Below are 72,089 nucleotides of genomic sequence, written 5' to 3' on the forward strand. Positions count from 1 at the left end.
TTTGTTAGCATTTAATATCCTTTTATGTTTATTTTTATATGTCTTCATTATTATTTTAGAAAACATGTTAATCCAACTCAATTCATTGATTTTTATATTTTATCAGGTGTTTTTATGTGGTTCTAGAATCAAAGACGAGTTTGGAAGAGATTTGGAGGTCAAAATGTGAAGAATACAGTGCAAAAAATATTACACGGGTCGTGTAACTTCCTGTACCCCGTGCAACCTTCTGGATAAAGAAAACTTAAAAAATAAGAGTGGCAGAAAGTTACACAGGGCAGGAGTGTGTAACACTATACGTAAAGTACCACGTCAATTCTGATGCGACTTTTCTTCGTTTCAACTAGACCTGAATAGACTTCTAATGCTTCTAGGATCCTAAAATTATGGTTTTTACACCAGATATAAATATAACAAGTCAATAATTGAGGGGAGGAGAGAATTTATATCTAAGAATAAAATGTGAAGAATACAGTGCAAAAAATATTACACGGGTCGTGTAACTTCCTGTACCCCGTGCAACCTTCTGGATAAAGAAAACTTAAAAAACAAGAGTGGCAGAAAGTTACACAGGGCAGGAGTGTGTAACACTATACGGGCCGTGTAAAGTACCCTGTCAGCAATTCTGATGCGACTTTTCTTCGTTTCAACCAGACCTGAATAGACTTCTAATGCTTCTAGGATCCTAAAATTATGGTTTTTACACCAGATATAAATATAACAAGTCAATAATTGAGGGGAGGAGAGAATTTATATCTAAGAATAGAATTTACATTCAAGGGGAGCCGATTTACATTCAAGGATGCACATCAACTTCAAAAGAGGCAAGGGAGAAAATAAGATCAGCAAGATTTCTCTAAGGAATTTTCGGCTGAAATTCCAAAAGTCCAAGCCTGCAACTCTGGGTTCTTTCACTTTATTGTCTTCTCATTATCTTTTTATAAACAGTTTATTGCAGAATTTTAAGTTTGTGAGAAATTTGAATTCCATTCTCTATCAATGAATTGTTGGTTTGACACTGAAACTCAATAAGTTTGTGAGTGATGTTGGAGATCTGGTGCTGCCTAGAGGAAAGGAGACTCAAAAGGTGCAGCCTCGCACTGGTGTGATACTGCAGGTGGGCTTGGGCACTGGAAATTAATGGGTCTCTATGCAGGTGTGTGGAGTCAAGGAGTTACTTCGGGTATTGCGAGAAATGCAGGGATATGAAAGTGGAGCAGAGGAGAAAGAAATGGTTATTTTGTGGGTTTTTCTATGAAGGGTTGTTGTCGGTGTAATGAAGGATTTGTGGAGAAGAATGATAATGTTGGTGAGAATAATACTGGAAACCATAGCTTTGCTCTCTTTCATTTTCCCCTCCACACAGCACCAAAAAGACCCAACCAATCCCTCATCCAGCCTTCACTGAATCTACTCCACACCAGAGGATTTAAACCAGAGCCAGCTCCAACAATTGTTGCCCCAATCATAGCGATTGCTGCCCCTTGCAAAACACGATCACATCACCATCTTCTCCCTCAAGACCCAAAACCCAGTAGCTGCATCTCCCTCAAGCCATAAACCTAGAACCCGATAGCTCCATAGATGAGAATTGCCCTAATACCATTTGCATTTTCCTCATTTAATTTGAGTTTTTATTTTATTTTATTTTATTTGGACATTCTTCATTTGATTTAGGTTTTTTTTTTGTGTGATTTTGCTGTTTATTGAGTGATGTTGCTCTTTGTTGAGCTTTTCAGAATGCATCGTTAATTAAGCAGTTTGATTATTCTAAATTTCCAATGAAAATTAAGAGAGCTGACATGTCAGTTCCGTTAATGAGTTAACGGAATGTCTAACAGTAGGGTATAATTAAATTGTTATCAATAATTTAGAGTAAAATTGTTAAAAAAAATTAATTCATGGTAGAATTATAAAAATAAATAAAGTTCAGATTTTTTTTTTTTGAGATTTCCCCTTTGATATTTACATAAATGTTACATTGATGGGATAGTTTAGTTTAATTTAATTATTTAAGTTTCACCTCTGCTTTCCCGTCTCAAAGGGTGAACAAATTATTTTCTATAGATATATAAAATTAAAAAAATATAGATATAATCATTAATATTCTTATTTATGATAATGCTTTAAAAATATAACTATATAAATCATCTGTAAAATTTTTGTTGAGAGGAATAGGTTAAAAAATGTTACAATAATAACAACTAATTTCTATTTTTAAAAATTTTATTTTTATTTTTACTTTTTTAATTATATATTTTAAATAAAGAATTATGTTACTGTGGATATTATGAATTCATTTATTATGTAATTTTAAGAATATATACATATATTTATCAAGGTTATATGATAATTTGTACTTTTTGTAATTTAACTAAACAGAGAAATTATATATTTAAAAATTATTAAAATGATAAATAAATATAATAATATTAAATATTTAATATTATTTTTAAACAAATTATTTATGAAAAATTTCGCATAATTACACATTATTTTTATTTATTTTAAAATAAAAAATTTTTAAATTAAAAAATTAAAATTTTTATTTTAAATATAAGAATTAAAAAAGTTAATCGAATTAAATTTCTTATAAAATTTTATATTATAAACAAAAGAATAAAGTTGCTCCTTGGAGAAATAATTTCTAATAGTAACGTTCGTAATGGAAATACATCTTCCCTAAAGTATCCAGCGGCTGTGGTTGCCATTCCTATGGTTCATACTCACGACCGGACAATCGTTGACCCGTATTTACTGGAAAAAATCCCAACCATATGTGTTTTGTATTTTGAAAAAAATTATTATTTAATTTTATATTTTAATAAAATTAATTATTTAATTTTTATATTTTAATAAATATATTTTTTAATATTTTTATTTTTTTAATTTATAAACCATTTAATTTCTCTCGTTATTTTAAAGTAAATTTTTAATAATTATTTAATTTTTATAATTTAAATAATATAATTATTTAATTTTTATAAATTTAAATTTATTAACCATTGGACCTCTTTTTACAATTGTTCTCCTACTTTTAACTAATTTAATTAATAAAAAAATTAACGAGAGAAATTAAATAGTTTATAAATTAAAAATATACTAAATGATATATATTTTAAAATAGAAAATTAAATATTTAATTTTATAAAAATGCAATAGCTATATAATAAAAGTATTACTTATTTCTTTTATTTTAATGAAACTATTACTTAACACATCCATTCTTAAAAATATATTAATTAATTCATACATTTTTTTTCCTCATTAGTTCTTTTAATCATTTTATATATTAGTTTAATTTTTATTTAATCATGTAACTTAAGAAATACAGTTATATAATTTATTTATTTTGTAAATTTTAAAATATTTAATCCCATTACAGTTTAATTTCTCTCTCTTTTAAATATGTTAACTTAAAACTTTATTTAAATTAGATGGACAAAATAAAAGATAGACATAATAAAAATACATAGAGTAATCACAGTAATTTTTGAAATAAAAGGATTAATAGTTATTTTTATTAAAAATAGAGGAATTAAGTAAGTTAATTACTACCAATCATCTTTCAACTTTAGAGTTTGTTATACTTTAGTCTTATTTTTATTTTATTATCCTAAAGTCCCTCAATTTAAAAAACATTATAGAAAAGTTTTTATAGCAGAATCTTATCTTATTTATGATTAATATGATATGTAGCAGTGCCATACTATAAAATAAAAGGAAATTAAAAAAAAATTAAAGTGTTGTATATGAAATTCATAGCAATCTCTGTTTTGCAATCTCTATTTTATATTTTTATTAATCCTTTAAATATTATATTTTTTACTCAATTAAGGATTCGATCATTATACTATTCGAAATACCCATAATAATTAAAACTCTATAATTTCATATCTAAACATATAAATGACGTATATTTAATACAATAAATCATTCAATCCAAAAAATCTAACTTTAAAATCAAAAAACCATCTAACATACTTACCTCATTTTTTTACACAAAAAAAATGTCTTATCTTTATTTTATAATATGACACAGTCACATATTAAATTAATAAAAAATACGATGAGACTTTTATATAATATTTTTTAAATTGAGAACAAAATAAAGATATAGAAGGTAAATATAATAGAGTCTAAAATTAAGGAATTTTATGATAATAAAATAAGAGAGATACAGAAGTATAACAAAATTTAAAGTTGAGGGATCGGGTAAAAATTAGCCGATTAAATAGCAATTTTCCCTTAATAAAGATATAGAAGGTAAATATAATGGAGTCTAAAATTAAGGAATTTTATGATAATAAAATAAGAGAGATACATAAGTATAACAAAATTTAAAGTTGAGGGATCGGGTAAAAATTAGCCGATTAAATAGCAATTTTCCCTTAATAAAGATATAGAAGGTAAATATAATGGAGTCTAAAATTAAGGAATTTTATGATAATAAAATGAGAGAGATACAGAAGTGTAATAAAATTTAAAGTTGAGGGACCGGGTAAAAATTAGCCGATTAAATAGGAATTTTCCCTTAATTTTTGTTTATGTACTTTTCTTTGAGCTCAAGCCAGAAAATAACAGGGAGGAGGTTTCACATGTATAAATAGAAATTCTATCAACCAAACACCCTGAAATCTGCGCCACCATGGCTGCTCTACAGTATCTGGAGTCTCTGAGCAACGCGCATCCCGAACACGCCGAGTGGTACAATTCGCTTGCAGATCTTTACCAGAGGAAGCTATGGCACCAACTCACTCTCAAGCTCGAGCAGTTCGTTGCTTTTGCTGTTGTTCAGGTCCAGTTCCACTCTTTACTTTGATCTTCTCATCCCTATACAGATAATATTTGTACATGTGCTGTGCATGTTTGGTTGTGTGTTTCTTGGTTTTGAATTTTGATCGGTTAGGGTTTTCTAGATCTCTTTGTCGTGAGGGTATGCTTTTTAGAGGGATATTTGGTTCAGTTTGTTTGTTTCGAATGAAATGGGGAACTTAGGGTTCTATGGGATAATAAGGGTTTTTAGATGTGCGGAAGGTTGGGTAAAGACTAGTGGTATGCTAATGAGATTATTAGGGTTTAAATTTGGAAATAAAGGTTTCAAGGTGTATGCTAGATTTTGAAGTTTTTAGGTTTTCTATCAAAATGTAAATTGTAATAGGTTCAGCTGGACCTCATGTTCGGATGATGCAGGCTTGGTGTTTTGCTTTGCCTTTAATCTTCTTCTTATTTTATTTTTCTTGCAGTTCCCTTGCAGCTAACGGCAATTTGCAAGCATAATGATTAAATATCTTTATATCTTTCCATCACATGTTTATAGCTATCAAGAAGGTTTGGGGTTATTGTTATTTGCGTACTGTTTGTTTTACTTGGCAAGTTGTAGTCTTGAATTAATCTAGTAAAAGTATACGAGATATTGGGTCTGATTTACACAGTTTTTTTTGTTTAATCGAATGAGCATTAAATGATTTTAGTTTTCTTTCTTCCTTGGCATAAATCTCAATTCATTCTATTTGCTGATTTTTGTTGGGCTGATCATAGTTTGAAAAGTTTATGCTTGCGCCTGGATGTGGACTGTTATATTTGGATTTATCTATGTTAATTTCTCTCTTCCTCCCTTAAATACGAGGGAAATTCTGCTTTTTTCTGTATGCATGTCTAATACATTTATATGGTTAATGTCCATTTCAGGCTGGTGACACATTGATACAGCTGTATCATAATTTTATCTCTGATTTTGAGACCAAAATTAATCTTCTCAAGCTTGCGCATTTTGCTGTTATAGTTTCTAAGCAGTATAAAGAGAAAGATGCTGCCATTAGCTATCTAGAAGGGGTGATTGAAAAACTTCGAGCAACTAGAGAACAACGCAATGAAGAGCCAATTCTTTATATTAAGATGCAATTAGCTATCTTCAAGCTTGAGCAAGGGGATCAAAAAGAGTGCAAGAAGCTTCTAGAAGATGGAAAGAGCACACTGGACAGTATGACTGATATTGATCCATCTGTGTATGCCAATTATTATTGGGTTTCATCTCAGTACCATAAATTTCGTCAAGAATTTGCAGAGTTCTACAAAAGTGCCCTTCTTTATCTGGCATACACATCAGTGGAAGCCCTCTCGGAGCCATTTAAATTGGTATGATATGAGTATATTTTTTGAGTCTACATTACAATGACTGGGTGTTCTTTTGTTATTTTCTTTGTGTGCTATCTTTCTCTAAGGTTGTTTTTCTTGTTACCGTTACCAATATCATGCAATTTGCAAGTCTTTATTAATAAACTATGGTCCTCCTCCTCCTTCCTTCTTCTTCGGCAGAGGGAAAGAGAGATCTTTAATAGCCGCTCTAGTGGAACTGTTAGTGGAAATGGATTGCCAAATTGTCATCAATGTCTCAAACATTGGGACAGCAGTTCTTGACACTCAACCACAACTAGGTAAATTGTAATGGTGTCCATGATCATGTTAGGATATTAGAATTAATTCATATCTTGGTGCAATGACTTTGAAGCTCTAGTATTTAATATCTCTTTTTAAAAGGCAATGCTGGTAGGAATTAGATAGGAGTTTTATTAATGATGTGCTCCCTACAAAAGGAAATTATTAGTGTTGCATTGGTGAATATGAGGATGCTGAGATTCTCTATTATAGTTGCTGGATGCTGAGATTCTCTATTATAGTTGCAGGATGCTGGGATTGTCTTTTGCAGTTGTTAGCACTGTTGGTGACTTTATGATACAATAATTTCCATGATTTAGTGGCTTGCCTTTTTTTCTTTTAATTTTTTGTATACTTGTTGAGATTTGCTTTATCAGTTGTAACATGTTCACAATTTGACTCTTCAATTGTGTCTTTAGGATTTGGCCTTTGATCTCTCACTTTCTGCACTTTTGGGAGATAACATCTACAACTTTGGAGAACTGCTTGCTCATCCTATTGTAAGAATGTCTTCTGTAATATTTGTTCCTTCTTTCTGGATTTTTATTGTCTAGGAGGTTTTGATATTGAATTTATTCAATCCTAGTTATGTAAATCTTCTTTGCCTGTTAGCAACATCATGATTTTAGGAAAGTTGATTCCCATGCCACTGGTTTAGCAATGCTTAGGTTTTAACCTAATTGGGGATCCTGAATTCATATGCGTGTGTACCTAGGTTGGAATTAGTCAAGCGAAGTTTTTGTTAGATCAAAGGCCATGATTCATTTGATTCGGCAATTGATTTGCATAATTACATGTCAATTAATGCTCAGGAATCCTCTAGAGCATGTTTTGTAGGGTACTGTAAATGCGGGACTTGAAATTATCCCCTGAAAATAATGCAAGAGGTGCTGCTGTGAATAAATGGGACATCTTAGAATCCAAATACAAGATTTTGGCTGAAAATTATTGATAGAATGTACCAAAAGATATTAATTTAAGGAGTAGATGTCATTATGGTACACATTGACAGACTGAAGAAACTATTTTGTGTTATAAGCATAGTTTAGAGGTTTCATCTATGCCGCTGTAGAATGCCTAAATACCCTGCCTGGGTGAAAAGTAATTTTTGCTAAATATTGCCCAATGATAGTCTGCTAAATATTAATAATTGCTTAGCACAAATTTGCTTATTCATCCACTTTTTGGTGTTGAAGATGCTGCTGTTGGGCAAAGGGTTCCCCTGTTCAGTTACTGTTTAATTTCTGTAGTATGATACTGGTTTACCATCCAGCTGTGGGGCTAACAATAAAAAGGTGTAGTTCCAATTACAGCTTTGCAGGTGCAAGTCTAGATATCCTTAGTTCCCACTTTGAATGGAACATAGAAGTACAGTTTAGAGTTATTTGTACCGTTGAAAATGAGTACCAAATTGTAAAAATAATATAATTTTAATCACCAGGGAAATGATTTTTTAAAATCATGTCGTAAATTTGGTCTTAATTTGCTAAATATTGGAGTTACTTTTCGAGCATAGAGCAATATTCACCAATGGGTGCATTTGCTTAGAGATGGAATGCCTTTGAAATTTTGGGTAGTTGAGTTGTAATAACTCTTGGCAAGAAAGCTTGTAATATATAAGTATACCAAAAAAAAGAAAGGAAAGGGCATCTTACTGAAAAGTACTGAAGTAGGAGGTGGAGGGAGTACCTGTGAAGTCTCTAGTATAGCAAATGTTGGGTGATAGAACCATAGAACAATTGTGCATAAATATAATGATACATTGCACAGCCTAAATGTTGGTACCCTGCTAGTTTCCTGGTGAAAGATATGCTTTTATCTTTGCTAGTTGTGGCTTGAAATCTGGTTTCATTGTATGGCTGTTATGCATGTTTTCTTTTTCTTGCATTTTATCTTTTGTTATGTGTTTGGGATGATGACCATCTGATATTCTGCAGATAAATAGTCTTCTGGGAACACAAGTGGAGTGGCTTTACTATATTCTTCAGGCATTTAACTCTGGTGATCTAGTTCGCTACCAAGAATTGTGTCGCGTGCATAATGCTTCCCTGAGAGCCCAGCCAGCATTAGTTGAGAATGAACAGAAGCTATTAGAAAAAATTAACATTCTTTGCCTGATGGAAATCATCTTTAGGTATCCTTTTACTTCTAATGGCTGGTATCTTTTCGCTTGTAATTTGCATCTTTTTGAAGTTCTCAAAATTCAGCAATACCTGTAAAGATCACGTTAGACTGAACTAAGACATGCTTCCTTGCAGCCGTCCTTCTGAAGATCGAACTATTCCACTAAGTGTCATTGCTGACCGCACAAAACTTTTCATCGAGGATGTGGAGCATCTTCTCATGAAGAGTCTTTCTGTAAGTTTTTTATGTGATATTGGGAGTTACTGTTCACACTTACTGTTATATTTTTTAATTTTATCTTCACTTAATAGAAGAAAGATAATGCTAGAGTAATAAATAAGAATAGGAGTTCTCTTCTCCCTTTTGGAAGAAATCATCTTGTAATTATCTATGACTATTTATGTTTGTAGTGTGACTATGACCGCTTGATTAATTGTTGAGGGAACCATTGCAATAAACGGAATATACATAAGTATGAAAAATCAAATATGGAAAAGCTCTGGTATATATTTCTTGTTAGAATTGGACTATAGTGGAATTCAATTGATACTGGCACTGTAATATCATTTTTTTTTTTAATTTTTTAGAAACTTGATGGAAAAATATAGGGATGTGAAGAAATATCTACATGTGGTTTTCATCGATTTGGAGAAGGTATATGATAGTGTTCCAAGAGATATATTATGGAGAGTGTTAGAACAAAAGATGGTATCTATTAGGTACATACAAGTGTTGAAAGATATGTACGAATGAGCAACTACTATTGTGCGCACAGTGGGAGGGGACACAAGAAATTTTCCTATCTCAATTTGATTACACTAAGGTTCAGCTGTAAGTCCTTACTTTTTTACATTAGTTTTTAGATGAATTGACGAAACATATAAAAGAGAGTATCCCTTGGTGCGTGATGTTTGCGGATGATATAGTTCTGATAGATGAGCTGCGAGAAGGAGTCAATAAAAAGTTAAGAGTTTTGGAAAAGTACTCTAGAGTCAAATGACTTTAAGTTAAATAGAACGAAGACAGAATACATGCATTGCAAGTTCAGTGAAGACTGAACTAATGATAGGGAAGGAGTTAGTTTTGATGGAGTGATATTATCCCAAAGTAATCACTTTAAATATCTCAGCTCAATCTTTCAAGTAGATGGAGGATGTGAGGAGGATGTTAGTCATAGAATTAAAGTCGGATAGTTGAAGTGGAGATATGTTACAGGAGTTTTATGTGATCATAAAATTCTCAATAAGTTGAAAAGAAAATTTTACTGTACAGCCATACGACCGGCCATGTTATATGGTAGTAAGCGTTGGGCAATGAAAGAGCGATATGTGCCTAAGATGAGAGTTGTGGAGATAAGAATGTTAATGTGAATGAGTGGTCATACTAGACTAGATAAAGTTCGTAATGAGAGTATTAGAGAGAAGGTAGGAGTGGTGCTAATTGAGGATAAATTGTGGGAAGGGAGATTGTGGTGGTTTGGTTATATGAAGTATAGACATACGGAGGCTCCAGTTAGACAAGTAGAGCACATTGGGTTAGAGGTTAGAAAGAAAAGAAAGAGTAGACCTAAACTGACTTGGAGGAGAGTAGTACAACATAATCTAGAAGCATTATACATTTTCGAGGATTTAACTCAAAATTGCTTAGAGTGGAGAAAGAGAATCCATGTAGCTGACTTCAATAAATTTTTGAGATAAAGACTTAATTGAGTTGAATTGAGTATTTTTTAAAAAAAAAAAAAAGAAAGAGGAAGAAAGGGTTTGGGGGAGTATAATTAGAGACCGGTGGAAAAGCAAGGATAAGGGAGGGTGAATGAGATATTATTACTAGTTAATTATCATAGAAGCATTTTTTCCTTCTAATAATGATAATCTATAAACATTCTCTTTCTATGGAAAATAGCATGAACGCTATGTGCAATTTGTATTATGGACACAAATTGCCTTCCAATTGCTTGAGTTTTCTTCTTTCCTATTTCTGGTTGGATGGTTGATGCTGAACCTCATCCTTTCAATCCCCATGAATTTTGTATTGGATGAATGGTGAAGAATTAGTTGTAGAAAGGGGTAGTGGGAGTCTGAAATTTTCTTGTCCTCTATATGCCTTTATAGAAACCCTGCACTTTCTGGCGTCAACTGGATGCTTCACTGCTCCAGTGAATGCACTTTGATGGTAAATCCCTTTGCTTCTGTGTGCTGCCTGGTTTTGATGACACACCGGAAGATAATACCTGCCAGGTTCTTTTAGTTTTAGGAATTAATATTTAATTATTCTCTCCCTTGAACCTGCTTACTAAAAGAATCAATGTCAGTATTTCCTTGAACCTGCTTGCTAATTTCATTCCCCAATTTGAAAGTGATCAATGGACTGGAGTATAGGACAACCAGCGGAGAACAAGAAATATAGGTGACGTTAGTTTTAAGACTGAAGGCCACAGGAAAACGCATTATCCTCCTTGTTGCCTTCTGCTGAGACTAGTGTGGAAATCTTCATGCCATTAGTTATGAAGGTGCGTGTACCAGCCAAATTCTTTTGTTCAGTGAAAAATACACACCTAAAAAGGACATCATTCTTAAATACTTCTACTTAGGCAGGGCCTTAGTGAGTTATCTGGATGTTGTTGTGAATTGCATAAATATGTATTTATTAAGTTGCTCATGGTTCATCGCATTGCATAAACTTGGTCATTGCATTCTGTAATATGTGCTATTTATTTGCATCTAGAATTGCATTATCTATTGTGTAAACAAAGTTTTATTACAGGTCCATCTTATTGAGGGTATAATTGACCAAGTTGAGGGAACAGTACATGTGTCTTGGGTGCAGCCAAGAGTTCTGGGGATTCAACAGATCAAATCCTTGCGAGAGCGACTGGATAATTGGCTGGATAAAGTACACACCGCCTTATTATCCATTGAAGCTGAAACACCTGATCTAGTAGCATTATGATTTTTTTTTTTTTTGGGCTCTTTCCTCTTCTGCTATTGGTTTCCTCTCTGCCCATTGTAACAATTTCTTTATCCAAAAGCGTAAAATTCATAGGCAGCTAAGTGGGGAGACTAGAGTAAGTCACACTAGGGCAGTTGGGCCAACTTTGTTTGCTTCCTTGTCGTATTGCAGAATCCATTTCCTGAATCAATTTTCTAAAAGGAGCAGCGTTGTACCTTTTCACTTGGAATTTGTCAGTTCTAAGTGGTAAGCCTAGAGAGATACGGTGAATTGATTTGAAAAAAAAGGAAAGTCTACTTCAGTGTGGTTAATTAAACTAATTTGTATTGGACAATTTCCTTTGATCCATCTGTGATCTGTCTATGGACGGAACTCCTTTTTAAATTTATGGTTGCTATTTAAATAGTTGTTTTACATGCATCTTATATGCGGATGTGACAGCACTTTCGTTTCTGATGGCTATTCTCAGTTCCATAAAATGGTCAGATTAATCGTTTCGAATGATTGTGTAACCCACTTCACTACGATTTTGATAACGTGTACTCGCTAAAAGCTGTCAGCTATTTTGTTATTTTTATTTAGTAGTCGCTGCATCTTTTCAATTATTGCATGAAAATTGTATTGTTTGTTTGTTATAAGACTGTTTATTCGGTATAAATGAATTTCATTTACAGTTGATATGATGGGTAAGTAAAGGAGTTGACCGGTAAAACCTAGTACTATTTTAATGGATGCATCATTAAGCTCATTATATAAACTTTGTTGACTAATCCACTCTCTAGGTTAGAATTTAACACTCATTTTCTTCATGTTTGTTTCAACCAAAGAAAAAGCCTGCGTACAGCTACGCCCTCTTTCACCAAACAATAAAGCCAATGTCTTGTTATCAGAGGCTTTTATTTTTAAACTCAAGACCCAGAAGTTAGCATTGCACCAAAAGGAAGGGGTTCGTCAGAATCTTATTTTGCGGCAAACATGAAAGCCTGCGAAAAAATTTGTTTAATTTTCAGAAATTGATCCAGAAACAAGTAATAGTTTCCTGTTGAATTTTAATCTAGACATGGCTATTTGTAATTTTCCTTGGATTGTGGTTACAAAATTTTGATTCATTATGTCCTATTCAAAAAATTTTCAGTTAAATTATATTGCATTAATATAAAATAATTAAAAATTGACATGTCATCCTTGCAAAAAATGAAGATTTATCCATTTCATCAATTTGTGTTGCCAATAATTTATTTTTAGTGTGTTAAAGTGTTGAATTATTTTCAATTTTATAATTTTTTATATTGTAAAAGAATATAATATTTTTTCTGTTCTATAAATTTAATATATCAAATTTATTTTTTATTGATATAAATAAATTTATTATTATGAAAATATTAATCTAAATAGTTCTTTTATTATCATTTAAATTTATAAAAAAAGATTAAACTTTTAATTATAATAATCCATCATTATTAATTTAAAGAGGTTTTTAATTTATAATATAATTAATATTTATTCAATAATATATTGATTTAATTATGATTGAATCTTAAATTTTTAATCCTTTATACTTATTGGTTCAATAATCAAATTGAGTTTGAAAGCCTTGTTGTTAGCTTAATGGGAGAGTCTAGTGAGAGTAAAAAAAAATTACGTTGAGAGAAGGTGGTCCCCACTGGCTCTATGTTAGCGTTTTGGCTCAAGTAAATGAGAAAGTGTAGAGCATACGAATGAATCTGTTAATTATAAAAATAGAAAATAAGGTTTCTAATAAGTTAAATAAGAAAGTCACTGAATTTCTATATGACTTTTATTGATTGTTCCTTATGGAGAATATGTCAAACCTTTTATACTCTATATCTAATTAGTTCCATTTTTAATAGCAAAACAAGCTGCAATGTCAAAATATGAGTAAATTTCAATAACTATCCATGAACTTATATGATTGTAACACTATAGTTTTTAAACTTTAAAACGTAACATAAAACCCCCTAAACTTTCAAATTTTGCATAATAAAATCCTTCTAACTTTCAATTAATGATTTTTTAGTTGAAAACTGATGTGAATAGCTCTCACATTGTGCTTAGTCAACATTTTTCTCTCATCTCTTATTCAAATTATAAAATTATTCTCTCTGCACCTGAAAAATCGTTCTGTTTACAGTGAGAAAAATGATTTAATTTACACATAACTTGAGAGAGAAAAGAAAAATATTGATTAAGCTCCACGCTAGAACTATTCAGGTCAGCATCTAACTGAAAAATCGACAATTAAATGTTAGAGGGATTTTACTGTGCAAAATTTAAAAGTTGAAGGGGTTTTATGTTACATTTTTAAGTTGAAGGACTATAATGTTATACTAGACAAGTTCAGAGACGATTGTAAAAATTTATCCGTCAAAATATAGTATTCTATTCAATTTCTAAAAGAGACCCAGAATAAAAAAATTTGATACAAATCCTAGTGACAAAGATCAGATCAAGTAAAACCATAGTGCTTGGGGTGCTAAAGTTGCATTATAGAGTCGTTGAAACCTTCCAAAGGGATTTTGAAGTTTATAACATGTGGAAGAATCAATTCATGTTGAGCTTCTCACATGAAAGAGAAGAAATTTTTCTGAGAAGAAAGGTCATGGTCATCTCATAACCACCACATAATGTTTAAGGAGTAGTCTTAGAGTTTAGACCAATCCTTGAAACTCCATTTTGGGTATAGGTACATGGCTAACTATATTGAATACAAGGAAAATGAAGAAATTACATAAGTTGATTTAATACAAGATGAAGCTATAGGATGGTACAAGTCACTCATAACAGGTTTCTAGGGGAACTTTCAGTTCAAAGAAGGACATCCTTCAAATATGAGAAGCTACCAAGTTTGTATTACTATTATAGATCATTTGGGTATATCATTATAACATGTTCCACTGGAATGGAAGATGAAAGATTAACCAGACCAAGGACCTCCCACCTTAACTTTGGCCCTTGGTTGAGTGCAAACCCAATCCCAAGACATTTCTCCTCTTACCTCAGTACTCTTGATATTCCTAAGATATAACGTAATATACTTCCTAACCTTGATATACCTTCAATAACAAAAGTTATGAGCTAAGACAAAATAGGCTAAATACATTATTACACACCTGTGCTATTCACTTTTTGCCTAAAACACACTTGTACTAAACTTTTTACCTATCACACACCTCAACTTAAAAAAAACCTTAACACGTAAATCCAAATCTGTGCAGTTAGCACTGTACGTGATTGCATGCGATGAGAAGCGATTAAAGAGGTGCTATGTTATTTGTGACACCCCTCACCTGACTACAGTGTAGTCAACCAAGGCATGTCACACTCGGTGCCGGAGCACTCTATTTTATCTTACTTTAATCCTTTAAAAACTTTGTTCTCGCTATATTTTAATATCAATTATTTTTCTATGGAGAAATCAGCGAAGTTTCTCCTATTTCTATTACTATTTAGCGTATTTCGCTATTCACCTGTTTGAAATTTCAGTAATATTTTTACAATAAAATCTCATCAGTTATTTTCATAATCATCTCATCACACATTCAATTCTTGCAACTTATTTGCATACATATCCATTCATACTCAATTTATGTATCAAAATTCTAAAACTTCATAATTTACATGATTTACAAGCTAATTTCATAAATTCACAATTTACATGATGTACAAATTAATTACAATACCATAGTTTACATTACAATTAATATATAATTATAAATACATAAAATAGCTTTTGTGAGCCCTCTCTACATGCATTGTTGAGGAGGTGACAACTTGAACACTTCTGACACTTATGCAGATCAGAACTCCAAAATCCCTGTTTAATATTTGCTGGGCTTTACCTTCAGTACCTGCGCAAAGGAAACATATCCATCGCGCTAAGCATTTCTGCTTAGTGATGCAATAATATAATAAGAAAATAATATATACAAAAAAGAAAGACTGAAGTATAATTCTAAAGTATAATTTAGATCCTCGGGTATCAATTAAATTTGGTATGGTATTTCTAATATCAACTATCTTATATTCTATTTTGTCCCTCTTTGGAAGAGATGAGTTTATACAGTAATAATATTCGATATACAAATTAATTCTAGGAGTGTTGTATTTTCGGTTCCCACAATTCTAAAAATTTCATTTATATTACTTGATTCAGTTATGTTTCCATTGTAATCTTTTTTCTCATTTCATTCAACACTTTCTAATGTTTTTAATTACTAATATTCTTAAAAAATTTTCAATAATTTACATTGCCCAGGTAATCTATGACAGGCTGATTAAACTGGATAACGGGTCGTTGGCACTGGACACCGCAGTGCCTCGGGCCGTCATACCATGAGACGCAAAACGTCAACCACATATACAGTCAGTATGGCTAAAAAGCCATGATAATATATAATCGGGCATAAAAGCCATGAGTGTGGGCATAAAGCCATGAATACGGACATAAAGCCATGAATACAGGCATAAAGCCTTACACAGTACTGCTAAAATAATACCATATTGGCATGCCAATCTATCCAATCTAACACTTGTGTCTAAGCAATACATAGGCATATTAGTACCATTAAATGTTAATATATTGTGTTTTATGATTTCATTATTTCATGACAAATTTTAATTATAATTTATAACATTTCAATTCTATTCCTAGCGGAAGTACAAATTTTTAAAATACATTTCTACATAAATTTTACCTTCATCATAATTCATATATTTATTTATTATATCCTTTGTGTCGATCACAATTCACAACAATGGTTCTCATATACCATTGTAGTCAAAGTACTTTTCCTTTCTACAATAATGAGAACTAATGTCTTATACATACATTAACATGATTCATTTATTCATTCATTATGTCATTCATATGATCACAATTTATAACAATTATTTCATTATATATTCCATTATATATATATATATATTTGTTGTAACATTCTAAACTTTATTTCCATCTAGACTCATTTTCATCTAATGCATATATTCATGAATATCATTTATATAATTCATAATTTATCAATTATATAATCTATTTTTCCTTTCTAATTTCTTATCTAATTTATTACATCATTTTACATGTCCCTAGGTTCAACATTTTCATTTATATTGATTTCCAAACTACATTTTAAAATATATTAACAATGTCTCCTAAGTTCTATTTGTGATGAGAATAAAAACCTCATCTGCATATTTACATAATTTAAACATTCATTAAATCATTTAAGTGACGTACCTTTCACTCTATTAATTTTGATTGTTACTATTTACTTGGCTATTTCTACACAAAAGTTGACTTTTTAATTCATAATAGATTTCTTAAGCCTAAGTTCATAACCACCACATAATGTTTAAGGAGTAGTCTTAGAGTTTAGACCAATCCTTGAAACTCCATTTTGGGTATAGGTACATGGCTAACTCTATTCAATACAAGGAAAATGAAGAAATTACATAAGTTGATTTAACATAAGATGAAGCTATAGGATGGTACAAGTCACTCATAACAGGTTTTTAGGGGAACTTTCAGTTCAAAGAAGGACATCTTTCAAATATGAGAAGCTACCAATTTTGTGTTACTATTATAGATCATTTGGGTATATCATTATAACATGTTCCATTGGAATGGAAGATGAAAGATTAACCAGACCAAGGACCTCTCACCTTAACTTTGGCCCTTGGTTGAGTGCAAACCCAATCCCAAGACATTTCTCCTCTTACCTCAGTACTATTGATATTCCTAAGATATAACGTAATATACTTCCTAACCTTGATATACCTTCAATAACAAAAGTTATGAGCTAAGACAAAATAGGCTAAATACATTATTACACACCTGTACTATTCACTTTTTGCCTAAAACACACTTGTACTAAACTTTTTACCTATCACACACCTCAACTTAAAAAAAACTTTAACACGTAAACCCAAATCTGTGCAGTCAGCACTGTGCGTGATTGCATGTGATGAGAAGCGATTAAAGAGGTGTTATGTTATCTGTGACACCCTTTACCCGACTACAGTGTAGCCAAGCAAGGCATGTCACACTCGGTGTCGGAGCATCCTATTTTATCTTACTTTTATTCCTTTAAAAACTTTATTCTCGCTATATTTTAATATCAATTATTTTTCTATAGAGAAATCAGCGAAGTTTCCCCTGTTTCTATTGCTATTTAGCGTATTTCGCTATTCACCTGCTTGAAATTTTAACAATATTTTCACAATAAAATCTCATCAGTTATTTTCATAATCATCTCATCACACATTCAATTCTTGCAACTCATTTGCATACATATCCATTCATACTCAATTTATATATCAAAATTCTCAAACTTCATAATTTACATGATTTACAAGCTAATTTCATAAATTCACAATTTACATAATGTACAAATTAATTACAATACCATAGTTTACATTACAATTAATAACTAATTATAAATACATAAAATAGCTTTTGTGATCCCTATCTACATGCATTGTTGAGGAGGTGACAACTTGAACACTTCTGACACTTCTGTAGATCAGAACTCCAAAATCTCTATTTAATATTTGCTGGGCTTTACCTTCAGTACCTGCGCAAAGGAAACAAATCCATTGCGCTAAGCATTTCTGCTTAGTGGTGCAATAATATAATAAGAAAATAATATATACAAAAAAGAAAGACTGAAGTATAATTCTAAAGTATAATTTAGATCCTCGGGTATCAATTAAATTTGGTATGATATTTTGAATATCAACTATCTTATATTCTATTTTGTCCTTCTTTGGAAGAGCTGAGTTTATACAGTAATAATATTCGATATACAAATTAATTCTAGGAGTATTGTATTTTCAATTTCTCGAATTCTGAAAATTTTATTTATACTACTTGATTCAGTTATATTTCCATTGTAATCTTTTTTCTCATTTCATTCAACACTTTCTAATGTTTTTAATTACTAATATTCTTAAAAAATTTTCAATAATTTACATTGCCCAGATAACCTATGACAGGCTGACTAAACTGGATAATGAGTCGTTGGCACCGGACACCGCGATGCCTCGGGCCGTCATACCATGGGACGTAAAACGTCAACCACATATGCAGTCAGTATGGCTAAAAAGCCATGATAATATATAATCGGGCATAAAAGCCATGAGTGCGGGCATAAAGCCATGAGTGCGGGCATAAAGCCATGAATACAGGCATAAAGCCTTACACAGTACTGCTAAAACAATATCCTTTTTGCATGCCAATTTAGCCAATCTAACACACGTGTCTAAGCAATACATGGGCATATTAGTACCATTAAATGTTAATATATTGTGTTTTATAGTTTCATTTTTTCATGACAAATTTCAATTATAATTTATAACATTTCAATTCTATTCCTAACAGAAGTACAAATTTTTAAAATACATTTCTACATAAATTTTGCCTTCATCATAATTCATATATTTATTCGTTATATCCTTTGTGTCGATCACAATTCACAACAATGGTTCTTATATACCATTGTACTTGAAGTACTTTTTCTTTCTACAATAATGAGATCTAATGTCTTATTCATACATTAACATGATTCATTTATTCATTCATTATGTCATTCATATGATCACAATTTATAACAATTATTTCATTACATATTCTATTATATATATATATATATATATATATATATATATATATATATATTTGTCGTAACATTCTAAACTTTATTTCCATCTAGACTCATTTTCATCTAATGCATATATTCATGAATATCATTTATATAATTCATAATTTATCAATTATATAATCTATTTTTCCTTTCTAATTTCTTATCTAATTTATTACATCATTTTACATGTCCCTAGGTTCAACATTTTCATTTATATTGATTTCCAAACTACATTTCAAAATATATTAACAATGTTTCCTAAGTTCTATTTGTGATGAGAATAAAAACCTCATCTACACATTTACATAATTTAAAGATTCATTAAATCATTTAAGTGACGTACCTTTCACTCTATTAATTTTGATTGTTACTATTTACTTGGCCATTTCTACACAAAAGTTGACTTTTTAATTTATAATAGATTTCTTAAGCCTAAGTTCATAACCACCACATAATGTTTAAGGAGTAGTCTTAGAGTTTAGACCAATCCTTGAAACTCCATTTTGGGTATAGGTACATGGCTAACTCTATTCAATACAAGGAAAATGAAGAAATTACATAAGTTGATTTAACATAAGATGAAGCTATAGGATGGTACAAGTCACTCATAACAGGTTTCTAGGGGAACTTTCAGTTTAAACAAGGACATCCTTCAAATATGAGAAGCTACCAAGTTTGTGTTACTATTATAGATCATTTGGGTACATCATTATAACATGTTCCACTGGAATGGAAGATGAAAGATTAACCAAACCAAGGACCTCCCACCTTAACTTTGGCCCTTGGTTGAGTGCAAACCCAATCCCAAGACATTTCTCCTCTTACCTCAGTACTCTTGATATTCCTAAGATATAACGTAATATACTTCCTAACCTTGATATACCTTCAATAACAAAAGTTATGAGCTGAGACAAAATAGGCTAAATACATTATTACACACCTATACTATTCACTTTTTGCCTAAAACACACTTGTACTAAACTTTTTACCTATCACACACCTCAACTTAAAAAAAACCTTAACATGTAAACTCAAATCTGTGCAGTCAGCACTGTGCGTGATTGCATGCGATGAGAAGCGATTAAAGAGGTGTTATGTTATCTGTGACACCCCTCACCCGACTACAGTGTGGCCAAGCAAGGTATGTCACACTCGGTGCTGGAGCACCCTATTTTATCTTACTTTATTCCTTTAAAAACTTTGTTCTCGCTATATTTTAATATCAATTATTTTTCTATGGAGAAATCAGCGAAGTTTCTCCTGTTTCTATTGCTATTTAGCGTATTTTGCTATTCACCTGCTTGAAATTTCAACAATATTTTCACAATAAAATCTTATCAGTTATTTTCATAATCATTTCATCACACATTCAATTCTTGCAACTCATTTGCATACATATCATTCATATTCAATTTATGTATCAAAATTCTCAAACTTCATAATTTACATGATTTATAAGCTAATTTCATAAATTCACAATTTACATGATGTACAAATTAATTACAATACCATAGTTTACATTACAATTAATAACTAATTATAAATACATAAAATAGCTTTTGTGAGCCCTATCTACATGCATTGTTGAGGAGGTGACAATTTGAACACTTCTGACACTTCTGTCGATCAGAACTCCAAAATCCCTGTTTAATATTTGCTGGGCTTTACCTTCAGTACCTGTGCAAAGGAAACAAATCCATCGCGCTAAGCATTTCTGCTTAGTGGTGCAATAATATAATAAGAAAATAATATATACAAAAAAGAAAGACTGAAGTATAATTCTAAAGTATAATTTAGATCATCGGGTATCAATTAAATTTGGTATGATATTTCTAATATCAACTATCTTATATTCTATTTTGTCCCTCTTTGGAAGAGTTGAGTTTATACAGTAATAATATTCGATGTACAAATTAATTCTAGGAGTATTGTATTTTCGGTTCCTACAATTCTGAAAATTTCATTTATACTACTTGATTCAATTATGTTTCCATTGTAATCTTTTTTCTCATTTCATTCAACACTTTCTAATGTTTTTAATTACTAATATTCTTAAAAAATTTTCAATAATTTACATTGCCCAGGTAACCTATGACAGGCTGACTAAACTGGATAACGGGTCGTTGGCACTGGATACAGCGGTGCCTCGGGCCGTCATACCATGGGACGCAAAACGTCAACCACATATATAGTCAGTATGGCTAAAAAGCCATGATAATATATAATCGGGCATAAAAGCCATGAGTGTGGGCATAAAGCCATGAATACGGGCATAAAGCCATGAATACAGGCATAAAGCCTTACACAGTACTGCTAAAACAATACCCTATTTGCATGCCAATCTATCCAATCTAACACACGTGTCTAAGCAATACATGAGCATACTAGTACCATTAAATGTTAATATATTGTGTTTTATGATTTCATTATTTCATAACAAATTTCAATTATAATTTATAACATTTCAATTCTATTCCTAACAGAAATACAAATTTTTAAAATACATTTCTACATAAATTTTACCTTCATCATAATTCATATATTTATTCATTATATCCTTTGTGTCGATCACAATTCACAACAATGGTTCTCATATACCATTGTACTCAAAGTACTTTTCCTTTCTACAATAATGAGAACTAATGTCTTATTCATACATTAACATGATTCATTTATTCATTCATTATGTCATTCATATGATCACAATTTATAACAATTATTTCATTATATATATATATATATATTTGTCGTAACATTCTAAACTTTATTTCCCTCTAGACTCATTTTCTAGACTCATTTTCATCTAATGCATATATTCATGAATATCATTTATATAATTCATAATTTATCAATTATATAATCTATTTTTCCTTTCTAATTTCTTATCTAATTTATTACATCATTTTACATGTCCCTAAGTTCAACATTTTCATTTATATTAATTTCCAAACTACATTTCAAAATATATTAACAATGTCTCCTAAGTTCTATTTGTAATGAGAATAAAAACCTCATCTACACATTTACATAATTTAAACATTCATTAAATCATTTAAGTGAGGTACCTTTCACTCTATTAATTTTGATTGTTACTATTTACTTGGCCATTTCTACACAAAAGTTGACTTTTTAATTCATAATAGATTTCTTAAGCCTAAGTTCACCAAGATACCACATTTTGCATTTTATTTTTGTTGGCATTGATTGCCAATACCATTTCAAAGCTTATTTTATGTTATTCAAAATTTTCAGATTTCATGCTTTAAGTTTACTGTTCCATTGGTCATTGTTGCAGTATAAATTTGGCAAAACGTTCTTCAAGAAAGTTGTTCCTTTATGTGTCTTCTTTAATTCCCTTTTTGAATCATTCTATTTGGAGTTTTGTAGCTCAAGTTATGACCTAAATACCATAACTGGCCGGATTGGTCTTGTCCAGAAATTCTAGACAGAATTTGGTTCTGCCAGATTTAGTGTCCTAACTTGGCCTAGAAATTTCAATTGGTTAGGTTCAAAATTTAAGTTTGTATTCTTCATAAAAGTTGTTATAAATTGTATAAGCTTTCCATTAATATAAATTTTAGGTCAATTGGACATTTCTACAGTGAGTTATGACCAAATGAACAAATACTATTCATGTGGTCATTTTCCAGGGATAGCTTGTTGGTCACCCGCAATGGGGCAATTTCTAGGTCATTATAACTTGGTTTTCTAGGTAGGGTTTCTTAATGAAAGTTGTGTCATTATGTGTCTAGTTTCATCTCCAATTAGCCTTGCACCAATTTGACTTGCACAATTCTACTTATGGCCTAAAAATCACATTGGACTCAAGGTCTAGAAATTCCTGCATAAACACAACACCACACTCCCTTAACTCATTTGGTATCTTCTCAACATATTTCAACAATCATACATCCCAATAGCAATAATATTTGCTTAATTGCAATAAATAAGACATAGATAATAAAATTCCCAAATGTATCAAACCCTAACCAAATTTATCAAACTTCAAAATTAAATGAAGTTCATAGCAATAACCTTGTCTTCAAGCTCTCCTTAGCCTAAATCAACCTTCAAATCCGCCAAATCTTCACTCCCCTCATGGAACCACCTTGGCTGAAATTCCTCTTGCCCCAGACTCTTAATTTCTTTTGGTTTTCTTGAGTGTTCTCTACTAATTAGGCTTTAGTTTAGGGTGGGATATAGTTTTGCTAAGGAAATTTTGGTTGAGACTTAGGGTTTCAAGCTTTGAGTAGGTGTACCAATGGAAGAAATTGAAAAAAAAAAAAGAGGGAGAGAGAGCAATGGACGGAAAGATGAAAAATGGGAAGACAGAATTTTCTTTCAATTATTGATTTATATATTAATTTAATGCCCAATGGCAAATTTGTAAATATTGTTAGATGGCACTTTTGCAATTAAATTGAAATTCCTAATCATTTTGGTTTGACTAATTAAATAATTATATTTAATTTTTATAATTTCAATTAATTAAACTAATTTAGCTTTGTTAACTTAATAAATTTTATTTTTGGTCAATGTGGAACTTTCAAATTTCATTGACCGAATTTTTAGTCTTTCCTGATTTTCAGTTTGCCTTTTTTTTTAGTACTCGATAAGTCTTTCTTTTACTCATTTTTTTAATTAAATTTTTATCAATATTTGTTCACATTTTAAGTTATATAATTCACCTACTTAAATTGACAAGTCGGTCAAAAATCATCTCTGAAGACCAAATGACCAAAATGCCCTCCGTTTGGCTTAAGGATCCAAAACTGTCTGTACCGATCTTAAAAATTCTCCTAACCTTTTCTTGGCATTCTAATGCTACCTAGGGCTTCGTAACTCTTATCTGGCATCCCATAAATTATTTCATGGGATTCCCTTCGGGTTTAGGGTTACTAGCTATGAAGACAGCAACTTCCCGTTAGGGTCACCCATCGTTAGGGCACCGGCTCATTTAACTTTGTTGTATTTCATTTCTAAAAATTTTCCTTAATTTTTCTTACACTTATTTCAATTATTTATGACTCCTCACTCTAGTTTACATATAGTTTCAGACATTCCGACTATCCGGACCGACATTAAATATCGGAACAGTCGAATGCATGGACTAGCTAAAGTGAGGGTGTTACATTGTCGACATGGCACCTCCTATGCCTAATATAGCTTACAAAGAAAATATCCAATGGCTACAAAAAAAAAGGAGATAATTCCATCCTGTTTATTAGAGGATCACCTTGGAGACATGCATCACCAACATTGCTGCAGCCATGGACAATCCCTTGCAAATGAATGGTCTTCCAATCATTGTGTATACATTGAAAATCGTTGGTTGTTGGCCATGGCAATGAGGGCTAATGTGCTGCCATCATGTCAACAGGTGTGCTAATGAACAAAATGACCTACATGTGTGACCTTTACAAAATTTCATGCACAGGGGAAAGTGAAGCCATCATCCGTGGGACCCTAGCCCTAGATGCAGCTTTGGAAAGAGAAGGTGGCTTCAGTTGATTGAAAAAAATATGTTAAAGGAGATGGTTTAGAGGTGTTTCTTAGTAGACTCTTCCATTGGGAATTCATTTATCAGATATTTAAGTATCCATGGTTCTTTGATTGAGATTGAAGCTGCTTATAGTCACTTGAAAAGGTCCAGACATCTCAAAACATAGAAAGAATCAGAGCAATGTTATTTAAATATGTAAGGGAAAAGAAATTTTACAAGCTAGGTGACTTCCTAAGGAATGTGGGTCTTAGTGGGAAAGATGTGCCTTAAAGTAGATGGTTCCAAATAGATGAGTACTTTGCGTTTCTGTACTTCAAATTATTATAAGAGTTAACATTATGTAATCTATCACTAAAGGAGAACCCAATTGCTTAAGAAAAGGACAATAACTCAAATTTAACCATGTAAATTCTTCAAAATTTTGAAGCAAAATGGTTGCTTTGCATGGCTGATTCAATAGAAACCACATTCTCATTGTTGCACAGTTAAGTCTATTAGTAACAATATGAAAAACATGTTTCGGTCTTACAAATAATTAAATCCAATGAAATAAGTTTGAGGATGTCAACTAAAAGCAAGGACTTTGGCAATAAAAAGGAACAAAAATAAGCTTTTGAAGGGGAATTTTGTCCACCTTAGCATGGGTAACAGTAGAGTTCACAACAATTGCTGTAGCTAGCATTATTTGAGAATAATGCATAATGATACAATTAAGGGTCTTCTAATTCTCTTAATAAGGAAATTGTTGGTAAAAAGAATTCAAGCTATAGTACTCCATAGTTAAGTGCAATGGAAGACAATGTAGACCTTTAGGAAGCATTTTTGCTGTTAATTGTGTCAAGAACATGGTCTGCTTCTTATGCACTCAATGATGCTCTTCAATTGAGTGAAGCATAGCTTGAAGCTTCTTAAAGTCTTTTGGCATTAGCTAGCCTTTTGCCAATGTTTGGTCCATTACCTCAAATTTCTCGTTGGCACTACATTTAATGAATGAAACATTCATACCTCCAAGCAAAGCAAAATTGAAAGTTAAATATCAAAATGAAAATGTATGAAATTGCACCATTGCTTAGCAATATATATATATATATATATATATAGAGAGAGAGAGAGAGAGAGAGAGAGAGAGAGAGAGAGAGAGAGAGAGAGAGAGAGAGAAAGAGTTAAGAGAAATAGGAAAAAAAATATATAAGTATTCTCAGTCAGTAAGGTTGACATGTTTAAATAGAAACTTACTTTATTGGCAAATCAAAATCTTTAGTTGCATCCTTAAGTACATATTGAACTTCCTTTATCCGTAACTAATATTCTCTTATTAAATAAGGATTGTTCTTCGTGACTGGAAGAGATAGGTAAACCTTCCCCTAATAAGTTGATCTCTAAGTTGCTACACTTAAGCATCTAGAATATATGTTTGAGTTGTCTTTTTATCACTTGAGAGAGAGAGAGAGAGAGAGAGAGAGAGAGAGAGAGAGAGAGAGAGAGAGAGAGAGTTTCATTCTTGTTACCTTCCTCCCTTTCATAAGTTTCCGAGATACAAAATCAAAAGGAGGCATGGTGATTCTTGCAAAAATGTTCATTCAAGAAATAGTAGGTTTGAGAATATTATTTATTGATTCTAAAAAATTTACATTTTTCCAACTATTATTCTGCTATAAGTTCTTCTTATGCTTATTATGTAAAAAACTAATTGCCTTCCCTTTCCAAAGTGTTTAAAGATACTAGAGGATGCTTTATTTTTACAAGTATTTGATTTGTCAATATTGGTGTTGGAACGGTGAGCAAACATTGATGGCCTTTAGATCCTTCCTAGTAGCAGTGTTGAGAGCCTTCTTAATCACTAGTTTTCTAGTCCTGGAAATGAAACAAAGGCATTAAGGGGAAGGGTGAGACTTGAGAGAATGAAGGTTTGGGTAATTTTGTCATTTTAAGGGGGTAGTAGATGTCAAAGATTTATGACATTTTTGACATGTCACCACGCATGTAAATCATGTGCATATGATTTTGATGATTTGTATTTCAGTGATAATTGTTTTATGAGTTGAGGCGTTAGATAGGGGAAAAAAAAAAAGCTAAGGTGTCTATTGGGCAAAAATGCAATAGTTCAGGTGTTTGGATATAATTGGGCCAAATAAAATAAAATGGCCACTTGTATTATATCCGATGATCTTATATCTATACAAATCCCAAGCCCACTATCTTTTTATACCCATCCTTCTTTAATACCTTTACGTTGTATTGGAACTAGTGTAGATCCTTTTTTTACCTTCATGGAACTTTAAGAAAAAGCTAGGAGCAAGCCAACCTTACCATAAAGTTTTAAAATAGTTAAGAGAGTCAAAAGAATGAGAGATTGAAAGATAAGGTGATGCAAAGCTATTGATCTAATAAGAGGAATGATGATATTTAACAAGGAGAATAATAAGGCTACTAATGTATATTAGTAAGTGAAGCATTTTGAGAAAAGAAATATGATGCACTTTAGAGAAACATGAAGAATAAATAAGGAGGGAAGAGAGATTAATAAAATGGTGTGTATTGGGCAAGTGGGAATTGCTAGCTCTATTAGGAAGAATATACATATGTCTTCCTTGAGTTAGGTCAATTGAATGTTTGTTGAAGCTGTGATCCGAGACATGAATGATCAATAACTATTCTTCTCTTATTTAAGCTATTGTAATCTTTTTTTTCCTTAGTATTTCTTTGTTCACTGATTTTCTCATTCATTATGTTTATTATTTCATTTTTCCTTTTGGAATTCATTAAAAATGCATCATTAGTATTCGAGCATCAATCTTTAGCCATGGTAGAAGGTATAAGTGTAACATCTCATAAGTTTGTAAAGAGAGTGATTCTTTGGTTCAAGGTGAAAAGAGGGGGGGCAAGAATGAACCAAATTCCTACATCGAAAAGGGAGAATAAAGTTAAGGTACTTATAAAAGGGGGGACCACTTCATTGGATAGGGCGGCTTTGGGCCTTAAAGAAATGGTCTAGAGGACAAATCCATGAGGCTAGGTGGGCTAAAATGGACAACATTACCCAGTTAGAATAAGTTGTCACAATTGGTATTAAAGCTGAACCTCCCCAGTACGATGTGGTTTAGGGACGAACTAGGAGGACAGCTAATGGGCTTATAAAATCTTATAAGTTCGTGAGGGTAGTGATTCCTCACTTTAAGATTGAAAGAGGGTGTAGAAATGAACCAAATTCCCACATTAAAAAAAGAGGAGAAAGTCAAGGTATGTATTAGAGGGACCACTTCACTATTGCACTTTTGAGCCTCAAAGAAAGGGTCTAAAGGACAAATTTGTAAGGCTAGGGGTTGTCACAATAAGATCACAGGAATGAGGGCTAAATGACTTTTATGCTATAAGAGTTTGAGCAGAGATGGGAGTAACTACAATTGGTTTTGTAGTAATAAGCAAAGACTTGTAGTAATTAAGTGATAATGGAGTTAAAGTCACTAGTGGCTAGACTAAGTTTGTAAAACAATTAGTTTATAAGCAATAGAGGGCAAGCTGATGTTGTGCCACTAGCTAACAAGTTTAACATGCTTAACCATTAATCTTGAAATAATTCAAATAAATTGGATTTCCTTAAATTTGATGGCACTAATCTAGAAACATTGTTATTAAAAGTTAAATAGTATTTTGAGGTAGGTAATATTTTGCCAAAAACTAAGGTGAAAATGGTTGCATTGCATTTGGAAGGTAAAGCCATATCGTAGCATCAAGAGTATATAAAGATTAAAAAACTGTAGCGTATGAAGAATGGCAAGAATATGTAGGTAGTTTGAGGGCTAGATTTGGGAAGCAAGGATTTGGTGATCCCTTAGTAGAGTTAAAGAATCTGAAGCAATTTCATAGTTTGTAAGAATATCTTGATACCTTTTATTCCTTATACCCAATAATAGGTATTGGGTAAGACCAGGCTCCTAATCTCTTTCTTTCTCAACTTATTGATGAACTTTAAAGGCCCGTAAAGATGTTTAAACCCCAAAATTTATTAAAGGCATATGCTTTGGCCAAGTTGCAAGAAATTACTATCGCAACGATACAAAACTAGCATAAACCCACAACCAGATTACAACCTATTCTCCTTCTATATCAAACCCTTCATCCTTTAGTAATGCTTTAACCTAACTCAATACCCAAAAACCTAATAACAATAAAGATCAACTAGGACTTGTAACAACTCCTAATATTCTAAAATTACCCATTATCCCTACTAGAAACTAAATAATTAGATGATAAATGAACTAAGGGATAATGCTTTTAGTGTGATGAGAAATTCAATCCTAGTCATAAATGCCAAAAGATTCAGTCTTTTGTGATGCAAATAAGAGTTAATGAAGGGGAAGATGACGAAGATATAATGTTTAAAGTATAGGATGAACCTGTAGTGGAAAAGGCATTACAGTTGTCCTTAAAATGCAATGAGAGAAATTCTAGGTGCTCAATCTATGAGTTGTTGGTTATTATGGTAGAAGAATATTACAAATCCTAATTGACATAGGAAGCATCATAATTTTCTCAATACTCATATAGCAAGAAAAGTAGGTTGTGAAGTAGTAAAGGTAAGTGGTGCACTCTTGGAGGTTGCTAATGGTTAAGAGTTGCAACGTGAACATTTCTGTAAAGAATTTGAATGTGATATACAAAATTAACAATTTATGATTGTGGTATTTATTTTGCCTCTTGATAGCTATGATTTGATTCTAGGAGGTAATTGATTCTAGGAGGTAATCTGCAGTCCATATAGGTATCCGACTATGCAAAAGGATGTGATTGAGCAAATGATTGAGGAAATGCTCCAAACAGGTAATATAGCCTAGTCATAGTCCTTATTCAAAAAAAAAAAAAAAAGAGACTCTTGGTGTATGTGTATTGATTACAAAGCCCTCAATAACATTAATACAAGATAAACTTCCCATACTTACAATTGAAGAGTTGCTGAATGAATAAGTACTGCATCAGTGTTTTTTAAGATTGACATGTGGTCTAGCTACTAGCAAATAAGAATGCACCATAAGGATGTGCACAAAATAACTTTTAGGACTTATGAAGGGCATTATGAGTTCCTTGTTATGCCATATGGCCTTATAAATGCCCCTTCTACTTTTAAAGTCTAATGAATATTGTCTTTAAGCCTTTCCTTAGAAGATTTGTATTAGTCTTTTGTGATCACATCCTAATTTTTGGATAAATTTCATCAGCCATCCTTGAATTTAGAGTATTGTAATAACATTATCCCTAAACTTTAATTTATAACATAAAACTTCCTAAACATCAATTTAAGTAAAAATAAAATCCTTGTAACATAGAATAATTAGTTTCCCGTTTAAATTACTAACGTGGCACTTTATTCTGACACTAGATAAATAAAATATTATAAATTTAATTTTTATTTAAATTTTATCAAATTACTTTTTTTCCTTTCTCATCCTGTTTTCTATCCTCTAGTTTCTCTCTAAAAATTTTGATGTCTTCCTCCTCTATGTCTCTCTCCTCTCCTCCCTCGTCTCTTTGTCTCTCTTCTTTCTCCAACCAACCTTGATTCAAGGCTCAAGCTCTAGATCACCCAAATCACAAATAAGTCAACTAGAGATTTTAAGTCTTAAATTGGACTTCTTCACTTCCTCCTTAGGAACAATCACAATAAGAACTCGATTCTCTATTGAAGACTTCGCTTGATGGGTTCTTCACTATTAAAGGCTAAAAGGGAGGAAAGAAGGAAGCAGCAGAAATGAGAGTGATTGATTTCCACGTTTTGGTCACTGATTTGGATGGTAGTGACTCAATTTTCATGGTTGCATGTGGCATAGGTCCATTTAGATTGTTCTACATTAGACAAAAAAAAAAAAAAGGAAAAAAAACCACCATATAAGGGTGAAGGCAAAGAAATTGAGGGGAAAATATAAAGATCTTACCACAAAGGAATTGAGAAATTAGGATTTGGCTAAGATAATGGTAGTGGCAGTTTTCAGGTGATCACTACCTTACCCGAAAAAGAAGACTGGTATATTGTCAATAGACAATGGCATGCTCACCCATCTCTAATGGGCAAACCAATCGATGGAGAAGAATTTCTGTCTCAACAAAATAGGAATTGGTCGGGTCTATTCTCCAGGGAACAGCAGCAACAGTGAGCACCAAGATCTATAGCTTCATGTGAACAACAAAATAACAGTTGAAATATAAAAATAAAAGAGAAAAAGAATGAAAATGATGGGTCAGAAGGAGGTTTCAAAGTAGGGATGGAATAATGATATTTGGGGTTGAATGAAATGGGTCTGCGCTATGGGTATCTCAATGACAAATAATGATAGGGTGTTGTATACCGATGTATAAAAGTGAGCTTAGCATGGCTGTCTCAACTCAAGGGAGCGAGGGAGCTAAAATCTATGGTGAGGGTGGAAAATAGACCAATTAATTTTAAAAAAAAAAAATTGCCTCTCATTTTTTTGACAGACACATCTCAGTTATAGTTTGGGGGTAAAGATCCGGTTGCTTAGCTGTCAACCCCTCCCCCTACCTCTCCTTTATTTTATTTAATTTTTTTAATAGTGAGAGCATGTCTCTCTTTAGTAAGAGAGTATTTTGTTTCTTCTCTTTTCTTCTTTCTCTATTTCGGTGTCTCCTTCTCCAACTGAAGGGTGATGTTTCCTTTCCCTCCTGTTAGGTGATGTCTAGTTTGTGTTAGTTTACTAGATTGTAGATCTATGCTAAAATGGTGAGGCAAGTAATTCAATCTACTTTGGATGGTCCATGCATGTTTCTAGGGTTTGCCCTGCTTGCTGGTTTTTCAGAAGTGAAGGTGTTGTCCTTAGTTGGCCATGAATTCTGCAAAGGCTATATGAGATTGAGAACCCCATAACTATGTCATGCCTCTCTTGGCTTGTTCGACTAAGGCTTCTACCTTCTGCAAGACCATTGATTGCTGCACTTTTTGTTGGATTTTTTTATTTAAAATTAAAATATATATATATATTAAAAAAAAAAATCTTTTTGACCCATTAAAGTTTGTTCCCTTTTTTTTGGGAACTAATTTTTAATGTTACTTGCTTGCTACTTTTAAGGATTGGTAGCCTAATATCTCTGATTAGTGGATTAAAACTGGAGATTTTTTAGTCATTAAAAACTGCATATTTTTTCTAGTTCATGAACCACCCATTATCACCACCCATTATCGTCGTATACTCTCCGATAAATCCCATCTGACTTTTAATCTTGTTTTATTCTATCTCCCACGAATTGATTGTTATATATTCGTTCTATATTTATTTATTTATTACATCTTCCAGCAATCTTTTTTTTTTTACTCTACCAAATGAAGCAATTTTTCTATCTGATATTTTGGGTTTATCGACCAATAAATTATGAGCATTGAGAATAATCGGTTCGGGGAACTCTTAGTTGCACACAAGAGCTCCAACAGGTTGAAGTATCTTATAAGAGGGACATGGTTGATTGATTACTCGGTGTAAATGGGCCGTTTCCTCTCAAAGGGTAGCTCTAGAAATCAGCGTGCTTTAATCCACAAATTCACAAGCTACTCTAATCCTTTTTCTCTTGATTTTATATTGTTATCATTTCAATTTTATTGTTTGTTTGTAGTCCATATTTATTATTTTTTTTATTTATCTAATTGTTGATTTGGTATTAATTTTCTATCAATCTTTGAGAGGAAATACGTGCTTGATTGTTGAAACAGATGTGTTGAAATCTTTGTCTAGCAAATCAGAAAAATTTACTAGACAAAATTTCCTTTGTTGGCAACAACAAATGAAATTTTGGCTTACTAAATTAGGAATGTTTTCTGTGATTTTGACTGGATTTAAGGATAGAGAGTCTTCCTTTCCTACTGAAAAAACTATTATAGTTATTTCATCCACTAGTCAGTCTACTACTGCTAAGGATGATTTAACTGATAAAGATATTTTATGTCATGAAAAAATATTGAGTGCCTTATCTGATAATATTTATCGTATTTTCTGTCATACCAAAATTGCTCTTGAATTGTGGAAAGCTTTATATTATAAATATGGCACTAAAGAAAAGGGTTTGAAAAGATGTTTAATTGAAAAATCGATTGATTTTTAAATGGTTGATGGAAAAAGTGTTTCTGACCAAATTCATAATTTTGAAAACATTATTTTTAACATGAAAATAAAAGATGTTTCAATTGATGATTCTATTTTGGTTACATCTCTTATTAAAAAATTACCATCTTTATGGTCCGATTTTGCTAGAAGTTTGAAACAGAAACCTGAAAATTTCTCTTTTGATGAATTGCTTGTCTCTTTGAGAATTGAAGATAGGCATCGTCTTACACAACCCCAAAACTAAAAAATTGAATTTCAAGCCAAGGCACATGTTGTTGAAAATTTTTACAAACCAAAATCTAAGAGTTTTAAGAAGGTTGCATCCAAAAAGAATTTTAATAGGAACAACAATAATAAAATGAAAGGTAACAATTTTAATCTAATAAAGGGTGTAGAGTGTTGGGTTTGTAGAAAGACCAATCATGTTGCCAAAAATTGCTTCAAGCGTCATGGTCAACACAATAAGGCACCTTCTAGTAAAAAATCACAAGCTAATGTAGTGACCATTGGAGATAGCTCCCAATCCCCATCTCATAGGTACTTTGTCTCTAACCTAGAGTCTAGTATAATTTTTTTTTTAAATGAGTGGTGGATAAACTCTGGGGCTAATGTTCATGTGTGCGCTGATAGAAATTATTTTGCTTCATATAAGGTATCAGGTACAAGATCTGTGAGAATGGGGAATGGGAGTGAGGCTCAAGTCTTAGGAGAAAGCCAAATAAAACTGGAATTGTCTTCTGAAAATTTTCTTGTATTAGATGGAGTCTTTCATGTTCCTTCTATTAGGAAAAATTTTATTAGTGCATCATTGTTAGATCAGCATGGTTTTAAACTTTTTCTTGGTTCCAATAAAGTTGTTATTAGTAAACATGGTAATTTTATTGGTAAAGGTTATTTGGTTGATGGACTTTATAAGATGAATGTAATGCCTTCTTCTATTAATGCAGTTTCTTTTACTTCTATTACTAATGTTGAATGTGATACTTTTTGGCATGGTAGACTTGGGCATGTAATTTTGATACTATGAAAAGAATGATGAGTTTGGATTTAATTCCAAAACATGAAATTAATAAAAAGAATAAATGTCAAATTTGTGTTCAAGCAAAACAACCCAGAAAACTTTTTAAATCTGTGGAAAGGAAAACATGCTTGTTAGAATTGATTCATAGTGATATTTATGATAGTAATAATGTTTTGACCTGTGGTGGTAAGAGATATTTTATTATATTTATTTATGATTTTTCCAAATTTTGCTCTGTGTATTTAATTAATTCTAAAAGTGAATTATTTGATAAATTTAAAGTTTATAAAGCAGAAGTTGAAAATCAACTAGAAAGAAAAATAAAAATTTTAAAATAAAAATTTTACGTTTTGATAGAGGTGGTGAGTATTCTTCTAATGAAATGAATGATTTTTGTGAATTGCATGGTATTATCCATCAAGTTACTGCTCCATAATCACCTCAATCTAATGGAATAGCAGAAAAAAAATAGGACCTTAATAGATATGGTTAATGCTATGTTGCTTAGTTCTGGTTTACCTAATAATTTATGGCGTAAGGCTTTGTATTCTGCATGTCTTATTTTAAATAGAATTCCTTATAAAAATTTTAGTAAAACACCATATGAATTATGGAATAACAGAAAACCCTCTTTGAAATATTTCAAAGTGTGGGAGTGTTTAGCTAAGGTTAATATTCCTATTACTAAGAAAAAAAAAAGGTCCTAAAACTATTGATTGTGCTTTTGTTAGATATTCTTTGAATAGTAATTCATATCGTTTTCTAGTATTACATTTTGATATTCCTAAAATTTTTAATAATATTATTATGGAATTTAAAGATGCATGTTTCTTTGAAAATATATTTCCTATGAAAAATGTGTTATCTAGACCTGTTAATGAGGGTCCTTCTAGTTCTAATCATAATAATGTGAGTTCATATAAACCTAGAAGAAGTAAGAGAAATAGAAAAACGAAAGTTTTTGGTATTGATTTTTTCACCTTCTTGCTTGAAGATGAACCTAAAACATATAATGATACTATGATTTCTGTTGATGGTCCATTTTGGAAAGAAGCAATTAAGGGTGAGATGGATTCTCTTACTTCTAATAAAACTTGGGTTTTATCTTATCTTCCACCTGGTTGCAAAACAATAGGGTGTAAATAGGTTTTTAGGAAAAAATTAAGGACTGATGGTTCCATAGAAAAATTTAAAGCTAGGTTAGTTGCTAAAGGTTTTAAACAAGAAGAAGGAGTAGATTTCTTTGACACTTATGCAGCTGTTTCCAAAATTACTACTATTAGGCTTTTGATTGCTTTTGCTTTTATCCATAAGCTAGATATTCATCAAATGGATGTGAATACAGCTTTTTTAAATGGTGAATTAGAAGAAGAAATTTACATGGATCAACCAGAAGGTTTTGTAGTACCAGGACAAGAGAGAAAAGTGTGTAAGCTTGTAAAATCCTTGTATGGTTTGAAATAAGCCCCTAAACAATGGCGTGAAAAATTTGATAAGATTATGTTATCTAATGGTTTTAATATTAATATTGTTGATAAATGTGTTTACTGTAAGAAATTTGGTGATGCTTATGTTATTCTTTGCTTGTATGTGGATGATATTTTAATTTTTGGTAGTAATATTCATGTTATCAATACAACCAAATATTTTTTATCTAGTAATTTTGATATGAAGGATCTAGGCCAAGTTGATGTAAATTTAGGTATTAAATTATTGAGAAATGGTAATAACATTGCTTTAACTCAATCTCATTATATTGAAAATTATTGAAAAGGTTTGATTATGCTAATGTGTCACCTGTATCTAGTCCTTTTGATCAAACAGTTAAATTGAGAAAAAATACAGGCGAAAGTGTTTCACAATATAAATACTCTCAAATAATATGAGCATTATTGCATTTAGCTAATCATACCAGGCCTGATATTGCATATGCAGTTGGTAGATTAGGTAGATATACTCATAATCCAGACTCTTTACATTGGCATGCATTGGAAAGAGTATTTAAATATCTTAAAGGAATAATTGATTATGCTATTCATTATTGTGGTTTTCTTGCTGTAATGGAAGGTTATAGTGATGCTAATTGGATTTCTGATTCAAAAGAAACTAAATCAACAGTGGTTATATTTTTACCATTAGCGGTGGTGCAGTCTCATGGAAGTCTGCAAAACAAACAATAATTTCTCTCTCTACTATGAAAGCAGAATTAGTGGCTTTAAATGCTGCTAGTACTGAAGCAGAGTGGCTTCAGAATTTTATGAATGACTTGCCTTTCATTGTTAAACCTTTACCTCCAATTTCTATACATTGTGACAGTCAAGCTACTATAGTTAGAGCTAAAAGTAAAAATTTTAATGAAAAAAGGAGGCACCTAATGTTTGGACATAAATCTATACGTCATTTGATTTCTCATGGTGTGATTTCTTTGGACTTTGTCAGGTTTGAAAGTAATATTGCGGATCTGCTCACTAAAGGACCGGCACGCTAGCAAATTTTTCAAACATCGAGGGGAATGGGATTGAAGCCTATAAAGTAGTTGCCACAGTGGACACCCGTCTTTAGAGGTATGGTGATCCCATGAATAAAGTTCAACGGGTAAAAACGAAACTGTATGGTAATGAGGGATAGCACATAATATTTTTATTATTGTGAAAAAATTCTAAGTTCCATTCCTATAGTGTAGTGCTCTCTACTGTGATGTATAGGAAGAATTAAATTCTGAATGAACCCAATGGCATATTTTTTTGTGGGGTAATGATCACAGATTGCTCTTGGAGGGTTCACCTAGTGAGTGTGGTGGTGGGGTCGCCACTGTGAAAATTTGGGCAATTTTCTAAAGACACTCATGAAATAGATACGTGTGCATAACTGTAAAGTACAACACTGATAGAACCAAGATGATTTCTCATAATATGTGTGGTGAATTTTAATCTGATTCAAAAAGGGCTAGTTCAAAACATTTATGTTACTATATTCTTTCATATTAAAACTCACCAACACTAAGTGTAGGTTTAAACCCTGAAGGTACCTGACACCTATTACACAGTATTATATGCTTAAAATTAATTAAATTTTAAATCATGTGGGGGAATGTTGGATTTTTTTATTGAAAATTTAATAAATATATATATATAATAGTTAAAAAAAAATCTTTTTGACCCAGTAAAGTTTGTTCCTTATTTTTTGAAAACTAATTTTTAACATTACTTGCTTACTACTTTTAAGGATTAGTGGCCTAATATCTCTGATTAGTGGATTAAAACTGGAGATTTTTTAGTCGTTAAAAAAAAACATATTTTTTCCAATTCATGAATCACCAATTATCGTCGCATACTCTCCAATAAATCCCATTTGACTTTTAATCTTATTTTCTTCTATCTTCCACGAATTGATTGTTATATATTCGTTCTGTATTTATTTATTTATTACATCTTATCTTCCAGCAATTTTTTTTTTTTTACTCTACCGAATTAAGCAATTTTTCTGTCTGATATTTTAGGTTTATCGACCAATAAATTCTGAACATTGAGAATAATTAGTTCGGGAAACTCTTAGCGGCACACATGAGCTTCAATTGATTGAAGTATTTTGCGAGAGGGACGTGGTTGATTGATTACTCGGTGTAGATAAGTCGTTTCTTCTCAAAGGGTAGTACCAGAAATCAGCGTGCTTCAATCCACAAATTCACATGCTACTCTAATCATTTTTCTTTTGATTTTATATTGTTATCATTTAAATTTTATTGTTTTTTATGGTTCATATTTATTATTTTTTAATTTAATCTGATTATTGATTTGGTATTAATTTTCTATCACTTTTTACCCTACATTTTTAAGGTTGAAGGATGCGTCAGAAAGATTTTTGGCTATAGTGAGAAGTTATGTTTTAGTTTGAGCCTCCCTTATGTCTAAGAAGGTTGTTGTACTTCTTTATAATTTTTTGTAGTTTCCCTTATAGTTGGAATTCTTGGCTAGCGGGAGCGATGTAGTTCTGAAGCCACAATTGCTGAAATTTGAGATTCAAGTTGTACCCAATGGTTTCTAGGGCTCCATGTAGTCAAGTTTTTGGGCTTGCTGTTATAGGCTTGGTGTTAATGTTGTGTGGTTTTTCTTTTGAGCTAGTCTTGTACCGATATTGCTCTTCACTGACTTATATCTTTTCTTGTTAAAATAAGAAATTTAAATTAGTAACATCAGTTAATTTTTACAGCTACAATATTTATATTATTAAAAAATTAATGTATTAGAGTATTTCATAGAGGAAAAAAAATTTAAAAATTATAAAGATAAGTTTAGTGAAAATTCGTTTAAAGGCAGCAGTCATGCTAATTTTCTAATTTTTAAAATTTTATGAGTAGAGGGTGTTTGGTTTTGATGCAAACAAATCAATCATAGTGTTTAATAAACCTTACAAAATATAGTTGATAGCTAATAAGTAACTAATAAAATATTTATCAATTGTATTTTCTATTTGTTTAGAGCTATTCATATTCATGAACAACAATAATTTCTTTTTATTATTTAATAAAAATAACCTTAATCATAATTAATTTGTACGCCCATCTTCCCATGCTCATTGGCTAAGTCTTATAAAAATGGTTGTTGCTATTGCTAAGAATATAAATGTATGTATATATATATATATATATATTGGATACCAAGTTCCGCCTGCTATCAACAAGGGGCAAGAAAATTAACGAGATAAAAGGAAAATCACATCTCATTCAGATTTTCAATCTACTTTGCCCATTCAAGATAAATTTGTCGCATAATAGAAGCAACATAATAAGAAAATGAAGTGAATAGACCCAAAAATGTTAATTTCTAGTAAGAATTACCAGCCAAGGTTGCTTCTTTTCTTTTCCATTATACATTAGCATATAAAAATAAAATACAAAAAATACTTACTATAAAAAAAATTCACATTTTTTTGTAAAAATGTAAAATTATAAGATTTTTTTTTCTTTGCTAATAATAATTACTGTATTATTTTATATTAGATTATTTGATTTTATTTCTTTATTTTCATAAATAACATAATATAATAAATTAATAACTATATATTTATATTAAAAATAAAATAAATAGTATAATAATTAAATTAATAATTATATATTTATTTTAAAAATAAAATAGTACAATAGGTTACACCCATTATCAGCTATTAAATACCCATAGTCAACTCAATTACATTCACCCCCTTTAAACCAAACCATTAGTTGTTTATTTTCTGAGTGAATACGTTAAACCACAATAATATTTTAAAAATTATTCCTAACGTTAAATTTATAAATACTTAAAACTCTTATGTTAATCTAACTAATATAATCTCAACATTTGATTTTTAATTACATTTATTGCATTTAATTTAAAAATTAAATGAATATCCCATGTTAATAATTATATTAATTATAAATTATTTGATAGTTGCACGCTAACAAAAAACAATCGTATTTAAGATTAAAGTACTTTGAAGCCAGTACTGATCACAATTAAGAAAAATTTGAATCCACCACATACAAAATCCTAATTTTCAAAATTCAAATAGCCCATTAATGCAATTTTCTGGGAAGAACATGGAAAGATGTCAGTTCTGCATCTTTTAGGCGTCGGTCACCGGAAACTCAAACACAACATCTTTACCCGAAAGCTTCCTGTAAACTGCAGCAAAAGTGTCTAATTTGTACTCGGTGTTGTTTCGCTCCTTTGGGTCCAAGTAAACCTGAGATTAACATGAACAGAAGTAATTATGACATGTATCTTTTACTAATATTCATCACCATAATGGGAAGTAAATGGTTTCCACCAAAGTCATTCTTTGACACAAATAATCAACCAAATAAATTCACAATCTGAAAATGCATTATACATCAACCTACAAATAGTTGAGGATATGCATCCAAAATTATGCTTAGAAAATGTTCATTTATAGAATTACCCTCATTATCTTAGACCCATCAACTCGATATCTGGTGCGCTTCCCAACAATTTCAGCAGGCAGTACAATATCCTCCAACATTGCCTCATGCACAGCAGTAAGCGTACGGCTGCGAGGCCTTTGAGCAGCTGAACCTTTCTTTGGAGGCCTTAATATCCTCCTAGTAGCAATCAGGATTACATCCTAAGAGACAATTACAAGGAAAGATAAACGTAAGACAATTTACAACATAAAATTCAATATAAACTAAAGCCTGGCACTTCTGACTAACTTGAGAACAATAGGAAGATTCCTCTATAAAATAATCATGTCATATTGGCACCATACAGCAGAAAAGAAATTAAAAGGAGAACGAAAGTACAAATATAAAGACTTGCAGCCATAGCAACAACAATATCAAATAGGACCTTAAACAAACAATAATGGAACATCTAAAATGATGAGCGACCAAACCTAAAAAGGAATGATTTATTTCCAATCATAGCTCTTAGTATAAAACAAACTTGGTTTAATAAAGAAACATACAAATATGATATCCCAGTTCATAAAAAAAGTGCCCAATACATTGTTGGCTTATTTTGTTTCTTTAGGATGGTAACAAAATTAAAAGAGACCCCAACAACACAAGTTTTAGATTACCTTCCCACTGAACTTCTTCTCAAGTTCTCTCACAAGCCTAACATGAATCTTTCTGTAAGCTTTCCTCAATCTGAAAGGAACATGGATAACAACAGCCTTACGGTTCCCAGCAACATCGATTTGGCTGCAACATTAATGGAAGAGTAATAAATAAGAAGCAAAAACACATGAAAGCTGCACTTCATGCATCAATTAGACCATTCTTACATTGCTGAATTGATGTAGAGATCCTTCATGTCACTTTTCAGTTCCTGGTTGGTATTTTCCAGATCAAAGAAAGCCTACAATGAAAAAACAAGCAATCATCAAAATACAAGTTAAGTTTTGCTTTAGTTTCACATATCCAATAACAAAAAAGGCATTTTAAAACCTGTGCCACTGACTCTTCAAATTCAGTGGGTTCAGCATCCTTATCCTTGTGAATCTTCTGCTTTGTAGTATACATTTTTACAACACTGGAACATATGGAACATAACAACTCAGAAAAGAAACAAAATAAACCAACAAGAGTGCATTTGCAGCTATGAATACAACACTGAAACAGATCATTTGACATTGCATTTGAACAAATAAATAAAACCCAGTGAGAGAAAAAGATGAGTAACAAATCAAATCTAAAATTTAAAAAATAAAAAATCCCAATATCCAAAACCATCCATCTCAAAGTTACACTGGAATCCAGTCAAGAGCCCCTTAACATACCCAGAAAGAGAACATGAGAATGGAAAATGTTGAGGTCTGGTCCTCTGAATATATAATGACCAGAGAAACTTAAAACTATCAAAATATAAAATGTCTACATAAAAAGAAACAGATTAATTGCCAAAACACAGCTCCTGAAAAAACCAAGACAATTATCACATTCCACAACAAAAAGGAAAATAACAGTCAATAAATTATTCCACATCTCCGAAAAAAAATTATATCTAGCTATTAGGGTAACACATATTTAGGTAAATACAATAGACATCAAATTCACAATCATTAGGCATCAAACTAATTAAGCAAGGAATTAAATTTCAACCGCTGTTGGGTTTCTAGGGTCCTACCGTAGGACAAACACTACTGGGTTGCTCAAATCCTATGAGTCAGAGGTTACAAAGAAGAAGGCTATCAAACTGGGTTTTCTATCTTCTTGCGAATTCATGAATCAGTATCATGGACATCTAGTGGAATAACTTGTGCTGCTTTTTGATTCCACAAATAAAAAAAAAATTTACTATATGTTCCAGTAAACCAGGTATATGTTTCGGGCATAGGAGAAACACAAGAGAACCAGATCCAAGTAAAAACCCTAGATGTCGAACCTGACGAATGAAAATGCAGATATATGCACCTAAGATCTTGAAGAAGCAGTAGGCATTGTGTTGCCTTCCAAATCAGAATTCTCCAAACAAAATGCCCTTACATGAACAGGAAATAGAACAAGAGAAAAACGGAAAACAAGCCTAAGATTAAGCTGTTGCCTTAAACCCTAAACCCAGAAGAATTTACCTGAGCTCGGAAAAGCGCAGAGCAGAAACGAGCAGAGAAAGATGCTGTAGTTGAAGGAGGAAGAGGGCTGCGGCTAGAGCAAAATGAACAGAGGCTGTATGATTTATAAGCCTTAACCCTTTAGTCTAGGGTTACTTCTTTCTCACTCGAAACTGCGTAGTTTTGATTAGGTTTAGCTGATAAAGCTATTTAATTTCCCTTAATTTTAGTTAACAACTTAATATAAAAAAAAATTATTATATTCTTAGTAATTTTATAGTAATTAAATATATATTTATATTCATATCATTATCTATTTAAAATACTGTATGTTAAATTTACTAAATTTTCATAATTCAATTTTCAATTGATAAAAAAAAAATAAATTATCGATAATTATATAATATGACTATAATGATATTTACTTTTACTTTTTGTTGTAATATCCAGTATTTAGCAGCGTGAACTAAGGATGAATTAAGCCAAATCGAATCATAACATAAAATCTTATATAATAATATTATCGTATCTGAATTTATATTATATATAAATATATAAATGAGAGAAAATATTAACTTTATTTAAATTGAAATTTATTTTTAAAATTAATTATATTTATATTTTTATTATTTAAATTAATTTTAAAATTTATATAAATTTAAAATTTTTAATTTTACATCTGATTTAATTCTATTATAAAATTTATTTTATTTTTAAATAAATTTCATGATGAAATTTATTTATAAATAAATTTATTTTATTTGATATATTTTACATTAAATGTGAAATTCATTTCAAATGAAATAAATTTTATATTTAGAATAAATAAAATAAAATAAAATGATATATAATAAGATGATGATTTTGTCACTTTAAAATATATATGATTTTAAATTTGAAATTCATTTATAAATTCTATCAATTTTAATGAAATTTAATTTAATTATAATCAATTCTATAGAATTGATTATTAAGAATTACAAATGAATTTTTTTTAAACTAAATACTAAAATTTTAAATTTATAAATGAATTCCATAAAATTTTTTGAAATTCATTTATACCAAACATTATCTTAGAGTTAATATAAATTATAAATTCTTAATTTTATTTATACTTAACTTTAATTAAATATAAAATTTCATGAGAAGTAATTAATAAAAATTAGAAATTAATAAATAAAAAATAAAAAAATATAATTTCATCATATTACAATATTAAGCAAAATACTTTATTAGTATCTAATTTTTCAAAATTATATTTACAATTAGTTATTTATTATATATATTTAAAAATATTTTATTATTTGCATATTATTTTTAAGTTAATTTCCATCTAAGTTTTTTTTATTGTAATGAAATAATATATCAATATTTATAAAATTATGAATATTAATTAAAGTTAAATATTTTAATGACTAATAATATAAATTATCTAAAGATTATTATTAATTTTAAATTTTGTTAAATGAATAACCTAAAAGGAAATTTACTTAATTTTAATTAAAAATCAATACCAACAAAAAATCATTAAAAATAATTAAATTTAAATCAAATTAATTTATTCCAATTTATATCTATATTATTATAAGTATGATTTCTTAAAATTTGTTATTATAGAGCTAGCATTATACCACTTATAAAATATTATTTCTTGCATTAATAATAAATAAAAGGGTAATATTAATAATATATTAATTAATTACATTTATATTTATAATATTACATTATTAATGTTTTTCTACTTTTGTTCTTTTTAGTATAGAAAATAGTAGTATTCATAGTTTTTATTTTTTTGAATTACATTAAAAAAATTAATAAGAACCGAAATAAAAGAGATATTGTAAGAACCACACCGTATTGAACTAAATTTATTTTATTATGCTAATATAATTGTAATTTTCTATTAATAACTTAATCGGAAATCATATTACACATAATCATATTAAATCCCAAATAAAGAAATAATTAAAACTGAAATCAATTTTATAAAAATATTTTCTATGATTTTTTTAGAAATATAATATAATTTTAGTATAATTAAAATTTAAACATGTAATACATGTGGTATATTATAATAATAAACTATATGCATTACAATATATATATATATACAAGTATGAATAATGGACCCATTTTTTTTAACTAATAAAATCTTATAAATATTAATAATATAAATTTATATTTTTTCTTTTATAAATTTTATTTTTTTTAAATTTTTTTACAGAAATTTTGTTATAATTTTTATTTAGAATTAGAAACCTCCCCCCCTCTCTCTCTCTCTTTATATATATATATATAACATAATTTATAATTTAAAAAAATAAAAATAATTATTAAAATATTAAATAATCAATATATTAAATAGGTTTTAAAATTTTTTAATTAAATAATATGACAAGATATCAATATAATAAAAATAAAAATTTTATAATGATAATGTACTAAACTAATAAAAATTCATTTAAAAAATTATTCTATTTTCTAATTTTATAAATAATTTTCTTTCACATTAACTTAATAGGCAATTTCATTATGCAAGTTAATATTATTTTAAATTATGAAAAATTAAATAAAATATATGCAAATCAAACTTAAAAAAATGTAAAATAATAGAGTTTAAATGAATTAAATTCAATGAGATAATTTATATTTATTATTATTTTATTTTAATTTTTAAACATTTTAGCCTATTTATATTTTTAAAACTTATTTTTATACTTTTTTATTATATTACCTTTAAGTGTATAGTTAAGTTAATAATATAACACATAACTTTTGTAAAAATATGATAGAATAAAAAAATAAATTTTAAATTGATGAATATTTTTATTTATATAATTACTTAAAATTACATTAAAATTAATATTTTAATTTAAATAATTAAATATAATATTTATAATACTACAATAATATTATATAATATATAAAAATTAATCAAAAATTATATAAAAATAAAATCACGAGTTTTTATAATAAGTATAATAACGTGCGATGCATATTTTGAAAAAAAAAACTAATTTAATATAAATATCCATAAATCATGTTTTACATCATATTTAATTAAAAAAAATAAATACAACATAATTCTTCATATAAATTATGTTCAAAACAAGTCAACATAACATAATAACAGTTTAAAAAATTAAAAGAACAGAAGAGTTAATCACTTGAGCTGCATTTTTTGGTCTTTTGGAAGTAATGATTTAACAAAATAATGTCATTTTGATTAAATTGGCTGAATGAAAAAACAATAATGGAGACTCGTCTGATTCGTTAAACCCACAACAGATTGAATGGGTTGACAAGTATCTATAAACATCTATATTTTTACCATTGAAATGCATGATTTATAAAAAGCAGTGAGAGTCCTATGATGAAATATCATTGGACAGTGAGAAATCTTAAAGCACTCAGGAGATTTTTAAATGACAGAAATATATTTAGTTAATCAATTTTATCAGTTTGATTTTGGTCTTCTAATTTGGAAAAAAAATATATTTTTTTATTGAAAGAGTCTAAAAGCATAAATTATTTAATTAGGCTTAATTTAATATTTTTAGGGCTTCATGTAGGCCTAAAAAATAATTAAAGGAGTTTAATTAAATATCCAAACCCATTAAATTTATTAAAATTGTCTAATGTAAAAGTGGGTTTTTAATGAACTTTTGACTTAATTATATTTTAAAGCTTTTTGAAGCAGTTAAGATCTTAGATTGTAAGCTGTAAGCACCATCTTAAGTTGCCACATCCAAAACGGGATGACTTTTTTGTTTCTTAGTTCAATGTTGTCAAGAAAAAGCTAGAGGATTTATTTTAGGAGACGGATGTTTACTGGAAACAACATGCTAAAGAATTCTAGTTGCGTGATGGGGATTCCAACTCCAAATTTTTTCAAGCTCAAACTTCCTTTAAGAAAAAAAAAAGGAATTCTATAGAGTGTCTATGGGATGATGATGGTGTTCGGAGAGATTGGGGGTCGGGTTTAGAGGAATTGATGGTTTCATATTTTTCTTCCTTATTTAGCTCCTTTGGTTGTGTTGGATCTCTGGTTTTTAATTGTTTGTCTCGTGTGGTTATGGAAGATCATAATGTTGTTTTAACTGCTAAGTTTTCTATGGAGGAGATTAAGTTGGTTGTTAAATCTATGCACCCTGATAAATCTCCTAGTTTGGATGGCATGAATCTAGCATTGAAACCAACATTTTTGGAGCATTGTAGGTAATGATGTATCTGTTGCTTGTTTATCTTATTTGCATAATGTTTCTTTGCCAAATGGTTTGAATGACACTCATATAGCTTTAATTCCCAAGAAAAAGTTATCACAATCTAAACTCTAGGCCGAACCGGCACTAGGATTTGGGCCGGCATAAAACCCCTGAGGCCCATAATAAGCCTTACTAATCCCAAATCCATAATTAGGGCCCAAAACTGAGGCTCATCATGCAAATAAAATAAAATAAATGTCATATTATATTTTTATTCGGGTCAATCCAACCTGATAACTATTAAAATCTAAAGCTAGGGGAGCTTAGCTTAACCCTGAATCAATCAATTATAAACTATATAAATTTTCATTTATTGATATAAAAAACTTAAATTAACATAGTATCCAACAAGGTCCATGCTACTGCTAACGCATGTAGAGTTCTAGATTTCAAATTTAGAAAATAATAAAATAAATAAATAACTGATATTAAACCTACGAGGAAGAAAGCAGGTTACTAAAAAAAGAGCTCTCCTGTAGCCTGAAAAAAAAAATAGAGTGAATAGGAGTGAGCGTTCGACTCATAGAGTAAGATATTGATTTTACATACAATTTCTATAACTATCTAATTCTAATGCATCCTTAGAAATGAAATACATCATCTTAATACAAACAAAGCAAATCAAGTCTAATCACACCAAAGGCAATCTGGAGCACTCACATATACATATATGGGAGCTAATCCCTCTACCTAGCTCTCTTATTTCCAACCTCTGCCAGTGAGATCAACTCAAAGCAGGACTTTCTCTTAATACCCAAATGCGTGGGCTAGCGAGATCAACTTAAGTCGTGCCTACCCTGACTTATCCATAATAAGGATCGAGTTCTAGTGATTCAAGCTCCAGCCGCGTCCACCCGTCCCATCCATATCCACACATACTTACCAACTCACACACACAGCTCTAGATCGCCATAACACAACAATCACAACAATATCATCAAGTGCAAATGCAATATAGGGCGTACCTAATATTTAACTACATACATATATGTATAAGTGATGCATGAGCATGCTTGACATATATAATAATATTGAAATTATAAATAAAATTAATATATACTCACCGATCATCAGAGATTATTGTGGCGACTGAGTTGGGAAGGATGACTGACCTTGTTCACCTAAATAATTAAATTATAAATTTATTAGTATTATTTCAAAATAAGACTCTAAAGAGATAAAAAAAACAGCCTAATTTATGCCGAAAATCAGGCAGAATTTCTCCTGCACTTAGAACCTACCCAACCTGCAAAGTAGTTCAAATCACACTTCTAAAATCACACATCCCATCTCCATATCTCATCAACAACATATGGTCCCTTCTGAGCCCTCCAATCCAAGCAGAATATTACAAAATCAAAAATTACATTTTTGCCCCTAAAATTGATATTCTGTAAAAATTACTCAAACAAGTTCTAAAATTTCTAAAATTTTTCCCCATGATCCTTAATAAGGTTATAAGACTATGGCAAAAAGAATTATAATTTTCTAATCACTCACGAATATTTTATGAATTTTTATTCTAAACCGATATTTGACAAAAATGAGCAACTTGGAGTTCGGATTTACCTATGCCAAATCTGACACTTGGAACGCGTCCAGAATGTTTGAAAATGCTAGGATTGACTGTAATATTGACCATATTCCGAGACAGGCTGCCGAGTAGCCAGATCTGGCTGAATTCGCATTTCTGGTGCTAATAAGCTATCATCGATCCAATCGCACCTAAATTATGCCAAAAAATTATTAATAATTATCATAAAATTATTTTTAATTTTTGGGAATAAAAAAAGTTCGAAAATCTCACCAAATAATCTGGAACATTTGATGATCGCCTTTTTCAAACGTTGTCTGATCGGAACGAGGTCAGACCCATTTTGAAGATTTTATTGCCCTGAGTCCATTGGTGGTCTCGGTCTGATTGCTGGAAAAGTGGCCAGAAAGCCACTGCCACTATTTTCTCTCTCTTCTTTCTCTCTCTTCGAAACCCGCCGAAAACCTCCATGGAACGGGACATCGCTGGTCGAGATGGGAAGCTTGTGGTCCCAGGAGTTGAGTGCTACCCTCCATTGGCCGTAACGTCGCTGAAGACCTCCAGAATCATGCTTGGAAGAACACGGCGCTTGGAAGGACATGATTGTGCACGCGTGTTAAGGCCCCATTCGCTGCTGTTCGCCATCCAGGGGGGGTTGCTGGTGCAGCTGAGGGCCACTGGAGGCTTGCCAAAGCCTTACCGACCGTTGCTTGCCACTGGGTCGACCGGAAACACGGTGAACGAAGAGGGAGAGGGAAAGAAATGGGAGGAAGAGAGAGTTTGGGGGGAGGGGTTCCTGCGCTGCGTTTTGAGGTTTCTTTTTTTTTTTTTTAATCTTTTAATTACCTAACTAGTCCTAGAACTCTTTCACATTTTTCAATTAAGTCCAAAAATAATAATTTTTTTTTTGTATAATTTAAACAATAAAGAAATATAATAATAATAATAATAATAATAATAATAATAATAATAATAATAATAATAATAATAATAATAATAATAATAATAATAATAATTAAATTAAACCTTAAAAATCAAGATTGAAAATAATGAAATAATAATAATATATATATTTTGAAAGTTGACTTAACATTAGTTTATAAAACCAAACATTCAATTAAAATTGGTCATTTTGAAGTGATATTAAAATACTATATAAAGATACGGAATTTATATTTTAAAGCAAATTTTGGATTATTACAATCTTCCCCCCTTAAGAAAAATTCATTCTCGAATTTTTTGAATGAACAAGGGATAAAGAAAAAAAAAGCTATCGGGATAGATGTGGGCATTTACTCTTCCAGCTAAGCAAGATGGTTATAACACTTTATTCTCTAAACTCCTCATATACTGTGGATCACATTCCACTGCTCTTTGATCCTACTATAGTGTCCTAATAGTCATTACCTTTTCTTAGAGGGGCTCTTATCTCTTAACTATTCATTGACCATTTTTCTGACATCTCAAGTAGTCACTATACCTCACTGCACTTGACTTGATATCTCATAACTTCAATCAACTTGGTGCTTGCCTCTCTTTCATTGTACCCTAACATGTCTCTTAGTGATTTCATTTCCCATTTCTCTATTCTAACAACCTCTGTTTCCCCCAAAGACATAGCTTATGTTCCTTATCCTATGGTACCCATAAGATACTTCTTGTAGCACCTAACATAGGCATCTTGTTCAAGATCTTTACTTATCCTGTAACCTCAATGGTCAACACTTGTGCATCTTATCAATCCTATGATACTTCGAATTTCCAATCTACATTGAGTCATCACTAAGGTCCTTAGACCAACTTCTATCCATCTTATGCATCTAGTCATATAGAGTTCCCTCCAAGTGCCAAGTGTACCTTACACCATCTATCAACATTAGAAAGTGAACTGGGTCTCTTCTCTTATACATTAAAAGTGTTTATATTCCCTGACAGCCCAGTCCATGTGACTTGATCATTTCCCACTCCTCCTCTAGAATGGGAATATCTTGACTTCTTCCTAAAGCTTGTTATTATGTGACGTACTTCCTGACACATTGATACTTATATTGAGGTGTCACTACTCCTTGAATCTATCACCTCACCATAACTTGCTTTAAACATCACTTAATGTGTCCCTAGCATACTCATTCCTTCTTATTCTCATCATTATAACCAAATCTATCGAGCTTTTCTCCTGCCCTTTAGATCTCATCCACTTCCTTATTCATGTTTGTGCTATTGTTGATATCTTTCCAACCAGTACTCATTCCTTAACCTTTGTCCTCTCTTACCCTAATATCTTTTCCTTCAAGGATGTCCACTCGAACATCCACTTTAACCTTTTTTTTTCTCAGTCCTATCTTGACTACTAGTTCCATTGCTTATGGAATTCTAACTTTACAATTGACTTCTACCAGTACATCCCTCACATTATGTATCACTCGTAATTGACCGTAGGAAATTCTTCTTATATTTGCTTTTTCCAACTTGACCATCAGAACATTATCATTCCCTACTATCCTTCGTAGGAAATTACTCATTAGGGTTAGATAGAAGCCCCAGAAACTATAAGTTACATTTGAACTAACATGGCTGTAATTTTAGATAAGATACTTCACGTGTTCATCCTCCTTAATACGACCACATATACTACCCACAGCTTTTTAACTTCAGCCTCAAATTTACCCATCAACAATAATTTAATCCACTAAAACTTATCCATAACTAGCACTTCCTCCAGCTTATAGTCCAGAAGGGTTGCGAGCCCTGGTAACTAACTCATTTTATCTCCTGTCACTACTCTGATCATCCTTTAATATATAACATCAGGTACTCACTTACCGTCATTTCCTTTTAAGAAGAATGTGTATAGACTGGTGCCTATCATGTTCTTAAATACTAGGGCATCTCAACATTATTTCCCTTGCTTATGTAGACTTTTAGAGCTAAAAGTATGATCTAAACTTAAAGAGAAGGAGAAATCTCCTCCTACTTACATAAGCACCCTATTCATGTCTCTTGGTCTTCTCCCTGAAATTTCAATATCTCTTTCTATAAGATATCAACTATAATAATTCTTCTGTTGTACCACTGATTTGCCTGAGACATCATGTTAAGATTCTCTATCTCCACTTATACTCCATTTCTACCTTTTTATGCCTACCTTAACTCTTTTTCATTCCTATATCTTATTGTATTCTAGAAGATGCCTCTCACTAATAGACCCTTCTAGAAATTGCTTCCAACCCTACTTACTGCCGTAACTCTTATCCTTGTACTTCTCAGTAACTTGTAATTACATCTATACCTATCTTGTCCTATCTTACCCTTTTCTAGCACTCTGCTACATTTTATCATACTATTATTTATATTTTCTTACATAATTATCTTGTCGGTCACAAAAAAAATACTCGCCTAACTCCAAATATAGGCTCTGTGACTACTGTCTCGCCATTCAAAATTCTAACATTAAGTCATGATGTCATAATCCTTCATTCCTTTCTCTCATCAAGCATATTTGAATCTCTTATGTTGACTCTTATTCAGTTTACTCCTACTGACTTTGATTCTTTGTCTAATATGACAATTCAAATTACCCCAACACATTCTATAGCTATCTCCCTTAACTTCCTCATACTGTCAATAACTAAGAGGGTTCTAATGTCATCGCCTCCTTATTCTACCTTGGGAACAGAAAACAAATAAGGTCTAATCTAGATCCTATAACTCAAAGCTCCAAGTTCAGGCTCCTAACACCACATCAATTATAACTTACTATGAGTTCTGCACTTTTGGGTTCTATACCTTGACAAGTGTTCTCCTTAATGTCATCATTTTCTAAGCTCTCTATCCTTACTTTTCAGTTTACCTCGCTTTCCATTCCTAGATCTGCATTTTCCTCCTCTATATCTTTACTCTACTCTTCCAAATCTTATCATAATCGGGGCTTTTCAGTTTGTTCTTTAGCCAACTCTTTTTATCTTACCAAAAATAGAACTTGACTATTTTATTCTTAGTTCTACTCTCTTTTTCACTTGATTGTCATGTCAGAAACTTATAACCCTTATACTGTCTCTATCAAGTCATCAACACCTTGATTTTACCTAGAATTAGTCTTCTAACCACTCCAGTTAGTACTTCTACTAGTATTTATATTATCTGTCCTGCTACATTTGATCCAACTATTTTATCTTTCCTTTCTGCACTTCTTTTATATGTACACATATTTTATGATTTATCTATGCTAACTGCTATCCTTTTCCTTTCATTTACTTAGAATATACTTTTGTCTTGGGCAATAAGAAACCAAGGATAAACTTAGGAAAAATTAGTTGAACATTCACTATATAATCTCTGTTTCTGCCCATTAAACTATGGACTACCCTCTACTACCTCGGAATAAAGATTTATAAGGATTCTAATTTCTCATTTCAACTTAAATAGCCAAACTTAAGGTACTAGGTACCCAAATTTATTGTTAACTCAAAAGCTTTACGTATTTCATGATCTTATCACTTATGATTCACATAATGAGATGTGTCCTCCTTGGGATATCTAAATGAACAACTCTTTATCATACTCCACAATCTCATTTGATATACTATTCTGTAGGTTACCCTTAGCAGTATTAACCTTCTGTCTCTCTCTAAAGCATAAGATCATATCTTACATCACAACTGACTATAATAGGGGTACTGCATCTGCCACCTTGCTAAAACAATGTCAGATCATTTACTTTCTTATTATACCACAACTCTTAAAACATCATTTCACAGTTTTCATGTAACACCCCTAAGTTCGGTAGTGCGTTCTGCTGCTCCAGTGACCAGTACTGTCCGGACAGCTAGGATGCCTAGAACTACACTTCGATATGAGTGAGGAGACATAAAATAATGAAATACAAGAAGAGAAAATACAAGAAAAACAAAGGAAAAATAATAGCAAAGAAATGTAACCAAGTTAAGCGAGCCGGGAACCCTAGCGATGGTGACCGCACCGGGAAGTCACGGCGTGGACCGTTGACTAGCCCTGGACTGCGGGGAACCCTGGAAAACATTTTTAGGACTTAAATAGACCCTTATTGAAGAATAAATATCATTAGAAAGATCAAAGAAAAATTAAATAGTTAGTACAAAGAAAAGTGAGAAATCGAGAAATAGACAAAACCCGGTGTTACCGAAAAATCGGGAATGCAACCCGAACAGGGGCATTATGGTCATTTGACATCCCGAATTGTCTTTTGACCTAAATGTCCACTAAAAATAAATAATATTACACTTAGAAAATAAAATAAAAAATTAATTTGGTGGTACCTAAAGTAAATAGTGAGAATTAAGGGTTTAATGTGGAATAAGTGAAAATTTAACTTATAATATGAATTAATTAAGTGGTCCACTAATGAATAAAATAAACATGAAGTGGGGCAGGTGTAAGTCCATAATGCAGCTGAATTCTTCATCTTCTCCAATTCTCTCAACATTGCCGAATTGAAGAAGAAGAAAACCTCCATTAACGTTTTTCATTCAAGCTTGATCCACCCCTCCATTTCACCTTCAATCCCTTAGGTTCCTTCATGAAAGTTTGTCTACACATCATAAGGAAGAGCTTGATACCAAATTTAAGAAGTTTAATCAAGGTTTGGCAAGTTCTAACCATAAGGTAAGTTTACATTTTTGAAGATTTCTTTGTTAAACTTTGTGTACATGTTATGGGTGTTGGTTTTGTGAAGGAAATTTTTAAGTTTGAAGAGTTATTGAGATATCCAATTTTGGGCAGCCATGTAGTCATGTATTGATGAAGTATTTGTACATATATTTGATGAGAATTATGTTGGTTATGGTGATATAATATCCTAGTAAATTATTCCATATATATATGGTGATTTTTGCATTTGGATGGAAATTGATGAATTGTGGAATACTTTGGTGTTGAGGAAGTTTGCGGCAGCCTTGAGATTCTTGAATAAATGTATATGTTCATGAAAGTATTGGCAGAATATTAACCTTGAGAATTGATGGAGATGTGTATAGATTGATTGTGTAAGTGTATGTAAGAATTAGTGATGTTTAGGTGTGTATGTGATTGTATTTAGACTTTGTAAATGTGAGCTTTAATTGGTGTATTAAGGATGTTTGTAATCTGCCCAAAGTGACATTTAATGTAAAGTGGGATATGGTTTTGGTAATGAACCAAAACAGGAATGGTAAAGGAAGTGAACATATAGTAAGGTACATGTGTAATTGATGTGTGTTTAAGCATGGTAGTTAAGGGCAGTATGCATTTTAGTCAATAACTTTAATTGTGTAACCTCAATTGGTATGAGACCAATTGGAGGTGGAACTAGGCACAAAATGTGCCAACTTTCATTGAGAAAGCATACCAAAATTCTGCTTGCAAGGTGACCCAAGAAAATGACCAATTCGGATTAGGTACAATTAGGACCTGAAAAATGACCAATTGGGCAGCAGTGAGTGTTTAGGCCATAACTCATTCAAAACAGGTCCAATTGACCTGAAATTTTAACCATGAATAGTTAAGACCCATACCTACAAGTCTTATGAAGACACCAAAGCCCAGAAATGACCAGAAGCAAGTCAAAAAGCTTGCACAAGTTCGGGTCCAAAAACTGGCCGAACCAAAGTTGACCAAATTGACCTAAAATTGACCTAATTTGATGCCATTTGACTAGCAATAGTGTAATGACCATAACTTGGTCTACATAACTCGGATTGACCTGAAATTTTGTCCCGCATGCAATAAGACATAGATCTACAAGTTTGTAGTTTTGACCGAAACCCGAAAACCGAGGGAACTAGATCGTCCGGCTAGGTTAAACTAGTATCCCGAAATCCAGCAATTTGCAATGAAATGCAAGAAAACGCAATATACATAGAATTGAGTTTGGTAACACGTACCAATCCTAAAACATTATCGAATGTGACATATTAATGACACTACACCCTAATTTACCTAAAACGCATCGAGGGTCGGTATATTAGGTGATTAAGCAAATAAAGGTATTCAGTGAATAATTGAGTTCAGTGAATTACTTATCGAACATTATCGTTAGAGACAGTTTAATTTAGTACTGAAACACTTCAAATTGTGTTTCTCAGTTACCAAAGACTCAGGAAAAGGGAAGGAAGTACTGAGTCCAGAACCGGAGACAGTTATCAGAGGTTTGTGCACAACTAGTTTTCAACTGATTTTGCTTTGAATAATATTTCATATGATTAATTGTATGTTATTGTTTTAAATTGTGTTTGTGCACAACAACTATTTCTTTTGAATTATTTTCAATTGAAATAAATATTGACTATTTGTATATTATTATTTTATATTGTGGAAATATATTTGAATGAATATTTATTGCTTGAAAAGCATTGTAAATGATTTGAAACTGTGAGAAATTGTTTGAATGACATTGATGGATACTTATTGATTTAAAAGCATTGGAAATGGTTTGAAACCACAGCTATCATGTATATTGATTGTATTCCTCATTAGCTTGTCTAGTGGGATGAATTGAATTCCCTCTCTGGCTGAAGTGTTGAGGTGTGTGCCTGTTGAGGACGAATTGGATGAGTACTCATATTTTTGCTAGCTAGCTATGTTATTCCTTATTAGTCATCGACTTTTGGGACGAATTGAATACCTCATTAGCCATCGGCTTTTGGGACGAATTGAACCTGGAACATGATTAAGCTGTGTGTGATTTATTGATATGTATTGTGAGATTGTGAAATTGATTTAAACTCTCTTTGACATATACTGTCTATTGAATTCAACCATGATCTGACTTATTGAAAATTATTGTGATATTGACAAATGGAGTTTAAATTCTTATGGACAATTACTGTCTTGAAATTGACTATGGTTTTAAGTATCCACTATTTACATGACTTATGAATTGTGAGTTAAATTGTATTTGGTTAATGTTGTGCACCACTGAGACATTGTCTCAGCGATAGCTTTTTATTGCTGTCGCAGGTAGAAAGACCGACAGGGCAGCAGATTAGGCTGCTAGTACCTCCAGCGAGAGACTACCGGGTATAATGAGTATACTAATATTTTGTATTTTGTAATGTAATGTATGTTCACTGTATGTACATATTGTTTTTGGTTTTGAGCAGTTGTAAATTAAAATTGTACATTGAAGTTGTAAGGTAAATTATGAGATATTTTGACTTGTAAAAATTGTATTACATTTTCTCTATCTCAGTCCTTGAAAAATTACTGTGAATTTGACTTGAGAAATGTGTTGAGTTGAGAAAAATGTTGAAGTTGAGATTTGGAAATTATTGAAGTGTTTTTTTTACAGGTTTTCTGAAGAACTGTTTTATCCAAAATACAGATGGCACTCTGCCAAAATTTTTACAGAAATTCCAAATAATCTAAATGAGTTAGCTGTTTCACTTCAGTTCACAAAAGTTTTTAACACCTGTAAATAGTGCTCACCACCGTAAAAGAAGTAATAAAAGTTTTTAAAATCCCTTGTAGTGTATTTAATGGGTTATTAGTAGACGGAGTTGGTAATTCATTAGGTATACTACGGGATCATGTTATGCCTTACAGAGGGGTAGGGTGTGACATTTCAACCTTCTCTAGGAAGTAGGGTTGTACTTGCACCTTACTGACACACGCAGTGTATACTATTCTCACTAAGCTTTAGGCAAAATGCCTCTTATAATGCCAAAACTGCCTAAGACCCCACTTCGGAGATTATATGGTCTCACTCTGTAGGTGTTACCTTTACCTTATAGCTAAACTGAAATCTCTAATCTTATGGCCATTCTCGATATAACTCTAGCTCATGCTAAGGTAACCGAGTCACTGACTCTAGTTATCACCCAATTGTGACTTTCAATGTTCTAGTTTATGGGTTTTGAACCCCTAACTAGGAGTTCCTAACTCCTCTGTGGATGTAGAACTCTATTTTGGCATAACTGTACCAAAACAGAGGCCATCTATAAACACCCTTATCACCGAGAGCCATGGGGATACATGTAGCTCTATATAATAATCCTATGTCGATACTGTAATCTGCAGCTTACAGCACAAACAATAAGAACATTATACAGTTACTATGGTACATCTCAATATAATAGGTTTCCCGGCCTCTTGCCTCTTTTTAACCAATTGATACCACAACTTACTCTGACTAGGTTGTCCACTAATAACTGTCAACAGTGGTATCCTTACTCCCATCTTATGCAGCTGTGCTACCTTAATTTACCTTTAAATACCCGTGCCTTGCATTGGATAGGCACATAATCAGCTCACAATACTGAAAAAAACATAGTATTCTTTGGAGTACATATCCCCATGATAGATCTCAACACGACTGCTAACTCTATTCCACATCTCTATATATTTTAGGGAATTCAATACACTAACCGAAGCACTCTTATATTACCCGAGGTATAACGCAGAATCTAGAAGAAAGGATTTATAGAAGAATACAAAATAGAATCCTATACTCCACATGTGACCTCCTAAAAGACTCCTTTCACACTCCCAATTATACTCGTTCCCATAAATCTAGAGCTTAGGCTCTAATACCATTATTGTCACAACCCAAACTCTGGGCTGGACCGGCATTAGGACCTGAGTCGGCATAAAGCCTCTAAGGTCTGTTGTAAGCCTTACTACTCACAAATCCATAATCAGGGCCTAAAATTGAGGCCCATCATGCAAATAAAATAAAATAAAATGTCATATTATATTTTTATTCAGGTCAACCCAACCTGATAAATATTAAAATCTAAATCTAGGGGAGCCCAGCTCAACCTTAAATCAATCAATTATAAACTATATAAATATTGTAAAAATTTTCATTTATTGATATCAAAAACTTAAATTAACATAGTATCCAATAAGGCCCATGCTACAGCTAACACATGTGGAGTTCTAGATTTTAAATTTAGAAAATAATAAAATAAATAAATAACTGATGTTAAATCTGCGAGGAAGAAAGTAAGTTACTCAAAAAAGAACTCCTCCTGTAACCTGGAAAAAAAATAGGGTGAATAGAAGTGAGCGTTCAACTCGTAGAGTAAGATATTGATTTTACATACAATTTCTATAACTATCTAATTCTAATGCATCCTTAGAAATAAAATGCATCATCTTAATACAAATTAAGGAAATCAAGTCAAATCACACCAAAGGCAATCTGGAGCACTCACACATACATATATGGGGAGCTGATCCCCCTACCCAGCTCTCTTAGTTCCAACCTCTGCCAGCAAGATCAACTCAAAGCTGAACTTTGCTTAATACTCAAATGCGGGGTCTAGTGAGATCAACTCAAGCCATGCCTACCCCGACTTATCCATGATAAGGATCGGGTCCCAGCGAGTCAAGCTCCAGCCGTGTCTACCCATCCTATCCATATCCACACATACACACCAACTCACACACATAGCTCTAGATCGCCATAACACAACAATCACAACAATATCGTTAAGTACAAATGCAATATTGGGCATGCCTAATATTTAACTACATACATATATATATAAGTGATGCATGAGCATGCCTGACATATATAACAATATTAAAATTATAAATAAAATTAATATCTACTCACCGATCATCGGAGATTATTATGGCTGTTGAATGGGAAGGATGGCTGACCCTATTTGCCTAAACAATTATATTATAAATTTATGAGTATTATTTCAAAATAAGACTCTAAAGAGACAAAAGACAACCTAATTTATGCCGAAAATCTGATAGAGTCTATCCTGTACCTATAACTTATCCAACCTGTAAAGTAGTTCAAATCACACATCCCATCTCCATATCTCATCAACAATATATGGTCCCTCCTGAGCTCTCCAATCCAAGCATAATCTCACAAAATCAAAAAGTACATTTTTACCCCTAAAACTGATATTTTATAAAAATTACTTAAACGAGTTCTAAAAATTCTAAAATTTTGCCCCACGGTCCTTAATAAGGTTATAAGATTATGGCAAAAAAAAAATTATAATTTTCTAATCACTCATGAATATTTTATGAATTTTTATCCTAAATTGGTATTTAGCAAAAATGAGCAACTTGGAGTTCGAGTTTACCTATGCCAAATCTGACACCTGGAACGCATCCAGAACATTTAAAAATGCTAGGATTGACTGTAATATTGACCACATTATGAGACGGGCTGCTGAGTAGCTGGATCTGGCTGAATTCGCAGTATTGGCGCTGATAAGCTATCATCGATCCAATCGCACCTAAGTTATACCAAAAAATTATTAATAATTATCATAAAATTATTTTTAATTTTTGGGAATAAAAAAAGTTCGAAAATCTCAAAAAATGATCTGGACCGTTCGATGATCGCCTTTTTCAAACGTTGTCCGATCGGAGCTGGGTTGAACCCATTTCGAAGATTTTGTTGCCCTGAGTCCATCAGTGGTCTCAGATTTCAGATCTAACTGTCAAATCGCAGAAAAAGTGGCCGAAAAGGCACTGCCACCATTTTCTCTCTCTTCTTTCTCTCTCTTTGAAACCTGCCAGAAACCTCCATGGAACGGGACGCCGCCGATCGAGATGGGAAGCTTTTGGTCCCAAGAGTTGAGGGCCACCCTCCACTGGCCTTAACGTCACTAGAGACCGCCGAAATCGCGCCTGGAAGGACGCAACTATGCACGCGTGTTAAGACCCCATTTGCTACTGTTTGTTGTCTGGGGGGGTGGGGGGGTGTTACCATTGTAGCTAAGGGCCGTTGGAGGCCCGCCGAAGCCTTGCCAGTCATTGCTCACCACTGGGTTAGCCAGAAACACAGTGAACTGAGAGGGAGAGGGAAAGAGACGAGAGAAAGAGAGAGATTGGGGGGAGGGTTCCTGCGTTGCATTTTGAGGTTTCTTTATTTTTTTTTTTATCTTTTAATTACCTAACTAGTCCTTGAACTCTTTCATATTTTTTGATTTAAGTCTAAAAAAAATAATTTTTTTGTGTATAATTTAAACAATAAATATAATAATAATAATAATAATAATAATAATAATAATAATAATAATAATAATAATAACAATTAAATTAAACCTTAAAAATCAAGATTAAAAATAATGAAATAATAATAATATATATATTTTGAAAGTTGATTTAACATTAGTTTATAAAACCAAACATTTAATTAAAATTGGTCATTTTGAAGTGATATTAAAATACTATATAAAGATATGGAATTTATATTTTAAAGAAATTTTTGGGTTATTGCAAAAGTCCCCTCTTTAATGGTTGATTTCCGTCCTATTGATTTTTGTAATGTTTTCTACAAAGTGATTGCAAAAGTTTTAGCCAATAGATTGAAAGGTGTGTTACATGATATCATCTCTCCTTTACAAAGTGCTTTCATTCTGGGCCATTTAATTTCAAATAATATTATGGTGGCTTTCGAAGTGGTTCATTATCTCAAAAGGAAGAGATGGGGTAAAGATGGTTTTGCTGCCCTTAAAATTGATATGAGTAAGGCTTATGATCAGATTGAATGGGATTTCTTACGAGGGATGATGTTAAAGTTGGGTTTTGATCCTCAATGAGTTAAGCTAATTATGATGTGTGTTACTATGGTGAGGTATCCTATTCTTTATTAGGGTTAAGAGATTGGCCCAATTTGTTTCAGCAAGAGGTTTGAGACAGGGAGATCTGTTATCTGCTTACTTATTCATTATTTATGTTGAGGGTCTGTCTGCTTTGTTGAGGAAATGGGAGGGGATTGGTGTTTCATAATTGTAAGATTGCGCATGGGGCTCCCTCCATTTCTCATTTATTTTTTGCTGATGATAGCTTCTTATTTTTTAAGGCTTCCGTAAATGAGTGTGATTCAATTCTTGATTGTTTGGTCTCATATGAAAAGGCTTCATGTCAAGTTATTAATTATCACAAGTCCTCTTTAGCTTTTAGTGTTAACACTGATGAGGCTATCAAATCTCTTATCAGGCAGCGTCTCCAGATTGGGGAGATGTCAGATTTGAGTTATTAGTTGGGGCTTCCTTCGTCTGTAGGAAGGAATAAGAAGGAGGTATTTGCTTTTATTAGAGATAAAGTGTGGCCTCGGATTCAAAATTGGAAACGTAGTTTTTTGTCTCATGTAGGGAAAGAGATTTTATTAAAGTCGGTAGTTCAAGCTATTCCATCATATACAATGAGTGTGTTCTTACTGCCTCTTGATTTATGTGCTAAGCTTGAACGTATGATGAACTCTTTCTGGTGGGGTATGGGTGGTAGAGGTGAAGTTGGTATTCGGTGTAAGAGATGGAAACTTCTATGTCAGCACAAGGATTTGGGTGGTTTGAATTTTAGACGTGTTCATGAATTTAATTTGGCTCTTTTAGGGACACAAGTTTGGAGGTTGTTAAGCAACCCTTTTTCTTTAGCTTCTTGTGTTTATAAAGCACGTTATTTTCCTTGGTCTTTCATTTTACAAGCATGCTTGGGAAGTAATCCAAGTTATGTGTGGCATATTGTTTGGGCTACCATCCCCTCGTTGCGATCTGGCATAAGGTGGAGGGCGATTTTAGGATCTTCCATTTCAATTTAGGGTGACCGTTGGCTTCCATCTCTTGATAATCCATATGTTAGTTCTCTTAGTCCTGATGGTTCTAACACTCAGTTGGTCTATTAGTTATTGAATGAGGGTGGTTTATCTTGGAATATGGATGTTATTAAGAATTTTCTAAATGACAGGGATGCTAATCTATTTGCTCAGATTCCGTTATTGTAGTCGTGTGGTGATGATATAAGGTTCTGGACTCGTGATCGCAAAGGAATCTACATAGTTAAAGAGTGCTTACAGATTTTTAATGGGTGGCTTTAATATAGTTTCAAGTTTGGCTCTTACTAATTTTTGGAAAAAGGTTGTAGAATTTAAAATTCCTCCTAAGGTAAAAAACTTTCTTTGGAGGCTGGGCTCTGATTGTGTTCCTCTAAAGAATTTATTGCTATAGAGGCATATGGATGTTGAAGGTCTGTGTCCTATTTGTGAATTGGAGGTTGAAGACTAGAAGCATTCTTTATATTGGGTTGTTTAGCTCGAAACTATTGGAATTTGGTTCTACCTCAAGTTTTGTAGCTGTCCTCTTTAACTATTCTTCCTAATAATAGCTCTATGGCTTGGTTGGATGAGATGTTCAAATCTTTGGATGTGGATGATCTAAACGTATTTTTTGTTACTCTTTGGGCTATTTGGTTCACCAGAAATGATATGCTTTTGAATAGAAGGCCCACTGTTGCTTCTCATATTATTCTGAAGGCATTTAATTTCTTTAACTAGTGGAAAGATGCTCAATCAAGGGCTGTTTTGGTTGATGATAATTCTGCAGATTCTCCCTAGGTAGTTGTTCATTCTGGTGTGAAATGGTTGCATCCTCTTATGGATTATTTGAAATGTAATGTCGATGCAACTGTTTTTGCTAGTGTGGGGAAGGTTAGAGCTGGTGGGGTCATCCGTGATCATGAAGGGAAAGCCCTTTTTGTTTGTCAAATCTCTTTTAATTATGTTCCAGATGCTGCAATTACAGAGGCAATCTCTTTTCGTGAGGTCCTCAGTTGGTTGAAGATGAAGGCTCTGCACAATATCATTTTTGAGAGTGATTCTCTGGTTCTAGTTCAAGCCATTCATGGTTCCTCTGAAGATTTATCTTATTTTGGCAGCCTTGTCTTTGATTATAAAGTGCTCCATAGGGAGCTGTTTAATTGTTTTGTTGTTTTTGCTAGAAGGTTAGCAAATTGTGTGGCTCATCTCTTAGCCACTTCTGCAATTTCCTATCCTGACCTGAAAGATTGGGGTCCTTTTCCCCCAAACTTTGTCTTGCCAATAGTTTTTGAAGATTTGCAATGGTAGTTTCATTTCTTTCGCATAAAAAAAAAAAGCTTTTTGAAAAATATTTTAAGATAAAAATAGAAAAAAAGAAAAAAATATGTATATTTGAGTGATCATTATCCCTCATAACTAGTTGTTTAGAAGAATAATTATCCCCCATTTATTTATTTCAGATAGGATTTTGAAATTATTTGAGAGATAATTATCCTTCATAACCAGTTGGTTAGATGAATAATTATCTCCCATTTATCTATTTCAGATAGAAATTTGAAATTATTTAAGAGATAATTATCCTCGTAACCGGTTGGTTAGAGGAATAATTATCCCCTATTTATCTATTTTAGATAGAATTTTGAAATTATTTGAGAGATAATTATCTCTCATAACCGGTTGGTTAGAGGGATAATTATTCCCCATTTATTTTAATTTTTTTTTTGAATTCAAAGAAGCTTTAAGATTATCTTTCTTTTACTATAAATACCCTTACTCAGATCACCTGAAGGGAAAAAAAAAAAAAAAGAAAACCAAAAATCCACTGAAGCATTCTAGGGAGATTCTAAGTTAATTAGAAGACTTTCTTTTACACTATTAAAGTTACAATTGCCCATCATTTCACAACAATTACTTTAGTTAATTTTTTTAGATTTAGGTTCATCTTAGGTACACAATTGGCCAAAATCACTTCTCTATTGATCCTGAACATATTCCTATCATTTGGAGGCATTCTTGAGTGCTATAAGAGTATTTTAATCCAATAATTAAAGATCAATTACAAGGTAAATCTGATTGGGCAAATCTTGTTTTTTTATGCATTCAAAAATATGAGTTAAATTTATAACCTTGGGTAAATGTTTTTTTTTTTATTTTAATATTTATTTCTTTTAAATTTTTCGTTAAGATGTCAATCTCAATTCTGTCTTTAGATTTGCAATAATCTTAATTTACATATATATATATATATATATATATATATATATATATATATATATATATATTCAACTTAGTTGATGGGCTAATTTTCGCAAATGTACTATATATGGCATGTCACTGTCATTTAATTTATTTTATTAGCCCAATCAATTTCTTGGTAGTATCATCTTTATTTATTTATTTATTTATTTTTGTGTCTTATTGTACATTAACCTATGCATATTTTTTATTGATTTATTTTTCTATTTTAGATAATTTTAGATGTGAATACAAAGTGCTAGCCCATACATTATAATTCCTATGTTTTTTTGTTCCTAATATTTTATTGTATTTAATTTCTTTTTAGTTTGATTTCATACTAACTTTGTTTATTTTGTTGTGCATGAGTTCAATGTTTGTCTTTTGAGAATATTATAAGATTGAACGGGAGAAATTTGGATTAAAGTTCCAAACTTGAGATCAAAGATTTTAACAAGTTTTATTAATTTTGGGTTTTAATTTTTATTGTTGTTCTTTTTGCTTTAATATTTTGTTCTTTTAAGCATAACAAGAAATGAATGGATCCAAAGAAATTTCAAAAGGAGAAAAAACATGGTCAAAAGAAAAAATAGAATGGACCTTAAAGGCTTAAGCTGAAAATTAGAAAAAAGTAAGCTGCATCAAAATTCAGGGCCCCTTGCACGGGATAAAAGTCTAAAAGGCCAAGTAATAGTTGTAGAATTTTTATTGGGCTTAGAAACACCATTTTAACTTTAATTCTCTTTTTTCCTCCCCTTTCTTTAGTTGTAGGTTTTATTTATTTTACTTTGACCTTTTAATTATTTTAATAAAATAGACTTAATTAATTGGACTTTATAAAGATGCTTATAGGGCAATTTGGTAAATTGAAAAGATAATGTGTATGCTAGACTTAGGTTAGTTAATTCTTTTGTACTTGTTTTGTGAATGTAAATAAGTTTGTATGAAATTAAATTAGTTAAATATGCAAGTAGGGCAACGTGGTAAAAGGGTAACATTATTAAATTAGCAACTTAGCATGTTAAGAATTACTCGTGCATATACATGGTTGATTTTTTGGAATTGCATAAAATATATGAATAAAGAATTAAATAAAAGAAATAATAAGATAGACATTAGGAATCATTAGTAGAGGTTGGCTCTTGTTCTAAGATAAGTCCAGGCAGAGAGGGTGCCTAACACCTTCCCTCTCTTGTACTCACTCTCCCGAATCTAGGTCATTGGGTTCATGATAAAAGAAGGATAGTGGACCTCTATAAGAGGTAAGTTGCCACCTTCATCCCTTCTTATGAATTTATCCCGGTTATTATCTAGGTGGCAAGTCCTTTCTCTGCTTTTATGGCATTAATATCCAAGTACCGTAGTAGTGTTATGAAAAGACAATACTAAACTAGGTTCGAGGGTCCCACAGTACCCAGTTGGTCCATTGGGTTTTTCTTAGTTTTAGTGAAATGCAAGTTTTGAGAGTGAACCGAATTGTTTGATGAGACAGTTAACGATTTTCACAGTTTGATCCAATTGGATTGGTCCAGGTTTTAAAACCATGCTGAGCAGTCCTACTCAATTCACATTATCTCAATATACTTATGGGAAGCTCTAATCAACTCATGCTAATATGCCAATAGATAGCACCCACACACATATACATTATTTTAATATATTTATTACTCCCTCCATCCTACAAGGATAAACTTTTTTTTTTTTCCATACAGAATAAGAAAAATTAGCTAACATAGTTCGAATAGTAAATTTTATCCATATTTCCCTATACCCTTATATTAGTACTATTAAGGGTGCATTTGATACAAGATTAACAAGAGGTATTATTATAATTGTTTGGATACGTAAAGAAACTTGTTACTTTTCACTTCATTAATATTTAAACCTTCTTGAGAGGTTAAATGTTAACCTTGGGTTAAAACTTACAAAGGTAACATTTTGTAACATCCTCACTTTAGCTAGTCCGTACAGTCTACTGTTCCGGTGACCAATGTCAGTCCGGACAGTTAGAACGCCTGAAAAAATATTTAAACTAAAGTGAGGAACCATAATTAACTCAAATATTAATAAGAAAAATTTAGGAAAAATTTTAGAAATAAAATACAACCAAGTTAAATGAGCCGGTGCCCTAGAGATGGGTAACCTAGTGAGAAGTTGCGGTTCTCGAAACTAGGAGCCCTAGACCCGGGGGAAAAATTATAAAATAATTTTTGAGACTCCAGAGAAGGGTCATTGAGGTTCTAATGGCATTAGAATACCAAGAAAATACTTAAAAAATTTTTTCAATTGGTACAGACAATTTTGGCCCGTCAAGCAAAACGGAGGGCATTTTGGTCATTTCGTCTTCAAAGATGATTTTTGGCCAACTTGTCTAGTTAAATAAATAATTCATATAACATAAAATATGACTAAGTTTTGTTAAAAATTTAATTGAAATTAATTAGACAAGAAATGGAGAAGAAATGAAAGAAAATAGCATTATGACATCATAATGATGTCATTAAAGTTTTCCCAACCTATCCAATATGGACACATGGCATCAACTTATTTTAAAGAGACAAAATGGGCTGAAAATGAAACAAAGAATCAGATTTCTCTTCCTTGCTTCTTCCTTGCCGTGAACTATTCCACCATAACCACCATTAACAAATTTCTAAACCTCAATTTCCCTAGCTTTCTTCCACCAAAAACCCTAATTGTCAACATAAAAAATTGTTCTATCATCTTGGTGAGTATTTTGGGAGCAAAAAGAAAGGAAAAGGAAGAGCTTTAGCAAGTGGGAAAATCTCACTCCGTAGAGGTTAGTGACTTAAACTTAAATTTCACTTTAAATTCATGTTTAATACTTATGAATGAGTGCAAATGATAAGGAAATTGATGGAGTACCATTTGTATGTAAACCCTAAGTTTTGGCAGCCTTGGTTGGGCAAGATTGTGATGATTTTAATGAAGTTAAAAGGGTAGTATGGCTACCCACAATATGTCTCTTTTATGTGAATTGATGAAATGCAATCCTAATGCATGGTTTGAAATGTTGAGTTAGGGTTTGGAGTGGGAAAATGGGACTTTGACCATGTGATGATGGAAGTAGGTTTTAATGGTCAATTAGTGACCATTTGGTTTGGTTTGAATAAAAAATGAAGTGTGTTGAGTGATGGGATTTGGGTTTGGTGTGGCTGCCCTTGGTGACCTGCAGAATTAGACATGAGTCCAGCAGGTTTGGGCAGCCATAACTTGAATTGTAGAGGTTCAATTGGTGCAAGGCCAATTGGACATGAAACTAAACACATAATGGCACAACTTTGGTGAAGAAACCATGCTCATAAAACCAAACCAAGTGGACCAAAAGCTTGCCCTAATCCGGGTGACCTGCAGTCTGCCTGGGCAAAATGACCAAATGAACAGTGTTTAGTCATTTGGCCATAAATCAGTGTAGAAAGGTCCAATTGACCTGAAATTTTACCAGCAACAAGCTGAGATATAGACCAACAACTTTCATGAAGAAACCTAACCTAAATTATGACCAGACATATTCAAAAGGTGAGTTGTAATCACTGTTCATTACACTGTAGATATGGTCAGTCCAGAAATTCTGGACAAAATTTTAATCCGGCCAGTTGTGGTTTTTGGACCATAACTTGAGCTACAAAACTCCAAATGGAGTGATTCAAAAAAAGAAATGCAACTAGACAAAATAAGAAACAACTTTTATGTTGATCAATTTGCCAAATTCCCACTGAAAAATTGACCAATGGAATAGTAAACCCAAAGCTTGAAAAATGAAAATTCTGTCCAATTAACATTAGGCTTAGAAATGGTATTAGCAACCAATACCAACAATTTTAACATACAAAATGTGGTATGTTGATGATATTTAAACCAATATACCTATTGTCAATGCAAAAGTCAACATTTTAGTTGACTAATGAAATGAATAGTAGCCATAAAATTTCAATTTCAAAGAATTACATAAATTAAAAGTGTTAAATGCCCTAGTAGGCCTAGCAAGATTGGCTTGGATAGGTTGGCATGCCAATAGGGTTCTGTTAGTAGTACTGCATATGGCTTCATGCCATTCTGTGTTTCATGGCTTCCCATGCCATTTTGTGACATAATAGCCTTTGGCTATGTTATTTGAATTGTGACACTCGGGTTTTATCCCTGATAATTATTACAGCTTATTAGCTGTTTTGTTGCACACCGGGAGACACATTGTGACCGATGGTGTGATGGTCCGAGGTACTTAGTACCCAGTGCCAGTTTACCCGTTTATCCAGTCCAGTCGACTAGTATGGGTTACTCGGGCAATGATAATAAACCTTACCAAATTTTAATCGAATAATACTACTATAAATATCAGAAATTAAGTCTAACAAAAAATGTAAACATACATTCTGCATAATTATTTTATTTTATTTTATTTTATATTGTCACCACTAAGCAGAATTGCTTAGCATGTCGCTTTTGCCATGCGCAGGTACTGGAGACCTAGCTGGGGAGCCCAGCCGACATCAGACCGGGTGAGCCTTCAAATCTGCATCCTGAGTCCAGAGTCACCTCACATCTGCAGTGCATATGGTAGGACATTAGGACTTTGGGGTAGCACTTGTATTTTGTATTTTGTATTAGTTTTGGATTGTAACTATAAACTCTTGAAATTATTGATGATGTAAATATATGAAATTTCATGTTATTGAAATTTTCTGTATAATGTATGTTGATAAATGAAATGTTGAGAAATATTTATGAATGAGCTTCCAGTGATGAAGTGAACAGAAAAGTTTTGAAAATAGTTTTGAGATTTTGAGATTGAGTTGAGATATGTGTGTATAATGGAGTTTGGATTTGGAAATTATATTGGAAGTGTTTTTAAACAGGTTCAGAAGAACTGTTTTTCTAATTTATAGCCGGCACTCTGCCGGATTTTCTATAAAATTTGCGAAAAAATTCAGATTTATCAAAAATTGAAAATAAATGAATTAAAAGGGATAAATTGTAATTGAAACATGAATTGGTGCTGCGGCACACTGAGTGGCATAACTTGCTCGACTACACTGTAGACGGGTAAGGGGTGTCACACATTTAACCCTTAATTTTCTAACCTTCTGCTAAATATGTTAAAACTTATATGGATAACATTGAACACTTGATTTTTAACCTTCTACCAAACACATTATTAGATGAATGATTACTCTATTATGGCAAGATTCAAAGCAATTAATGTTGCAAAGTTGGCTTATGAAAATTACCAAGCTTGACAACCATCAAAAATTCAAATATAAACAATTGCCAAAGTTGGCAAAATGCCAACTATCAAAAATTCAAATTATGGATAAAATTTTTCAATTTGGTAATACTTAGATTTTCCATATATTTTGCATTTAATTTTCAAATTTTTCGATTGAACTTTATAAATAAAGACATGTAGTTATATTTAATCACAAGTAAGAAAATGAATATTTCATCACACATTACTTCCATCAATTTGAATGTTTTGCCAGAAAATGTCTCCTTACCCAATAATAGTCATTTACCTTCACTACAAAATGCTTTGATCGATTTGAATCATTTTCTAGAAGATGTTAACTCTCCTGGCGATATCATGATCGTAACAGAAGATATGCGTCATGGAAACAAAAAGAAAAATTTCACTTGTGATGAAAAGAGAGCTATTTTTGAAATGTTACTCCGAGAAAACCAAGGCAGAAAGTTAGCAAAAGGAGTGATTTCGAAAGTTGCCAACTTTTTTTCCATTTCTACTAGATCAGTTTCTCGAATTTGGCATTATGGTAATTGTTATACAAATTCAAATGGTGATATACCATGTTTATCTTCAAAGCTTATGAAAAGGGTTGGTCGCAAGAGAGTTGAAGTCAATTTCGAACAAATAAAAGGTATCCCTTTCCATCTTCGATCAAGTATAAGATCCTTATCAAAGGCTTTAAATGTGTCAAAATCAACTATTCATAGAAGAATCAAAGAAGGTTTAATTCAGTTGCCAGGGGAGAACACAGAATGAAATATGGAGGGGCTAAAATTATCACTTTGTAGTAGTTAGAGAAATTGGAAGAGAAAGAATAAGAGTCAATTTCGTTGTTCTCACCAACCATTGACACAGATAAAAGATAATTGATAGTGCTTTCAAAATCAATTTTTTTTATATCTTTATTTTTATTTTTTTTTAATTTATATAGTATTCTAAATAGAGATTCATATTTTATATTATTTGATTATTATTATTATTATTATTATTATTATTATTATTGGCTAAAAAAATCCAAAACTTTGAGTGAACTACTTATTTTAACTAATTCTTTTAAATTTTGGACAATTAAGTAAAAAACTTATAAATTGGAGAAATATGATCCAATTCTCAAATTAAAATTTGGGAATTTTGACTTTTTAACATTGCAATGACAAGGTAAACACACTAAGGTTAAAATCGACTATATAATTTCAGTGGAGAGTAATTTATTTAGGGTACACACCCTATTGTTCAACTCTGTGAATGAGAAATAAAAATAGTTTTATAAGCATAAAGGCAGAGAATGCAAAATCTTCATCATGCTTTATTAACAGAAATACAAGTTGAGCTATATATTTAAAGCAAAACTCAAAATCCTCAATTTTGATTTTGGTAATTGGATAAAATTTCTTCAAATTGAAAGCCTTTGGTTTAATTGTCCAAAATTTAAAGAATTTCATAAAATGAGTAACTCATCACAAAGTTTTGGATTCTTCTAGCCAATAGGCCTTATTATTATTATTATTATTATTATTATTATTATTATTATTATTATTATTATTATTACAAAGTTAATGAGTTATGGTAACAATATATCTATTTAGAAAAAAAAAAAGGGGACAAGGGCAACTTATATTCTTGCATTCTGGAATTAAGGTATTACAATTTTGTCATATCTTTTTTCTTTTTAATGAAAGATTTACTATATATTAAATTTAAAAAGAAAAATGGGTGGGAAGGGGGGGAGGCCCTAAGCAATAACATTTGTTTGCCCTTATTGGCCGCACTTAAATCATATGAAACTGTATTTGTCAAGTGATAGCTAGAAAGCATGGTTGGAGTTTTTCTTGTCAATGAATGATGAAGGCGCAATTGCATCTACAACTATGTTTGTTGACGTGCACAACCAAATTCATATTGATGAAAAGAGGTCTTATATGTCTAGATGTCATAGAAGTATTTTCTCCATCTTGATGAAATTAAGCCCTTCTGCACATGCAAAAGTAAAAGATACATTACAAAGCTTATGTTTTTTGCTGTCATTACTCATCCACGATTAGTGTTTAAGGAAATAGCAAGTGGAATAGTAAAAAATCATAGAGCGAGGACTTTAGAGACAAAGCCAATTTTATCGATTACTAAAGATGTTATTCGATCATGATTAATCGAAAAATTACTGCCTTTAATCAAAGAAAAATGGTTATGTTCTAGTTCGAAGACCATCTTCATTCAATAAGATAATGCAAAGCCACATTTAAATGTTATGTTGTCAAGTTTGTAAAAGTGTAGACTCTTATTTTTGTGACCTTATGGGCATGTGCATTGAGGCTGTGAGAAACCTGATGATGAAAAATTATATGTCTATAAGATATATTTAGAGGCATTAAAAATGGATAATCATATGTATGACATGTTTCTTAGAGAAAATAATTTTAAAGAGTAAAAAATGTTTAATTAAATTTAAAAGAATTTTATTTTTTGTTTAAATTTAATTTTGCAAATTTGTTTTATTGAAAAACCTAATTGGGCTCTCTAAGACCAATAAGGCTAAGTAGGGAATTTTGATTAAATAAATAAAAGTCCACAATTCTTTTTTATATTTAAAGGAAAATAAAAAATAAATAGGAAGTTTCCCTCTTTAAAACTTTTTAAATCTTCTTATTTAGTGATTATATAAACTTCCTTTATTGATTTTTGACCTAAACCCTATAAATACCTCATAGAAAAGAAAAAAAAAAGGAGGGGGAGGAGAGGAGAGAACAATACAATACAATACAAGGAAAAAAAACTTATACTCCATTTCTCCAATTTCATAAGCTTTTTCTATCACACTCTTTCTTTCTTCTTCTTGCTCTCTTCCTTTTTCTTTAACAAACCTTCCAAATTTCTTTAAAGTATATGTTCTAAATTTTGAATATACAAGAAATAAGCCGTATATCTGTTCTTTCATGTTTATATGCCTTTAGATGATCACATATGTTCATAACATTCATGTATATGTGAAAAATTTGAGAGTGATAACAACTCTACTCATATTCTTTTTGCTGTCACTTTATTTTTTTAATTTTTTTATGTGTACTTCTATTTCTATAAAAATTATATAAAAATTATGTTTGTAATCTTCATGAAATTCTAATAATTTCAGCCTCAAGAATCATACAAAAAACTATTAAATTGAGTAAGTTATGACTGTTCAAAATTAGAGTATCTGCAGCTTATGATTTCCAATGCAAACGACTTTCAAGGCCCATATCTCTCTTAATTTTTCATCTTTTTCTGTGATTCATGGGTCTAAAATTAAGTTCAAGATTCTTTTTAACTTTTCTCGTTGATTTTATGAAAAAATCTTTTGTAGTTTAAGAGATATTATAATTTTAAAAAAGCAATGCAAATTTGTTACTGTTAAATATTTGGTTTTTGTAAATTATTTAGAAATAA

General features: G+C 31.5%; 2 protein-coding genes across 2 annotated transcripts; one reads left to right on the forward strand and one right to left on the reverse strand.

The window, feature by feature from the left end:
* The first annotated feature begins 4,557 nt into the window (after positions 1-4,557).
* Positions 4,558-11,925, forward strand: LOC110666735 (26S proteasome non-ATPase regulatory subunit 13 homolog A). The gene is made up of 6 exons (XM_021827332.2): positions 4,558-4,798; positions 5,692-6,138; positions 6,858-6,938; positions 8,376-8,572; positions 8,697-8,796; positions 11,326-11,925. Exons 1-6 carry the CDS (start codon positions 4,649-4,651, stop codon positions 11,509-11,511), a joined length of 1,161 nt encoding a protein of 386 aa, XP_021683024.2. The 5' UTR covers positions 4,558-4,648; the 3' UTR covers positions 11,512-11,925.
* A 27,307-nt stretch (positions 11,926-39,232) lies between these two features.
* On the reverse strand, positions 39,233-42,024 carry LOC110639170 (40S ribosomal protein S7). Its single transcript, XM_021789999.2, has 6 exons — positions 41,869-42,024; positions 40,745-40,829; positions 40,582-40,655; positions 40,375-40,498; positions 39,736-39,918; positions 39,233-39,519 (listed from the first exon to the last, which is right to left on the reverse strand). Exons 2-6 carry the CDS (start codon positions 40,817-40,819, stop codon positions 39,400-39,402), a joined length of 576 nt encoding a protein of 191 aa, XP_021645691.1. The 5' UTR covers positions 40,820-40,829; positions 41,869-42,024; the 3' UTR covers positions 39,233-39,399.
* Positions 42,025-72,089: the final 30,065 nt, after the last annotated feature.

Source organism: Hevea brasiliensis, chromosome 18 (assembly GCF_030052815.1).
Source record: "Hevea brasiliensis isolate MT/VB/25A 57/8 chromosome 18, ASM3005281v1, whole genome shotgun sequence".
NCBI lineage: Eukaryota > Viridiplantae > Streptophyta > Magnoliopsida > Malpighiales > Euphorbiaceae > Hevea > Hevea brasiliensis.

What these genes read in the sequence shown, in the direction of transcription:
- LOC110639170 (XM_021789999.2), bottom strand. Translation starts at nt 40,819, where the DNA reads ATGTATACTACAAAGCAGAAGATTCACAAGGATAAGGATGCTGAACCC. An exon ending in TTGAAGAGTCAGTGGCACAG is followed by an intron (nt 40,656 to 40,744) that starts GTTTTAAAATGC and finishes TTTTCATTGTAG; the next exon opens with GCTTTCTTTGATCTGGAAAA. An exon ending in AGAAGAAGTTCAGTGGGAAG is followed by an intron (nt 39,919 to 40,374) that starts GTAATCTAAAAC and finishes ATTGTCTCTTAG; the next exon opens with GATGTAATCCTGATTGCTAC.
- LOC110666735 (XM_021827332.2), top strand. Translation starts at nt 4,649, where the DNA reads ATGGCTGCTCTACAGTATCTGGAGTCTCTGAGCAACGCGCATCCCGAA. An exon ending in TTGCTTTTGCTGTTGTTCAG is followed by an intron (nt 4,799 to 5,691) that starts GTCCAGTTCCAC and finishes TGTCCATTTCAG; the next exon opens with GCTGGTGACACATTGATACA. An exon ending in TCTCGGAGCCATTTAAATTG is followed by an intron (nt 6,139 to 6,857) that starts GTATGATATGAG and finishes TTGTGTCTTTAG; the next exon opens with GATTTGGCCTTTGATCTCTC.